Source organism: Oncorhynchus mykiss, chromosome 31 (genome assembly GCF_013265735.2).
Source record: "Oncorhynchus mykiss isolate Arlee chromosome 31, USDA_OmykA_1.1, whole genome shotgun sequence".
NCBI classification, from domain to species: domain Eukaryota; kingdom Metazoa; phylum Chordata; class Actinopteri; order Salmoniformes; family Salmonidae; genus Oncorhynchus; species Oncorhynchus mykiss.
The window spans coordinates 21,725,383-21,776,962 of NC_050571.1; the positions used below are offsets into that span (position 1 = coordinate 21,725,383).

The following is a 51,580-nucleotide window of genomic DNA, read 5'->3' on the forward strand; positions in this document are numbered from 1 at the left end:
GACACTGAGGCCCCGGTTTGTACCTTGCCGTTTACCTTCGCACCCCTGGGCCAGACTACACTCAACCATAGGACCTACTAAAGAGATGAGTCTTCAGTAAAGACTTAAAAGTCAAGACCGAATGTACGTCTCTCACATGGATTAGCAGACCGTTCCATAAAAATGGAGCTCTATAGGAGAAAGTTCTGCCTCCAGCTGTTTACTTAGAAATTCTAGGGACAATAAGGAGGCCTGCCTGAGTCTTGTGTCCGTAGCGTATGTGTAGGTATGAGCGACAGGACCAAATTGGAGAGGTAGGTAGTAGCAAGCCCATGTAATGCTTTGTAGGTTAGCAGTAAAACCTTGAAATCAGCCCTTGCCTTAACAGGAAACCAGTGTAGAGAGGCTAGCACTGGAGTAATGTGATCAAATTTTGGGGTTCTAGTCAAGGTTCTAGCAGCCTGGTTTAGCACTAACTGAAGTTTATTTAGTGCTTTATCTGGGTATCCAGAGAGTAGAGCATTGCAGTAGTCTAATCAAGAAGTGACAAAGCATGGATTAGTTTATCTACTGTACATCAGTTTTGGACAAAAAAAAGTTTGAGATTTTTGCAATGTTACGAAGATTGTAATCTAGTTTTAAATATTAAATTAGGGTTGTTGAGGTCAACCGCCTGTATTCAACGGAGACGCTATACTACTTGCCTCATGTCATGAATATGCAAAGCCATCTCGAGAGAAGTCCGATATAACGTAATTTTTTCTCAAAGTTGCCGGGATGTCACGTGTCCTAATGTCACGTGTACACTTAAAACAATTTAAGCATTACGAAACTTCTATTCGATCAAATAAACCTCACATAGCAAATAAACCATTCGTTGTTTTGTTTACCAAACTTGACACTCTCGCTTGGTGGTCGAAACAGCGAAAAAACGCCACCTGCTGGAGGGAGACAGATTTTCTGCCGATTTGGGCCTCTCTCTTCCTCTTCGTCTCTGACAGTACCAAACATACAAAATACAGTCTGTGGGGCGGGAACAGAAAGAGGGGCTTGGGAAATGTACTACCAATCACAGCCGCTAGGAGCTAGGCTAATACTTTCTCCCTGGCTACGCATGGCAGTCCGGCTGTTTTTTTTATTATGGGTCAAATGTTGAGAAAGAAAAATGTCAGAGCTTAGTAACAAAAATTGTAGTTCACTTTTTATGATGAGTATGACTTATTGTAAGCAAATTTGATATAGATATGATGTGTTTACTAGCCTATATCCTTCACATAGCCTTCTGGTTATCCAAATGGTTTCCCCTTTATGTGGATAACGCATGGTGCTGACAAAACGAGCTTGATATCACTTTAGTTTAATCATATCATGTGTAAACTTGTCCAGTTCCTCTTTAACTCTTCTGTTCTAAGGGGGGTGTTCTTCAAGAAACAACATCTCACTGTAGTTATTGGATAAATGTCTAATGCACCCGTCTATGTAGATATTGTTGTTTATTTTTAACTGGACTACTAGAACAACTATTGAGTCAAACATCTTACAAATTTAAGCATTTGTAAGTATTATGCAGGATTTTGAAATTAGTTATTCAATGCTTCACTTTCAAATGTGGAATTTCTTTCAATTATCTACTGGTTAGCATCGATTAATTGGACCAATTGGATGAATTGTAAAAGTGTAACAGTCCAAAAATCTGGCCTCAAAATAAAATAACGGCTACACAATGTCTTTGCTCTTTTCCCTTTAAATAACTTGCAGAATCTCCTTCCCTCCGTTTGCTCCAGAGCAGCTCTCGTTTGGCCAGAAGAAAACTGTAGCGGATCTCAATGGATTTACTATATGAGATCACACACCTATCGGGATAGCATCCACATTTACTACGGGTTCATAATGTTTCTGAAAGAACGTAAGTAGGGTGCTTTGCAACTCGTTAAATAATGATAAAAGGGAACGGTTCATTATAGACTGACGATGGGCGTATGGGCTGTTCAAGTCAGCAATTGAACCTGGGGAGCGTATGATGCAGCAAATGAATTGCTACAATGTTGTTATTCACAGCGATTGGAACATTATTACTATGGGAATGATATTATAGGATTATAATTAATATATATTTATAGTTTAGCGCAGCAGTGTGTCATTGATTAATTATGTAGACTGCCTGATTTAGTCACGATGATGGAGCTACAGTATCAGGCGCTCAAGTGCATCCTCGGTCAAGTTCCGACACAGACAGATCCAGAGACTCAGCAATAATATCTGGTTTTGTCATATTTGTCCTTGTCAAAATTCCATCACGTGTGCATGTCGTACGGTAGACACTAGCGCATTTAAAATACCAAGGGCAGATGTGTCATCATGGGCCATGAGGCCGCCTGAAACTTGCAAAAGATGGAGTGCACTGCGGGGTGGTCACTCTCTCTGTTGTGGGTTTTCAATTTAGGCTACCGTTGTAGGTACGGGCCACCATGTCACGAATGTCACAATTCATTTTCGGACTTCACTAGCTTTTGTTAAAAGGATTGGCTTACAAAAGTAGAACTTGATAATTCCTACATGCTGTCCGACATAGGCACTATGATCAATGTATAAAGGTGTATTATAAACTGGGTGGTTCAAGCCCTGAATGCTGATTGGCTGATTGCCGTGGTATATCAGACCATATAACACAGGTATGACAAAACATTTATTTTTACTGCTCTAATTACGTTGGTAAAGAGTTTATAATAGCATAATAGCCATGGTATATTGGCCATATACCACACCCCCTTGGGCTTTATTGCTTAAATAACTAAGGAATAGCCTAGTGAGCCAAGACTTTACAAAATCCAACTAAACTTGAAATAGCCTACAGTGTTTCCATATTTAACAAAGTATAGGAAGATCGATAGGTTAAGTATATCCTAAATAGAGTTTATGATTTTTTTTCAGGTGGCTCAACTGTCCCCTGCTTTACCAACAGGCTACAGTGGCCATTGTTCCATTGCCTAGAAGCTGTCTTGCCTGTCCATTGCTTGTCTTTAGTTTATAGTAGCCTAAATGGTGTACGCCTGTAGCCTTCATGTAGGTCTAACTGTAATCTGATTAGTAACATGTCAGGTAGTCATCACTGAGATCAAGGTCACTCATGTAGCCCTAAACTTGTACTTGAACTGAGACAATTAATGTTGATGCAGTTATGCAAATACTGTACAGCTGTACATTCTTCACAGTTGAAGATATAGTAAAGGTTATCTGAAAGGAAATGGCTATTCAAGACGTCATGTATTTTTATGTCACTGAGGAGGGTCAGAATGTGGAAACAGTCAGCCATGGTGAGTAGAGGTCACATATACAGCTGTGGGATCTTAATTTGATCACCCTGTTGAATGAGAACTTTCCTGTAAATGCAGGACATTTTAATCTTGTAGTGTATTTGATGTTAAAAAGACTTCTGAAGTTTGTAATTTCCACTTTCTCTTACAAAAAATGTTTCAACCCCTACAAAAATGTCCATTAATTATAAAACACATAATAATTCACATTTTCTGTTGCTGCACGATTATTTTCCTGCTGTAGCTAACTGTCTCAAATTAAGATCATGCAACAGTATTTGATATGACAGACTACGAATTCAAATGGCCAGTTTGTAGTGAGTTTTTGAAATGATCATATGCATCTCTAGGAAATAAAATGTGAAAAAGACAGCTGACAACTGCAGGCATCACATATAAAAATCAATGGCACAATTGAATCAAGTGACCCTTTCTATTCTTAGCAATGGATCACATTATTTTCCACTCTCTGAAAAATTCTGTTTGTAATGATATGAGTACAGAGCTTCCCGAAAATGACAGGGCCTTTAAAAACACAATCATCAATGTGTGTGTTCCTGATGGTGGGCATTATATTGCTGAGTCACCTCAATATTCTCTGTGCTTATGCTGATGCAGAGATATTCTGCTTCATATTTCAATTGGCTTGTGTCGATTCCCGACATTTTTTTCTGCAAATACAATGTTAGCAAATTAGCTCATTGTAATTCAACAGATTTATTGATAATCTATATTATACATTGATGTACTGTAAGTATGACAGAGCTGTGTACAGGACTTGTCCTCTTGTGACAGTGACACTAGACCATTGACAACCTTATTGGTAAGTGGCATAATTTAGAGGGACAGATAGACTGTACATTTCTGTTTCCTGAGACATTAGTTGCCATACATTTCCAATTCCACCCACATATTGTAAACATGTTAGGCTGAGAGAGTAGCCAGAAGGGAATGTACTATATTTCTATGAGATACACAGGAAATATTATTTTACTGCTGCAAGGTGGATCTGCTAGGGAGTATATGTCTGAACTGCTGAGGTGAGGGGCTTTCTGGTTGTGTCTAGGCTAGAGGTCGATCGATTATAATTTTTCAACGCCGATACCGATTATTGGAGGCCCAAAAAGCAGACACCGATTAATCGGACAATTTTATTTTTTTATTTGTAATAATGACAATTACAACAATACTGAATTAACACTTATTTTAACTAATACATCAATAAAATCAATTTAGCCTCAAGTAAATAATGCATAATGGTTTAAATAATGCAAAAACAAAGTGTTGGAAAAGAAAGTAAAAGTGCAATATGTGCTATGTAAGAAAGCTAACGTTTCAGTTCCTTGCTCAGAACATGAGAACATTTGAAAGCTGGTGGTTCCTTTTAACATGAGTCTTCAATATTCCCAGGTAAGAAGTTTTAGGTTGTAGTTATTATAGGAATTATAGGACTATTTCCCTCTATACCATTTGTATTTCATTAACCTTTGACTATCGGATGTTCTTATAGGCACTTTAGTATTGCCAGTGTAACAGAATAGCTTCTGTCTCTCTCCTCGCTCCTCCCTGGGCTAGAACCAGGAACACAACGACAACAGCCACCATCGAAGCAGCGTTACCCATGCAGAGCAAGGGGAACAACTACTAGAAGACACAGAGCGAGTGACATTTGAAACTCTATTAGCGCGCGCTAACTAGCTAGCCATTTCACTTCAGTTACACCAGCCTCATCTCTGGAGTTGATAGGCTTGAAGTCATAAACAGCGCAATGCTTGACGCACAACGAAGAGCTGCTGGCAAAACGCACGAAAGTGCTGTTTGAATGAATGTTTACAAGCCTGCTTCTGTCTACCACCGCTCAGTGAGATCCTTAGATACTTGTATGCTCAGTCAGATTATATGCAACGCAGAACACGCTAGATAATATCTAGTAATATCATCAACCATGTGTAGTTAACTAGTGATTATGATTGATTGTTTTTTATAAGATAAGTTTAATGCTAGCTAACAACTTACCTTGGCTTACTGCATTCGAGTAACAGGCAGTCAGTCTCCTTGTGGAGTGCAACGAGAGAGAGGCAGGTCGTTATTGCGTTGGACTAGTTAACTGTAAAATTGCAGGATTGAATCCCCCGGGCTGACAAGGTGAAAATCTGTCGTTCTGCCCCTGAACAAGGCAGTTAACCCACCGTTCCTAGGCCGTCATTGAAAATAAGAATGTGTTCTTAATTGACATGCCCAGTTAAATAAAGGTATAAAAATATATATATAATACAAAAAATACTACAAATCAGCGCCCAAAAATACCGATTTCCGATTGTTATGAAAACTTGAAATCAGCCCTAATTAATCGGCCATTCCGATTAATCTGTCGACCTCTAGTCTAGGCCCTATACAGTTCATTCAGAAAGTATTTACACCCCTTGACTTTTTCCACATTTTGTTGTGTTACAGCCTGAATTTAAAATGTATTAAATTGAAATGTTGTATCACTGTCCAGTGGCCTACACACAATAATACCCCTGTAACGTTTTTCTTGAGGTGAAGGAGAGGCGGACCAAAATGCAGCGTGGTGGTTATTCATGTTTAATTTATAAACACACTATACATGAATAAACTAACAAAACAATAAACATGCAAAAAAAAAAAAAAACCTAAACAGCCTTAGCTGGTGCAAACACAGAGACAGGACCAATCACCCACGACACACTCAAAGAATATGGCTGCCTAAATATGGTTCCCAATCAGAGACAACGATAAACACCTGCCTCTGATTGAGAACCACTCCAGACAGCCATAGACTATGCTAGAAAACCCCACTAAGCCACAATCCCAATACGTACGAAAAAACCCCAAGACAAAACACACCACATAAAAAAAAAACATGTCACACCCTGGCCTGACCAAATAAAGAAAGAAAACACAAAATACTAAGACCAGGGCGTGACAACCCCATAATGTCAAGGTGGAATTATGTTTTATTTTATGTATTCAACCCTTTTGTTATGGCAAGCCTAAATATGTTCAGGAGTAAAGATTTGCTTAACAAGTCACATAATAAATTGCATGGACTCTGTGTGCATGCAATAATAGTGTTAAACATGATTTTTGAATGACTACCTCATCTCTGTACCCTCTTTACAATTATCAGTAAGGACTCTCAGTCGAACAATTATTTTCAAACACAGATTAAACCCCAAAGACCAGGGAGATTTTCCAACGCCACGCAAAGAAGGGCACCTAAGGGCCTCCCGGGTGGCGCAGTGGTCTAAGGCAATGCATTGCAGTGCTAGCTGTGCCACCAGAGATTCTGGGTTCGAGCCGGGAGGCCCATGGGGCGGGGCACAATTGGCCCAGCGTCGTCCGGGTTAGGGTGGGTTTGGCCGGCAGGGATATCCTTGTCTCATTGCGCACTAGCGACTCCTTCCATTGGTGTGGCTGGCTTCTGGGTTGGATGTGCATTGTGTCAAGAAGCAGTGCAGCTGGGCCTCCCGGGTGGCACAGTGGTTAAGGGCGCTGTACTGCAGCACCAGCTGTGCCACCAGAGACCCTGGGTTCGCGCCCAGGCTCCCGGCCACGACCGGGAGGTCCGTGGGGCGACGCACAATTGGCCTAGCGTCGTCCGGGTTAGGATATCCTTGTCTCATCGTGCACCAGCGACTCCTGTGGCGGGCCAGGCGCAGTGCGCGCTAACCAAGGTTGCCAGATGCATAGTGTTTCCTCCGACACATTGGTGCAGGAGGATACGCGCTGTATTAAGAAGCTTGTGTATCGGAGGACACATGACTTTCAGCCTTCGTCTCTCCCGAGCCCGTACTGGAGTTGTAGCGATGAGACAAGATAGTAGCTACTAAAACAATTGGATACGACGAAACTGGGGAGAAAAAGGGGTAAAATTAAAAATAAAAAAAAGTGCAGCTTGGTTGGGTTGTGTTTCGGAGGACTCTCTCTCGACCTTTGCCTCTCCGGAGTCCGTACAGGGGTTGCAGAGATGAGACAAGACTGTTGCGATGAGACAATTAATAATAATAATAGTAATAAAAAAAATGACATTGAATATCCCTTTGAGTATGGTGAAGTTATTCATCCTATCAATACACAAAGGTAACTCAGTTGCCGGAGAGGAAGGAAACCACTCAGGGATTTTACCATGAGGCCAATGGTGACTTTAAAACAGTTACAAAGTTTAATGGGAGAAAACTGAAGATGGATCAACAACATTGTAGTTACTCCGCAATACTAACCTAAATGACAGAGTGAAAATATTCCAAAATAGTGTAAAACTGCAAACAAAATGGCTAATATATTTACTTTATGTCCTGAATACAAATGTTTGGGGCAAATTCAACACATCACTGAGTACCACTCTTCATATTTTCAAGTATGGTGGTGGCATCATGGTATGAGTATGCTTCTCATCGGCAAGGACAAGGGAGTTTTTAGGATAAAAAGAAACGGAATACAACTAAGCACAGGCAAAATCCAACCGGAAAACCTGGTTCAGTCAGCTTTTCAACAGACACTGGGAGATACATTCACCTTTCAGCAGGACAATAACTTAAAACACAAGGCCAAATATACACTGGAGTTGCTTACCAAGACGACATTGAATGTTCCCAAGTGGTCTGGTTACAATTTTGACTTAAATCGGCTTAAAAATCCATGGCAAGACTTGAAAATGGCTATCTAGCAATGATCAACAAAAAACTTGATAGAGCTTGAAGAATTAAAAAAATAATAATGTGCAAATAGTGTACAATTCAGGTGTGAAAAGCTCTTAGAGACTTACCCAGAAAGACTCACAGCTGTAATCCCTTCCAAAGGTGATTCTGACATGTATTGACTCAGGGGTGTGAATACTTATGCAAATTTTATATTTCTGTATTTAATTTGGAATACATTTGAAAACATTTCTAATGTTAACATTGTTTTACAAAAATTGCGATATTTTGCCGACCAGGTTTTACAAACTATAAAGTACTATACAACAAAATATTAGTTGATGAGTGGTTGATGAAATCCTCACTTCTTGGCCTGTAGAATTTAGCACAGTGTGTGAGGGAGTGAGTGAGTGTGGGCCAAGATGCTCAGTAAAAAAACATCCAACGGTGTGTACCACCAGGCCCAGATTTCTCTGCCTGCTGAGATAGATAAAGTTGTCTCTAGCCAGTGGTACGCACAGGAAGTTGAGAACAGGGATTATCTAGTCACAACATGATGACAGGAGACTCAGGTGGCCTTACAAGACCAGGCACACAGGCCCATCAATGCCGCTGAGTGGATCAAGAGTTGACATCTTCTGATAAGTTTGGGGAACCTCCTTCATGGTTACGTTACTGACTACAGGACATATGTGTGTACCCATTGGCTATACAGGACTACACTACAGATAGAGGACGAGTGAGGACCCTTTTGAGGGATGACAGACCTGGAGGCATCGACAGTGGGGGAACCCCCTCCCCCGTATATGATCTTCCTCCTGGTCTTCTTCTTCTTCATCACTGGCCTCCTGGGCTTCCTGGTCTGCCACCTGCTGAAGAAGAAGGGCTACCGTTGCAGGACTGGGGAGGAGGAGGACGATGAGGAGTGTGAGCAGAAACTGGGACCAGACAAGAATGGTAGGTATCTACCAGGATCTGTCAGAGTGTGTTTAGACATACTGTATAATGGCTTTTGATCTATCCATTGATGTCAAATAAAATAAAATCTTATTGGTCACATACACATATTTAGCAGATGTTTTGGCAGGTGTAGCGAAATGCTTGTGTTCTTAAGTCCGACAGTGCTGTAGTATCTAACAATTCACAACAATACAAACATCTAAAAGTATAAGAATGGAATTAAGAAATATATATATATATTTGTTTTAACAACAAAAAAAATTGGAGTGGCAATGATTAAAATACAGTAGAATAGAATACAGTATCCAGAGGTGGGACCAAGTCATTGAGTTACAAGTCACAAGTAAGTCTCAAGTCTTAGCACTCAAGTCACAAGTAAGTCTCAAATCAAGACAGGCAAGACCAACACGTCTCAAGTCCTAAACTTTGAGTTTCGAGTCCTAAACAAGTCATAATGTACTCTTCACCAAATGTAATACCATTTCATATTTTTAACAAGAGTAATAGTTAGTGAATTACATTTATGTAAATCATGAATGCTTTTAAAAATATATTTATTACTTTCCAAATAAACTTTATATTTCCATGGAAATACATGGGTAGCCATAAGAAAGACCCCCTCCCCAATAGCGATCGACTATCGAGGATCGCTATCGGGCGATGTAGGCTTGTACACAATCTCCCAACCTTCACACACAATGATCACATTCCCACACTGACTGACTGTGTGGAGGCTCATTGAATTAACGTTACGTTAGCCAACATGCTACACTAGCAAAGTTATGAATGATATAGCTGTCGGCTATATTAGCTACGACTTAGCGTTCTTTGTGCAGCTTCAAATGTCGAACAAAGTTGGAAGTTGGTGCGCCTCCGTCTGTCATTTTCTTCCCGCATGTTTTGCAAGTTGCAATATGTTTTTGTTGATACAGTGTAGTCTTTATATCCGAAAATAATACTTTTGGGTGTCATCTTTCCAAGCGCTCCATCTGAATTCACCCGCCAACGTTCCTCTGCACTGCCATGCGCAACTTTTTCTCAGCTGGCACAATTTGATTGGCTGCTGTCCGATTCAAACTGTAATCCTTTAAATAAATACTTTTTTTAATAGCATCGTTTTTAATATTTGGGCTTGGGGAGGGTATCAAGTCAGTTCGAGTCAAAAGGCTCAAGTCCAAGTTAAGTCACTAGGCATTGGTGTTAAAGTCAAAGTCAAGTTGCAAGTCATGATATTTGTGACTTGAGTCTGACTCGAGTCCAAGTCATGTGACTCAAGTCCACACCTCTGGTATATATATATGAAATGAGTAAAGCAGTATGTTAACATTATTAAAGTGACTAGTATTCTAATATTAAAGTGACCAGTGATTCCATGTCTATGTACATGGGGCAGCAGCCTCTAAGATGCAGGGTTGAGTAGCCAGGTGGTAGCCATGAAGGCTATTTAACAGACTGATGGCCTTGAGATAGAAGCTGTCTTTCAGTCTCTAGGTCCCAGCTTTGATGCACCTGTACTGACCTCGCCTTCTAGATGGTAGTGGGGTGAACAGGCCTTGGCTCAGGTGGTTGTTGTCCTTGATGATCTTTTTGACCTTCCTGTGACATCAGCTGCTGTAGGTGTCCTAGAGGGCAGGCAGTGTGCACACAGTGATGCGTTGTGCAGACCTCACTACCCTCTGGAGAGCCTTACAGTTGGGCGGTGCAGTTTGCGTACCAGGTGGTGATACAGCCTGACAGGATGCTCTCAATTGTGCATCTGTAAAAGTTTGTGAGGGTCTTAGGGGCCAAGACAAATTTCTTCAGCCTCCTGAGTTTGAAGAGCCGCTGTTGCGCCACCTTCACCACACTGTCTGTGTGGGTGGACCATTTCAGTTTGTCAGGGATATGTATGCCGAGGAACTTGAAGCTTTCCACCTTCTCCACTGCGGTCCCGTCGATGTGGATAGGGGAGTGCTCCCTCTGCTGTTTCCTGAAGTCTACGATCAGCTCCTTCGTTTTGTTTACGTTGAGGGAGAGGTTATTTTCCTGGCACCACTCCACCATGGCCCTCACCTCCTCCCTGTAGGCTGTTTTGTCATTGTTGGTAATCAGGCCTGTCGTCTGCAAACTTGATGATTGAGTTGGAGGCGTGTGTGGCCATGCAGTCATAGCTGAACAGGGAGTACAGGAGGAGGCTTAGCATGCACCCTTGTGGGGCCCCTGTGTTGAGGATCTGCGAAGTGGAGGTGTTGTTTCCTTCCTTCACAACCTGGGGGCAGGTCGTCAGGAAGTCCAGGACCCAGTTGCACAGGGCGGGGTTCAGACCCAGGGCCCCAAGCTTAATGATGAGCTTGGAGGGTACTATGGTGTTTAAGGCTAAGCTATAGTCAATGAACAGAACGAGAGCCCACAGTCCTTGGGACCGGTGGTACTATGTTATCCTCAAAACGGGAAAATAAGGTGTTTAGCTTGTCCGAGGGCAAGACGTCAGTGTCCGCGACATGGCTGGTTTTCCCTTTGTAACCTGTGATTATCTATTGACCCTCACCACATACATCTCATGTCTGAGTCGTTGATTTGCGACTCCACTTTATCTCTGTACTGACGTTTTTCCTGTTTGATTGCCTTACGGAGGGAATAACTACATTGTTTGTATTTGACCATATTCCCTTGCCATGATTAAATGTGGTAGTTTGCATTTTCAGTTTTGCGTGAATGCTGCTGTCTATCCACGGTTTCTGGTTTGGGTAGGTTTTAATAGTCACAGTGGGAACAACATCAGGGTCAGGGATATGGCTTGGAGAAGTTAAGTGTCCATGATTGATTTTTTAAGGCAGATACAAGGGGTATGCGTGACGTTTTTCGGACATGTCTGTCTTTATCCAAAGGCCCTTGGTCATTTACCAAGCAGGAAACTGTACTCTTTATGTTAGAGGATGTTATTTCAGCTTGAATTTAATTCAGTCCAATGTAACCACTGAACACTCACGAAGAAGTAATATTTCCCATATTGAATTCATGTTTATTTAATGGGTACTTGAAAACCATGGGCCTCAGTGGAAGTAAACAACTTTAAAGGAAGTAGAATCTCTTGGAAGCATACAAACAAACAGAAATATGCTCCTTTCATTGAAGTAAGGAAAAACGGTCCAGGTCAATAACTTTGAGAATTTCCTTTAATAATCTTGAATGATGATGAAGCACGCTTGGGGGCAAGCTGCTTCGTCAGATAAGCTTTCATATATTACAGATGATGAAGAAGAGGAAAATCAAGACACCGTTGAACAAATCCTGAAGTGCATCATTGAAAATGAAGGCAAGAACTTAATAGATACTACATTTTGTCAATACCTTTGGCACTTAAATACTGCAATTTAAATTGTGCTTAGCAAAAGTGTGTAATGTTTGTGTTCTACCTTCTAGCTAACATGGAAGCCTTCAAGGATATGCTAGGAAAACAGGATATATGTCAACATCATGATCCTAGGTACGTATTGCTAAGATCAATTTTTATTCTACTTAGTTATAATGTATTTTTGTGTAAGTAGATTTACATTCACCTTGTCTTACTCCAGCGTGTTATCACCTTTGGTGAAAGTATTTTAGTGCAGAGCTAAGGTTACTTCGTAACAGCACCAACTCCTCTCAAGTAATATACTCCTACTTTATTTCTCTCTGGAACAAACCAGTATTTCTGTGGTACATAATGCATATGGTTTAAATGCAGGTCTCCTGTACTGTACTACAGGGTTTCCACCTGCTTTAGGCTGTTGTGTTTTCAGAGAGGCCACAACAATGGGTGTAGCCTACATTTCTATGTGCCTGAGTCTGGAGAAAGTCAGTGTATTGTGTGGCTTGTATTTATGCTGGGACTAGCGGGTAGCTATGGAGTGGGGTGCCCAGCCCCTCTGTTCCTGCGCGATGCAGTGTGTCCTTGGGCTATCTGTCCCATGGGGTCACCTGGCTTAATGTTGTCTTGGTCTCAGCAGCTCTGTTATGGGATCTAGGCCCGTAACCACAAAGTGTCTCAGAGTAGGAGTGCTGATCTAGGATCTGTCCATACAATCTGATTTATTTTTAACTTAAACTCTTACTCTGAGACTCTTTGTGGATACAGGACCTGATCTTTACTGCCTTGTTGTGAGGCAAAGAGACAAATAGTCTCCCTACATAGTATGCTATTACTGCACTCAACCAACGTGCTTCTCCTTACATCCATATCAAGCATTCTAGGTAGAGATGATCGAGGGTATTCTAGAGAAACAGACCCAGTGGTGTGCTGTGATAATATAACTGTGATGTGCTACTAGTATATTGGAGAGATTTATGCTTGTTAATTAGATCCATGTTCTTACTTGGCACCTCTAGGGTGAGGGTTTTAGTGTTCCTGTCTGTTTACCAAGATAGTGCTCTGAGACTGACAGCAGCCTACAGGGCCGTGTCGTTCGTTGGTATTCTTCCCACACTCTCCTCTCTCAGCCAGCTACAGCAGCAGTATAGCCACAGTACTCCCCAGAGATGCTGCAGTCCTGATGGGAGGGAGGTCACAGACAGAGGCAGCCAGAGAGGGGAACAGAGGGACTGATGGATCACACTAGAGACTCTTATTTCACAGACAGACTACAACAAATATGCTACTATAAACCGGATGCTTAGAAATGGAGTTTAGATGCTTAGAAATATGTTTTTGGATGTTTTTGCTTAGTCATGGTCTAGAGTGTTTCCCAGACACGCTCCTCGGGACCCCAAGGGGTGCATGTTTTTGTTTTTGCCCTAGCACTACACAGTTGATTCAAATAATCAACTAAACATTGAGCTTTGATTAATTGAATCAGCTGTGTAGCGCTAGGACAAAAACCTAGGACCCCTTGCGGTCTCCAGGACCGATTTTGGAAAAGGAATGGAAAATAAACATGCCTGACTGAATGGGTATTTCATTGTCTTTCCAAAAGATTACTGCGCAAAGAGAGCCTGGGGGGTATTCCACCTCATCACCACACAGTGCACTCTGGCGCCCAGCTCGACCATAAGTCCTGCACACTCTGTGTGCAAGGGCGGTCCAAGAAGGCCCGCCGCCTGAGCCGTGTGCCTCGGACCAATAAGCCCAGAACGCCAGGAGAGAGGAGAGAGTCCACTGTGTTCGCTGTGGGAAGGTGAGTCACACTGAACGGGTGTTTGACAACACAATACATTCATCTTTATTTATTTAATTTGTTCTTGCCTGGTAGCCCATTAAGAACACATTTGTAGTCTCTCTAGTCACACTACTTTGTGTTTTCTAATGGGATTTAGGATTCAGAGAATTCAGAGGCCTTTGTGTTTAAGTACTTTACATGTGTACGGTTATGCTATCTAGGATTCTCATCGTGGTGATGTAAAGTACTATCTGATGTCCTTATACCTACAGGTTCCGAGTCACCCACATGGACAAGAAGGATCAGGGGTCTGGCGACCAGTTGGACCAATCGGAGGCCCTGGATAGTGAGAAGGGGGATGAGGAGGACCCCCAGAGGAAGGAGGGGTACAACCTGCAGAGCATGTTCAAAGACGTCAAAACAGAGACCACAAACGGTGTGGTGGCCACCGCGGCCAAGCGGAAGAAGAGTCTAGTTCTGTTCTCGCTGCGCAGAGGCAGTGATCCAGTGGGGGTCAAAGTGTCACTGAGCCAGCCCGTGGTGGAAGAGGAACCCCTCTTCAATGATCCGTTGAAGACTGCTCCAGTGCAGACCTCCAGCCCTGTGATGGCCCTGTCGTCCCAGCCCAGCATGGGCTCTGCTGCACCTGACGACACTGAGATGGCCCCTGTTAAGATGTCCCCCACTAGGGTCACTTTTATAGTGTCCCCCACAGAGGCTCCCGAACCGGTCTCTCCCAACACGAGTCCAGCAGGAGTTTCCCCCCTAACGCCCCCGGTACAAGAATCCCCCATCACCACCCCAGTACAAGTCACCCCCATGACCCCTGAAATATTCCCCCTTACCCCAGGCTCCCCTACTAACCTTGCCCCTAGCCCCTTAAATGTCTCCCCTGCCACTTCCCCTGTACAAGCCCACCCTACCCATATACAAGCCTCCCCTACCCCTGTACAAGCCTCCCATACCCCTACCCCGGTACAAGCCTCCCCTACCCCTGTACAAGCCTCCCCTACTCCTGTACAAGCCTCCCCTACCCCTGTACAAGCCTCCCCTACCCCTGTACAAGCCTCCCATACCCCTGTACAAGCCTCCCATACCCCCACCCCTGTACAAGCCTCCCCTACCACTGCCCCCTTAAATCTCTCCCCTGCCCTGTCCTCCAGAATGGTGTCCCCCTCCCCTAACTCCTTAAATCTCTCCCCTTCCCTGTCCTCCAGAATGGTGTCCCCCTCCCCTAACTCCTTAAATCTCTCCCCTTCCCTGTCCTCCAGAAAAGTGTCCTCCAATACTACTCCTTTAAATCTCTCCCCCACCCCTACCCCCATGCAAGTCTCCCCTTCCCTGTCCTCCAGAAAAGTGTCCTCCAATACTACTCCTTTAAATCTCTCCCCCACCCCTACCCCCATGCAAGTCTCCCCTTCCCTGTCCTCCAGAAAAGTGTCCTCCAATACTACTCCTTTAAATCTCTCCCCCACCCCTACCCCCATGCAAGTCTCCCCTGCCCTGTCCTCCAGAAAAGTGTCCTCCAATACTACTCCTTTAAATCTCTCCCCCACCCCTACCCCCATGCAAGTCTCCCCTGCCCTGTCCTCCAGAAAAGTGTCCTCCAATACTACTCCTTTAAATCTCTCCCCCACCCCTACCCCCATGCAAGTCTCCGATGCCCTGTCCTCCAGAAATGTCTCCCCTGCCCTCTCCTCCAGAAAAGTCTCCCCTACCCCCTTAATGGTGTCCCCTATAGCTCCTCATAGCATTCTAAGTAATACTACTACTTTAGTCAAGGTGGAACAAACCTCACCCTCCTCCTCTCCGTTCACGACCTCAGCCACAGCCACCATGAAAGGGCCAGAACACAAGGCAGACAGCCTTGCTAGGTTTAAGGCCGACAAAGTCTCTCCCACTGTGGCCACTGTGAAGATCTCCCCCACCGTGGACCACATGAAAGTCTCCGCCACCATGACTCCAACAAAAGTCTGCCCCTCCAGTGGAAGCCCTCTAGAGAACAAGCTGGAGGTGGGTAGTGTTGCCATAGTCAACGCCAGTCCTGACAGTCAGAGGGAAGTCTCTGTGGTGTGTATGGCTGATGTGGTGAAGGGGGAGAAGGAGGACCCTGCTGTGGCCCAGAGCCCCCCAGAGGAGGAGAAGGAGGACGAGGTGGAGATGGAGGACATAAAGAACTGTCGGGTCAGCCAGGAGGAGGAGGGCGTGTCTCTGAAGGAGAAGAGGAGATCAGTACACAGTCAGCACAAGTGGTGAGAGAGAGAGAGAGAGAGAGAGAGAGAGAGAGAGAGAGAGAGAGATATAGCAATAATACGGAGGTAAACCAACCAGGCCATGTCAAAACTCAACTGAGATCACCAGGCCATGTCAAAACTCAACTGAGTACACCATGCCAGGCTGGCTGAGACTGTCTGGCACCAACTATGAAGTGACATGGCTTCAAAACGACAAGGCTGTGATTCATCCAGATGGATTGATCTTAAACACTTGCATAATGTGACTAACAGCACAGCTATAATACTACTCCTATTATAACCAGACAGTGCAATCCCAGGCCTCACAGACTACACCAACAACAATCAACTATATCCCCAACAACCATCAACTATACCCCCAACAACCATCAACAATACCCCCAACAACAATCAACTATACCCCCAACAACAATCAACTATACCCCCAACAACAATCAACTATACCCCCAAAAACAATCAACTATACCCCCAACAACAATCAACTATACCCCCAACAACAATCAACTATACCCCCAAAAACAATCAACTATACCCCCAACAACAATCAACTATACCCCCAACAACAATCAGCTATATCCCCAACAACAATCAACTACACCCCCAACAACAATCAGCTATACCCCCAACAACCATCAACTATACCCCCAACAACCATCAACTATACCCCCAACAACCATCAACTATACCACCGTGTAAGTCGACCAAGAGAAAACAATGGGTAATATCGGTGTAGCCTAGCTACTTGTCAGTCTGTTCTGTAACTCTACTACATACTATGGAATTAGAGGCAGAAACTGCCTCTGAGTAGGTTAACTCCAGGTTTTGATGTAGTCACCACTGGCTGTTTCTCTACCTATACAACCACATGCTTCCCATGTCATCTTGCAAATCAGTGGACCCATTTTGGTCCGCTAAAATGTTACTAGGGGCTCGATTCAATCTATTTCGGCAAAGTTCAGGTAATTTCCGATTGAGTCGACAAATGCAGCCTTTACATTTAATTTGCGTTATAGCACTGAACTTCAGCAATACGGATTCAATTGAACCTAGTCCCAAGTGTCATTTAGGACATATTATCATCAAGGGTATTGATACAGCCCAAAATAATTCAGCTATCTGAGCTTCTAGATTCTAGCATGTGGATTCACTGTCTGTGTAGACTAATAGACTGAGAGACCAAAAGTCTGTCTTAGATCACTTTGAAACATCTATTCTTCCATTGACTCAGCTGTGTCCAATCTTATTAAGTTCTTATGTGTACAGTGGGACAGAAGTCTCCCTGCCCTGAGAAATGTTGTGCTGGGTATGGTACAGTGGGACAGAAGTCTCCCTGCCCTGAGAAATGTTGTGCTGGGTATGGTACAGTGACGTGATACAGAGGATAGTTATGTCACTTTTGATATTCTCAGAGAAAACTAAAAAAACAAAAGCTAGTCCTTAACCAACCGTAACAAATACTCCAAAATGTTTCAGTCGGAATAGTGCTTTTAGCTAATGACTCTAGAATGTATGTTTAAGGTACTGGAATATGTTATGTTGTTTACTTGGAAGCATACAGTAGCAGCGTACACGCTTAAGTCTTATTCATATAGAAACCATTGGCCAGCACTGCAGTTGATAAATATACATCATTAGGATGGTATTTTATCTGTAGTGGTAATTTGTTTTGTGTCAGGGTGGCTTCAATATTCCCACTGGACTACATAATAATGTGTAGTCCTGGACAGAAACATATACTTCCAGGGTTGTATTTACTAGGAACCAAACAGAAGCAATTTGTTTGAAACAGGGAGGGACCTACCTGATTTGTCCAATAAGAAATGCTTGTTTTTGTTTTCTGTTGCAAAACATTTGCTATGGTAATGAATAGGACCCTGATCCATAGTAGTGAACAGTGTTTCTCTCACAGACATACAACATACGCCTCACCTCTTCTCACTCGTTGACTCCAATTCCTTATTGCTGCACTTCATCATTTTAACAAAGAACCAATGGGATTTCAGTGTGATATGATGTTCAATGTCAACAGGGCATTAAGGCTGTGTTAATTTTTTTGCACAACAGATATTTCCTTATTAACCAGAGAATACGGTTTTAGCCATACGATGACAATATTCCTGAGCTGAATTATGGAAATGATGTGAAACTCTTGATACCAGATTATTTAATCTAGTTTTGCTTGAAACTAATCTGTTTTCATTTCCTACAGATGCATAGCACTTTGAAAATGCTTTTTTATTTTTATTTAACCTTTTATTTAAGTAGGCAAGTCAGTTAAGAACAACTTATTATTTACAATGACGGCCTACTCCGGCCAAACCCTGACGACACTGGGCCAATTGTGCGCCGCCCTATGGGACTCCCAATCACAGCTGGATGTGATGTAGTCTGGATTCAAACCAGGTACTGCAGTGACATCTCTTGTACTGTGATGCAGTGTCTTAGACCACTGCGCCACTCGGGAGCCCCAACCTTGTAGAGATAGTATCAACATTGAAAATATTATAATACGCAATAAAGAACAACTAACAAAATGGCGTTTATATGCATTACACATGTTTACTTTAATATACATCATAGATGTGAAATGGTCAAGAAATCAAAAGCTTACTACTGTATATATCTGACTGTATGTCCCAGTCATAAATGTTTCACCAGCGAACAGTACTGTAACTCCATATGTGAATGGTACTATATCTGGTTATAGCTCTGCTAAGCACAGAATATGACTGATTTCAATGAAGATTTCATGTTTTCAAATTAACTGGCAAACAAAAGCACACCAAAGTATTATTTTTGTGGAATCGAAGGAATCGTTACATACAGGAATCGAAGGAATCGTCACATACAGGAATCGTTTCCTGTATGTGTTACCAGGATGTGGTCTCCTCTGCTGGTCATGGCTGCTACATGCATTATCAGTTCACAGTAATGATCTAACTCCTTAGTCTTACACTGTGTCCATTGAGTGTAAAATATATTTAAATGTGTTTGTAATGGCCTTAGAATCATATATTGCATGTGTCTTCATTGACCGAAGCTGGAAATAACTCATGAGGAAAACATATATATATATATATTATATGCATACTATTAATCAACAACCTGATGATGTGAGTCATCTCAAATGTGAAAATGCAGCTGTACAATGAACAATTCTTAAGGAATCAAACTAAGTATATATTAAAGCTATGCATTTGACCTTTGTTGTTCGTATGACTAATTGTTGAGGTGGACTTAACCCAATGTGGTACTGTTAGAGCATTTCGTTCTGATACTTCAACCATCCTGTAATTCTGAGGTAAGATATTAACAAGCACAAACACACCAGGAAGATTGTTTAATACATCTCAGTGTCCATGTTTGATTCTGGTTCTCATGGAAATAGAACATGACATGTAGAATGTGGTTTACTACTGTATAATTAATACAGTACATTATATATGGTTTACTACTGTATAATTAATACAGTACATTATATATGGTTTACTACTGTATAATTAATACAGTACATTATATATGGTTTACTACTGTATAATTAATACAGTACATTATATATGGTTTACTACTGTATAATTAATACAGCACATTATATATGGTTTACTACTGTATAATTAATACAGTACATTATATATGGTTTACTACTGTATAATTAATACAGTATATTATCATGCAAGCAAAAAAAAACATCAGGCACAAGCTTATTTGAACTGCAATACTGAACATTTATTTCTACAGGATCTCAAATAACCCTGTATCTTATCATACGCAAATTATAAACATCACTTCCTACAAGATAGTTTAATACTTCTGAAAACTGGTGAATGATGTCCCTGAAGCTCAGAGACAGATGAATCCATGTTTTTTGACATATTATCACGTAAACAATACAAGAATACTAACTTTCAAAAATAGTGTAGCCTGTCAGGAAGAGACAAAGCTCACCTGGTAGCTACATACTGTACAAGTCCCGGTGAGGGTGTGTTTCATCCTTTCGGTGAAGGCACAAGACTCTCCTGTGGTGTCCACTCTGTCTCTTCTGAACACTCCCCCACACATGCTTCCTCAGGGCATGGGGGAGTGTCTCTGAGTCGGGGGAAGAGGGGGAGCCCTTGTCTGGGACAACAAAACAATGAATAAAGACAGACAAACAGATGAAACGCTTCAAAAGAGACTGAATGTAGTTATACAAAACATTCTAACTACAGTAATAGTGCATTTTGAGCTTTAGAGAGGGCATTCAGCAGATCAACTGAAAAGATTTAAGAGCGAGTTCACGCTTACGGAGCATAATATAATGACTGAAAAACTGAGCCGCCTCGCTTTATGCACCAAAATTCAAATCAAGATGATAGGACACCACAAAAAAGGATATAAGAAAATGAGGAAGCGGCACAAACCCTGCCCAGCCGTACCCAGCCCAGCTCTACCCAGCCGTACCCAGCCCTATCCAGCCCTGTCCTACCCAGCCGCCCCACCCCTACCCATCTTTACCCATCCCTACCCCACCCAGCCCAGCACTGCCCTGCCACACCCCGCCCTGCCCTGCCCTACCCAGCCCTGCCCTACCCTACCCAGCCCTGCCCAGACCTGCTCTACCCATCCCTACCCAGACCTACCTATATCTACCCATCCCTACCCATCTCTACCAAGCCCTGCCCAGGCCTACACAGCCCTGCCCTGCCCTACCCAGCTCAGCCCCACCCAACCCTACCCATCCCTACCCTGTCCTACCCAGTCCTACCCAACACTACCCAGTCCTACCCAGCCCTACTCAAAACTACCCAGTCCTACCCAGCCCTAATCAACACTACCCAGTCCTACTTAACACTACCCATCCTACCCAGCCCTAATCAACACTACCCAGTCCTACCCAGCCATACTCAACACTACCCAGTCCTACCCAACACCACCCAGTCCTACCCAACACCACCCAGTCCTACTCAACACTACCCAGCCATACTCAACACTACCCAGCCATACTCAACACTACCCAGTCCTACCTAGCCCTACTCAACACTACCCAGTCCTACCCAGCCCTACTCAACACTACCCAGTCCTACCCAACACTACCCAGCCCTACTCAACACTACCCAGCCCTACCTAGTCCTACTCAACACTACCCAGCCCAACCCTACCCAGCCCTGCTCAACACTACCCAGCCCAACACTACCCAGTCCTACCCAACACCACCCAGTCCTACCCAGCCCTACTCAAAACTACCCAGTCCTAATCAACACTACCCAGCCATACTCAACACTACCCAGTCCTATTCAACACTACCCAGCCCAATCCTACCCAGCCCTACTCAACACTACCCAGTCCTACCCAGCCAACCTAGTCCTACCCAACACTACCCAGTCCTACCCAGCCCTACTCAAAACTACCCAGTCCTAATTAACACTACCCAGCCGAACCCAGCCCTACCCAACACTACCCAGTCCTACCCAGCCATACTCAACACGACCCAGTCCTATCCAGCCCTACCCAGTCCTACTCAACACTACCCAGCCCAACCCAACTCAACACTACCCAGTCCTACCCAGCCATACTCAACACTACCCAGTCCTACCCAGCCCTACCCAACACTACCCAGCATTACTCAACACTACCAAGCCCTACCCAGCCCAACCCAGCCCTACCCAACACTACCCAGTCCTACCCAGCCCTACTCAAAACTACCCAGTCCTAATTAACACTACCCAGCCGAACCCATCCCTAACCAACACTACCCAGTCCTACCCAGCCCTACTCAATACTACCCAGTCCTACCCAGCCCTACTCAACACTACCCAGTCCTACTCAACACTACCCAGTCCTGCCCTGCCCTAATCAACACTACCCAGTCCTACCCAGCCAAACCCAGCCCTAATCAACACTACCCAGTACTACCCAGCCCTAATCAACACTACCCAGACCTACCCAGCATTACTCAACACTACCAAGCCCTACCCAGCCCAACTCAACCCTACCCAGTCCCACCCAGCCATACTCAAAACTACCCAGTCCTACCCAGCCCTACTCAACACTACCCAGACCTACCCAGCCCAACCCTACTCAACATTACCCAGTCCTACCCGGCCCAACCCTACCCAGCCCTACTCAACACTACCCAGTCCTACCCAGCCCTACTCAACACTACCCAGTCCTACCCAGCCCTACTCAACACTACCCAGTCCTACTCAACACTACCCAGTCCTGCCCTGCCCTAATCAACACTACCCAGTCCTACCCAGCCAAACCCAGCCCTAATCAACACTACCCAGTACTACCCAGCCCTAATCAACACTACCCAGACCTACCCAGCCCTACTCAACACTACCCAGCCCTACCCAGCCGTACTCAACACTACCCAGTCCCACCCAGCCCTACTCAACACTACCCAGTCCTACTCAGCCCTACTCAACACTACCCAGTCCTACTCAGCCCTACTCAACACTACCCAGTCCTACCCAGCCTTACTCAACACTACCCAGTCCTACCCAGCCCAACCCTACCTAGCCCTATCAAATCCTACTCAGCACTACCAATTCCTACACAGCCCTACCCAAACCTACCAGGTCTTACCCAGTTCTACCCATCCCTCCCCTCCCCATCCCTTCCCTAACCACCCATAACCAAGCCTACCCAGCCCTATCCTGTCCTACCCAGGCCTACCATTTCCTACACATCCCTACCCAGCCCAAGCCAAACCTTCCCAGTCTTACCCAGTCTTACCCATCCCTCCCCATCCCTACCCTACCCACCCCTACCCAGCCCCTCCCTACCCATCCCTACCCACCCTACCCAGCCCTGACCTACCCAGCCCTGACCTACCCAGCCCATCCCTGACCTACCCAGCCCCCCCCTACCCACCCTACCCTACCCAGCCCTGCCCTACCCAGCCCCTTTCTACCCACCCTACCCAGTCCTACCCAGCCCCTCCCTACCCACCCTACCCAGTCCTACCCAGCCCTGCCCTACCCAGTCCATCCCTACCCTGCCCCGCCCAGCCCAGCCCCTCCCTACCCACCCTACCCAGCCCTGCCCTACCCAGCCCTAGTCTACATACCGGTCGTATTCTTCCGGCTGAGAGGTCAGGTGAGCTGTGTGTGCTGCCTGCACTCTCTGAGAGGATGTGAGAGAAAACAAGACCAGATACACAGTGTTCAGAGAAAAGAAAAGGAACAAAACAGTGCGTGTACTGTACATTGTTAATGAAGACTACTGTGTTTCTAACAGTGCGCTTACTGTACATTATTAATGAAGACTACTGTGTTTCTAACAGTGCGCTTACTGTACATTGTTAATGAAGACTACTGTGTTTCTAACAGTGCGCTTACTGTACATTATTAATGAAGACTACTGTGTTTCTAACAGTGCGTGTACTGTACATTGTTAATGAAGACTACTGTGTTTCTAACAGTGCGTGTACTGTACATTGTTAATGAAGACTACTGGGTTTCTAACAGTGCGTGTACTGTACATTATTAATGAAGACTACTGTGTTTCTAACAGTGCGCTTACTGTACATTATTAATGAAGACTACTGTGTTTCTAACAGTGCGTGTACTGTACATTATTAATGAAGACTACTGTGTTTCTAACAGTGCGCTTACTGTACATTATTAATGAAGACTACTGTGTTTCTAACAGTGCGTGTACTGTACATTATTAATGAAGACTACTGTGTTTCTAACAGTGCGCTTACTGTACATTATTAATGAAGACTACTGTGTTTCTAACAGTGCGTGTACTGTACATTATTAATGAAGACTACTGTGTTTCTAACAGTGCGTGTACTGTACATTATTAATGAAGACTACTGTGTTTCTAACAGTGCGTGTACTGTACATTATTAATGAAGACTACTGTGTTTCTAACAGTGCGTGTACTGTACATTATTAATGAAGACTACTGTGTTTCTAACAGTGCGCTTACTGTACATTATTAATGAAGACTACTGTGTTTCTAACAGTGCGTGTACTGTACATTATTAATGAAGACTACTGTGTTTCTAACAGTGCGTGTACTGTACATTATTAATGAAGACTACTGTGTTTCTAACAGTGCGTGTACTGTACATTATTAATGAAGACTACTGTGTTTCTAACAGTGCGTGTACTGTACATTATTAATGAAGACTACTGTGTTTCTAACAGTGCGTGTACTGTACATTATTAATGAAGACTACTGTGTTTCTAACAGTGCGCTTACTGTACATTATTAATGAAGACTACTGTGTTTCTAACAGTGCGCTTACTGTACATTATTAATGAAGACTACTGGGTTTCTAACAGTGCGCTTACTGTACATTATTAATGAAGACTACTGTGTTTCTAACAGTGCGCTTACTGTACATTATTAATGAAGACTACTGGGTTTCTAACAGTGCGTGTACTGTACATTATTAATGAAGACTACTGTGTTTCTAACAGTGCGCTTACTGTACATTATTAATGAAGACTACTGTGTTTCTAACAGTGCGCTTACTGTACATTATTAATGAAGACTACTGTGTTTCTAACAGTGCGCTTACTGTACATTATTAATGAAGACTACTGTGTTTCTAACAGTGCGTGTACTGTACATTATTAATGAAGACTACTGTGTTTCTAACAGTGCGCTTACTGTACATTATTAATGAAGACTACTGTGTTTCTAACAGTGCGTGTACTGTACATTATTAATGAAGACTACTGTGTTTCTAACAGTGCGTGTACTGTACATTGTTAATGAAGACTACTGGGTTTCTAACAGTGCGCTTACTGTACATTATTAATGAAGACTACTGTGTTTCTAACAGTGCGTGTACTGTACATTATTAATGAAGACTACTGTGTTTCTAACAGTGCGTGTACTGTACATTATTAATGAAGACTACTGTGTTTCTAACAGTGCGTGTACTGTACATTGTTAATGAAGACTACTGTGTTTCTAACAGTGCGCTTACTGTACATTATTAATGAAGACTACTGTGTTTCTAACAGTGCGTGTACTGTACATTATTAATGAAGACTACTGTGTTTCTAACAGTGCGTGTACTGTACATTATTAATGAAGACTACTGTGTTTCTAACAGTGCGTGTACTGTACATTGTTAATGAAGACTACTGGGTTTCTAACAGTGCGTGTACTGTACATTATTAATGAAGACTACTGTGTTTCTAACAGTGCGTGTACTGTACATTGGTTTTCTATGATGACTGAGAGTTAATCCCCACCTGCCCTGCTGTCTGACAGGCTCTGTGTTTTCAGTGAGAAAGAAGCCTGCAACCTGTCCTCCGGGTCCTTAGGGGGCGTACTGTTTACAGACCAGGACCCAGGGCCTGATGAGAAGCAGAGGAGACTGCAGGGGGTTCCAGAAATAGGGATGGGTGGAGAGAATGGAGGAAGAGTGGGGGTGGGAAGGCTCTGCAGAATTAAATGTAGAAACAATGGGAATTCAGATCATGAAAATAATAGTAATAGCAGAGTTTTTTTAACAGACTCCAAATTCTATCTGCAGAGTTGAATCTTCTATCACTTGACTAGTCTTATGGAATGTGTTGTACAGTATTATACCACAAGGTGGCACACTTCACAAATAGACCTCATCCATACTGTATGTTCAAAGCTTTCTTTCTCATCACTCCATGTATGTTTTGAGTCCAGGTACATTTGACAACAAAGTGTCATTCAGAGGGTAAACCAGATCTCTCACCTCCTCTTCCTCCTCTTTCTCCCCGTCCCCAAGCAGCTCCACCACCAGAGAAGGAAAGACCCCCAAGCGTCCGTCCAGTTCTCCCTCCCAGAAGCCGTCGTCCACCTCCCCCTGGCGGCAGCGCAGCAGCCTAATGACCGCCCCTTCTGGGAAGGACAGCTCCTCTGGACCCTGGCCCTGGTACTCAAACAGAGCCCGTGCCAGACCTACACCACAGAACAGACTCAGACAAGTCAGTAATACATGGGTAAACGTTGTCTACATTAATAGTGATTAACAAGATGGTGACAGCATTACTAATGCTTAACAAGATGTTGACACAGTTATATCAATGACGGCTTGAACCTGGAATTTGGCCACTTGTCCAAATGGTATGAATCATGTCACAAACATTCAGAGGTGGGAGAGAAGCTTTCTGGTTAGTGATGATTCTTAAGACAGAAGAGCCCCTACTAACCCCCAGAGTGAGGGGAGCGGCCCTGCTGCCTCTTGGAATGTTCTGATGAGGAGCTGGAACTGTTGAAGGACCAGTCCAGCTGGGGACAAGGGAAGCCCTGCGCCAGGCAGACAGAAGAGCCCTCTCCTGGTGACCACAGGAACTGCAGGTACCTCTCAGGGACGTAGCCAACCTGGCCTGCTGCATTACGGGCCTTGAGAGGAGCACACAGTCAGTGAGTGTCAATAACATGGCTTTAGGGATAGTATATTCAGGGACAGTTGGACTTCATTGATGTGTTAAGAAGATAGTATTATAGCCATTCAATTATGGCGTCTCGTTGGGTCAATTATGGAGTCTCGTTGGGTCAATTATGGAGTCTTGTTGGGTCAATTATGGAGTCTCGTTGGGTCAATTATGGAGTCTCGTTGGGTCAATTATGGAGTCTTGTTGGGTCAATTATGGAGTCTCGTCGGGTCAATTATGGAGTCTCGTCGGGTCAATTATGGAGTCTCGTCGGGTCAATTATGGAGTCTCGTCGGGTCAATTATGGAGTCTCGTTGGGTGAATTATGGAGTCTCGTTGGGTGAATTATGGAGTCTCGTTGGGTGAATTATGGAGTCTCGTTGGGTGAATTATGGAGTCTCGTTGGGTGAATTATGGAGTTATTATTAAAACGCTACTAACGGGAGATTACGTGCAACGGCGTGTTAAAACAAACTGCTTGCAACCAAAAAGCCACAAGAATAAACCAGATCAGTTGATCTCCTGTTGTACTGTGTCAAATTAGTTAGATACCACACAGCTGGGTCTAGCTTCACTACTCCAGGCCCCAATTAAATATCGACTATCAGGAACATTGAAAATAGCAAGGCTGGTAATTAATCAATATTTATTGTAAGAATATGCACTAGACAATACACATTATTGTTGTCTATCAACAATGACAAGCCACCGGGGTCTGACAATCTGGATGGAAAATTACTGAGGATATTAGCAGACAATATTGCCACTCCTTTTTTGCCACATCTTCAATTTAAGCCTACTAGAGCCCTCAGGCCTGGAGGGAAGCTAAAGTCATTCGGCTACCCAAGAATAGTTAAGCCCCCTTTACTGGCTCAAATAGCCAAACAATCAGCCTGTTACCAACCCTTAGTAAACTTCAGATTTTTTTTTGTTGACCAGACACAATGCTATTTCACAGTAAATAAATTGACAACAGACTTTCAGCACACTTATAGGGAAGGACACTCATCAAGCACAGCACTTACACAAATGACTGATGAGAAATTGGCTGAGAGAAATTGATGATAAAATGATTGTGGGGGCTGTCTTGTTCGGCTTCAGTGCAGCTTTTGACATTATTGATCATTGTCTACTGCTGGAAAAACATGTGTTATGGCTTTACACCCCCTGCTATAATGTGAATAAGTTACTTGTCTAACAGGTGTTCTTTAATAGAAGCCTCTCAAACATAATCCAGGTAGAATCAGGAATTCCCTAGAGTAGCTGTTTAGGCCCCTTGCTCTTTTCAATTTTTACTAACGACATTTGAGTAAAGCCAGAGTGTCTACGTATGCAGATGACTTAACACTATACACGTCAGCTACTACAGCAACTGAAATTAATGCAACACTTAACAACGAGCTGCAGTAAGCTTCAGAGTGGGTGGCAAGGAATACATTAGCCCTAAATATTTCTAAAACTAAAAGCATTGTATTTGTATTTGCCTTATCAACAAGGCAGGTCCTACAGGCCCTAGTTTTGTTGCACCTTGATGTCCCGGACCGTTGACCGTCTCAGGAGGTCCCGGGCCGTTGACCGTCTCAGGAGGTCCCGGGCCGTTGACCGTCTCAGGAGGTCCCGGACCGTTGACCGTCTCAGGAGGTCCCGGGCCGTTGACCGTCTCAGGAGGTCCCGGGCCGTTGACCGTCTCAGGAGGTCCCGGACCGTTGACCGTCTCAGGAGGTCCCGGACCGCTGACCGTCTCAGGAGGTCCCGGACCGCTGACCGTCTCAGGAGGTCCCGGACCGCTGACCGTCTCAGGAGGTCCCGGACCGCTGACCGTCTCAGGAGGTCCCGGACCGCTGACCGTCTCAGGAGGTCCCGGACCGCTGACCGTCTCAGGAGGTCCCGGACCGCTGACCGTCTCAGGAGGTCCCGGACCGCTGACCGTCTCAGGAGGTCCCGGACCGCTGACCGTCTCAGGAGGTCCCGGACCGCTGACCGTCTCAGGAGGTTCCGGACTGGGAAATGTCGCCGGAAGCTCTGGACTGGGAACGGTCGCCGGAAGCTCTGGACTGGGAACTGTCGCCGGAAGCTCTGGACAGGGGATCATCGCAGGAAGCTTGGTGCTTGGGGCCGGCACTGGTGGTACCGGGCTGGTGACACGCACCTCAGGGTGAGCGCGAGGAGCAGGCACAGGACGTACCTGACTGGGGACACGCATTTCAGGGAAAGTGCGAGGAGCAGGCACAGGACATACCGGGCTGTGGAGGCGCACTGGAGACACGGTGCGTAGAACCGGAACATATTGTACCGGAACGACGACACTCTTCACACGGTGAGTACAAGGAGTTGGCAGAGGACATACTGGGCTGTGAAGGCGCACTGGAGACACAGTGCGTAGAACCGGCACACATTGTACCGGAACGATGACACACTTCTCAGGATGAGTACGGGGAGTTGGCAAAGGACATACTGGGCTGTGGAGGCGCACTGGAGATCTTGTGTGTATAGCCGGCATCAATGGTACCGGTTCGATAACACACTTCGCACAGCAAGTGCGAGGAGCAGGCACAGGTCGTACCGGGCTGTGGAGGCGCACTGGAGACACGGTGAGTATAGCCGGCATCAATTGTTCCGGAACTTTAACACACTTCTCAGGATGAGTACGGGGAGCTGACTACGTAGTGCTCAAACACACTATACATAAACAATATCCCATAAACCACAGGTGGAAAAAATGCTACTTTAGAGACAACGAAAAAATGCCCCAATTAGAGACAGCGATAACCAGAGGCCTCTAATTGGGAATCATACAAATCACCAACATAGAAAATCAAACCTAGAACCCCACATAGAAGATATAAACTAGAACAAAAAAACCCTAGTCACGCCCTGACCTACTCTACCATAGAAAATACAGGTTTTCAATATTCAGGACGTGACATTGATACAACAGTAGCTAATATGGGAAGAAGTCCGTAATAAAGTGAGGCTTTGCCTTCTTAACAACACTATCAACAAGGCAGGTCCTACAGGCCCTAGTTTTGTTGCACCTTGACTACTGTTCAGTCATGTGGTCAGGTGCCACAAAAAAATTGCAATTGATTCAGAACAGGTCAGCACGGCTGGCCTTTGGATGTACTCAGAGAGCTAATAGCAATAATATGCATGTCAATCTCTCCTGGCTCAAAGTGGAGGAGATATTGACTTTATCACTACTTGTATTTATGAGAGGTATTGTATACATGTTGAATGCACCAATCTTTCTGTTTGAACTACTGGCACACAGCTCGGACACCCATGTATATCCCACAAGACATGTCACAAGAGGTCTCTTCACAGTCCCCAAGTCCAGAACAGACTATAGGAGGCACACAGTACTACATAGAGCCATGACTACATGGAACTCTATTCCACATCAAGTAACTGATGCAAGCAGTAAAATTATATTTAAAAAACATATAATAAAACACCTTATGGAACAGCGGGGACTGTGAAGCAACACAAACATAGACACAGACTCATGCATACACACACACACACACACACGATAACATACATACAGTACATAAAGCTAGCTGCCATTGGACTCTGGAGCAGTGGAAATGCATTCTCTGGAGTGATAAATCATGCTTCACCATCTGGCAGTCCGACGGACAAATCTGGGTTTGGCGGATGCCAGGAGAACACTACTTGCCCGAATGCATGGTGCTAACGGTAAAGTTTGGTGGATGAGGAATAATGGTCTGGGGCTGTTTTTCATGGTTCGGGCTAGACCTCTCAGTTCCAGTGAAGGGAAATCTTAACGCTACAGCATACAATGATATTCTAGACGATTCTGTGCTTCTAACTTTGTGGCAACAGCTTGGGGGAAGGCCCTTTCCTGTTTCAGCATAACAATAACCGTGTGCACAAAGCGGCCTTCCCCCAAAGGCCAGTCAAGTTCTTCCACACCGATCTCGTCAAACCATTTCTGTACGAACCTCGCTTTGTGCACAGGGGTACTGTAGAGTACAGTACAGTAAAGTACAATACATTATAGACATCTTTGTTTGGGCTACATTATAATATAATTTGATTAGACTATAATTTTATGAAAACATATATTATATTAACTCAATCATGATTGGCTTGATTTAGTTGCCAATTTTAGAATGTGGATAGTTCAGGATACTTTATCTTCCGATAAAATGTGAATGTTAAATTGTCACAGTAAACGAGGAATGATTGTTAAATAGTCAAATCTGTGCTTAGTCTGCTCAAATAGAAGGTTTAATTTATTCTGAAGATAATACCCACCAGAGGGCTAAATAGTCTTGAAAAATGTTGGCAGTAACCATGACTTAAAGTTAACACTTTTAGGTAGCGGTAACATGGTGGCCAATAGTTGTTGCAGTTGAGATCAACTGTGTGGGATCTCATTAATGGTTTACAGAGAGCTCACCTAATGTTGACAGTGCTTAATGTTGGTTGTAATTGACCCGTTATTTTTCACAACTGTTACGGATCAGTAAATATGAAGTTGAAGCGAAATAAAGCCTCTCTTTCTCAAACAGGAAGACCGGCAGTTTGTTTACACTGTGCTTAGTAGAAACAGGAAGTGAGGAGACCGCAGGCATTTGGTAGAGTGGGCAAATGCGTGGGAACAACTGCCTGCTACAGTAAATAGCACTGTTCCATGAGACAAAAGTTGCATCCCAAATGGCACCCTATTCCCTACATAGTTCACTGCTTTTGACCAGAGCCCTATGGAGCCTAAATATGGAATAGGGTGCCATTTGGGATGCAGGCAGAGAGAAATCTGTCCTCATTTACCTTCAGCCAGTCCTCCATGTCTCCATCCTCTATCACCTGAAGCTCTTCTCCCTCTGTGATTGACAGCTCATCTCCTTGGCAGGCCTGCAGGAAGATGGGCCAGAAAATTACACACAACAATTCCTGTAATGTTGACATTTCTAAAATGTTAAGTCCTGATATTGTCACCTGATAGCTGTAGAGAACCATGCAAGCCAAGGGGTATCCACACGGCACCGAGCAGGAAGTTGAATCGATGAAAGTGTCACCATCTTCATCGTAGTCGTCGAAGTCTGTGAACTCAAACTCGTCCTCGGAGATATCTCCGTTGGACATGCGTGCCTCGCTCAGCCTCCTGTCCCTCTCCAGCTCCTCGTCTGCCTGGGTCATAGCACTGCTCACCCATGGCTCCACGTCCACCCCCGCCGACGCCAGCAGCGCCAGCCTGGACTCCGCCTTCACCCGGCTCACCTGGACACACACAAACACACACACACCACTTACTACCTGTCACCCCTCCCACACGTCTCTCACAGGTACCTTGTACCAGATTACTTTTCCTCAATGTCATCCCTTTTACAGCCACAACTCAATGTAACACCTCACACACTGTAACACCTCAGACACTGTAACACCTCAGACACTGTAACACCTCAGACACTGTAACACCTCAGACACTGTAACACCTCACACACTGTACCACCTCACACACTGTACCACGTCACACACTGTACCACCTCAGACACTGTAACACCTCAGACACTGTAACACCTCAGACACTGTAACACCTCACACACTGTAACACCTCACACACTGTACCACCTCAGACACTGTACCACCTCAGACACTGTACCACCTCAGACACTGTAACACCTCACACACCTCACACACTATAACACCTCACACACACACTGTAACCCCTCACACACTATTACACATCAGACACTATAACACCTCAGACACTGTAACACCTCACACACTGTACCACCTCAGACACTGTAACACCTCACACACCTCACACACTATAACACCTCACACACACACTGTAACCCCTCACACACTATTACACATCAGACACTATAACACCTCAGACACTGTAACACCTCACACACAGTAACACCTCACACACAGTAACACCTCACACACAGTAACACCTCACGCACTGTAACACCTCAGGCACTGTAACACCTCAGGCACTGTAACACCTCAGGCACTGTAACACCTCAGGCACTGTAACACCTCACACACTGTAACACTCAGACACTGGAATACTCACACACTGTAACAACTCATACACTAACACCTCATACACTGTAACACCTCACACACTGTAACAACTCACACACTGTAACAACTCACACACTGTACCACCTCACACACTGTACCACCTCACACACTATACCACCTCACACACTGTAACACCTCAGATACTGTAACACCTCAGACACTGTAACACCTCAGACACTGTAACACCTCACACACAGTAACACCTCACACACAGTAACACCTCACGCACAGTAACACCTCACGCACAGTAACACCTCACGCACTGTAACACCTCAGGCACTGTAACACCTCAGGCACTGTAACACCTCACACAGTAACACCTCACGCACTGTAACACCTCAGGCACTGTAACACCTCAGGCACTGTAACACCTCAGACACTGTAACACCTCACGCACTATAACACCTCACGCACTGTAACACCTCACACACTGTAACACCTCACACACTGTAACACTCAGACACTGGAACACTCACACACTGTAACAACTCATACACTGTAACACCTCAGACACTGTAACACCTCACACACTGTGACAACTCACACACTGTAACAACTCACACACTGTAACAACTCATACACTGTAACAGCTTACACAATGTAACACCTCAAACAATGTAACGCCTCACACACTGTAACAGCTTACACACTGTAACACCTCAGACACTGTAACACCTCAGACACTGTAACACCTCATACACTGTAACACCTCAGACACTGTAACACCTCAGACACTGTAACACCTCACACACAGTAACACCTCACACACAGTAACACCTCACGCACAGTAACACCTCACGCACAGTAACACCTCACGCACTGTAACACCTCAGGCACTGTAACACCTCAGGCACTGTAACACCTCACACACAGTAACACCTCACGCACTGTAACACCTCAGGCACTGTAACACCTCAGGCACTGTAACACCTCAGACACTGTAACACCTCACGCACTATAACACCTCACGCATTGTAACACCTCACACACTGTAACACCTCACACACTGTAACACTCAGACACTGGAACACTCACACACTGTAACAACTCATACACTGTAACACCTCAGACACTGTAACACCTCACACACTGTGACAACTCACACACTGTAACAACTCACACACTGTAACAACTCATACACTGTAACAGCTTACACAATGTAACACCTCAAACACTGTAACGCCTCACACACTGTAACAGCTTACACACTGTAACACCTCAGACACTGTAACACCTCAGACACTGTAACACCTCATACACTGTAACACCTCAGACACTGTAACACCTCAGACACTGTAACACCTCAGACACTGTAACACCTCAGACACTGTAACACCTCAGACACTGTAACATCTCAGACACTGTAACACCTCAGACAGTGTAACACCTCAGACACTGTAACACCTCAGACACTGTAACATCTCAGACACTGTAACACCTCAGGCACTGTAACATCTCAGACATAATAACTTAAACACACTACATATGAATAAGCCATAATACTAATAATATTCATTAAACAGCACAGCAAAATAAGCGTTGTAGTCATCAAGGACATCTGGGGTTGGCTGTAGCATCATACTAGGTTCATATTAGCAGTACATTAACAGCATATTGGCTGCATTATGTTTCCTAAACCCAACTTCTTTCTTGTAAGTAAAGAAACATGTTTTTTCAGGCCAATACAAAAGCTTGATTACATCACATAACGCTTACTCTGAGCCCAAGACAACTGAATAAAGCAGGAGGAGGTGGTGGGTTGAATGAACAGTTCCAACTGACGCATGATGCCAGCAGCATTTGCATTTGTCCTTGTGGGAAGTAGGAAGTAGGCAGTGACACACATTACATTCAGATCCAGATAGAGGGCATCCACCTGGCTCATCAATGGGCCAGGCAGAGTGGAGAGAGAGAGAGCCCTGCCGTTAGCTCTACAAAGGCTCTAGTAGTAGAAAGCATCCTGCATCTGCAGAGGCATGGCTATAGGCCTAGAACACACGCAGCCTTGGTCTCATCACCCACCAGTCACTTAGCATTAAATAACTACATCCACCTCTACACTGCACCATAGGAGAAACCTTTGAAGATCCCTTTTTAGTTCCAGGTAGAACCCTTTTGGGTTTCATGTAGAACCCTTTCCACAGAGGGGAACCAAAAAGGATTATCTTATGGGGACAGCCAAAGAACCCTTTTGGAACCCTTTTTTCTAAGAGTGTAAAGGCGGCTAACACCAGCGTATCAAAGAGGAACTCTGATAAAGCCTGGTTAATGACTGCTTGCCTTATCATTATCCATTTCCTGGTAGGGTGGAATAGTAGGAGGGTAATGTGAGGTCATTAACATTACGTTGGGCTTGTAGTAGCTAACAGTAACATTACGTTGGGCTAGTAGTAGCTAACAGTAACATTACTTTGAGCTAGTAGTAGCTAACTGTAACAGTAGTGTTGGGCTAGTAGTAGTCCTACCTGTGCTTTCCTCACACTCTCCTTCACCCCCACCATCTTCTGTTCCACGCTGACTCCTGTGTCTCCTGACAGCAGTTTGAAACGCCTGTCCAGCATCTGCAGTGCCTATGAGGAAGGTAGACAGAGGTTACACAAGGTCAAGCTCCCGAACCAGAGGTAAACAGAGCTTTCGCCCACTACTCACCCTATCTCCGTGTGAGATGATCTTGTAGTCTTTGGCAGCCTTAGCAGACCACTTGCGGGCCTCCTTGTCCAAACAGCTCTCCCCCTCAGCACTGGAGCTATGTTGCTTCAGAATGCACACCTTTAGAAAGAACAGGAGGTGAAGCTGGGATTATCTCACACACAAAAGTCTATATGGAAATTTCAACATTTTCACCTCAATCAGGGTTTTATTCAAACAGCTTTGTGGATATTAATTGTGATATAATGGTGTTTACATGGTAATCAAGAACAGTGGTACTACAGTGAGCCACACCTTGTCTTTAGGGGCAACCTGGAAGTGAAAGCCGGCTGTTCTGGTGAAGACCGGGTACTCCTGGAGGAATATCTGGATGTTCTGTTCTCTAGACACCTATCAGAGAACCAAACAAACTGTCACGTCCTGACCTTAGTTCCTTTTTTATGTCTCTATTTTAGTTTGGTCAGGGCGTGAGTTGGGGTGGGCATTCTATGTTTTGTATTTCTGGTTTTGGCCTGGTATGGTTCCCAATCAGAGGCAGCTGTCAATCGTTGTCTCTGATTGAGAACCATACTTAGGAAGCCTGTTTTCCCACTATGGGTTGTGGGTAGTTATTTTCTGTTTAGTGTGTTTTGCACCTGACAGAGCTGTTTCGGTTGTTTCTTTTATTCCTTGTTGTATTTAGTGTTCAGTTTATTAAAATAATGATGAACACTTACCACGCTGCATCTTGGTCCTCACCTTCTTCCACCAACGGTCATTACACAAACACTCATTATCTCCACATTGGCACATTATTTCTTACATAGTTCACTAGTTTGGGCCAAAGCCCTATGGTCCCTGGTAAAAAGTAATGCAATACAGTGCCTTGCGAAAGTATTCGGCCCACTTGAACTTTGCGACCTTTTGCCACATTTCAGGCTTCAAACATAAAGATATAAAACTGTATTTTTTTGTGAAGAATCAACAACAAGTGGGACACAATCATGAAGTGGAACGACATTTATTGGATATTTCAAACTTTTTTAACAAATCAAAAACTGAAAAATTGGGGCGTGCAAAATTATTCAGCCCCTTTACTTTCAGTGCAGCAAACTCTCTCCAGAAGTTCAGTGAGGATCTCTGAATGATCCAATGTTGACCTAAATGACTAATGATGATAAATACAATCCACCTGTGTGTAATCAAGTCTCCGTATAAATGCACCTGCACTGTGATAGTCTCAGAGGTCCGTTAAAAGCGCAGAGAGCATCATGAAGAACAAGGAACACATCAGGCAGGTCCGAGATACTGTTGTGAAGAAGTTTAAAGCCGGATTTGGATACAAAAAGATTTCCCAAACTTTAAACATCCCAAGGAGCACTGTGCAAGCGATAATATTGAAATGGAAGGAGTATCAGACCACTGCAAATCTACCAAGACCTGGCCGTCCCTCTAAACTTTCAGCTCATACAAGGAGAAGACTGATCAGAGATGCAGCCAAGAGGCCCATGATCACTCTGGATGAACTGCAGAGATCTACAGCTGAGGTGGGAGACTCTGTCCATAGGACAACAATCAGTCGTATATTGCACAAATCTGGCCTTTATGGAAGAGTGGCAAGAAAGCCATTTCTTAAAGATATCCATAAAAAGTGTCGTTTAAAGTTTGCCACAAGCCACCTGGGAGACACACCAAACATGTGGAAGAAGGTGCTCTGGTCAGATGAAACCAAAATTGAACTTTTTGGCAACAATGCAAAACGTTATGTTTGGCGTAAAAGCAACACAGCTGAACACACCATCCCCACTGTCAAACATGGTGGTGGCAGCATCATGGTTTGGGCCTGCTTTTCTTCAGCAGGGACAGTGAAGATGGGAAGATGGATGGAGCCAAATACAGGACCATTCTGGAAGAAAACCTGATGAAGTCTGCAAAAGACCTGAGACTGGGACGGAGATTTCTCTTCCAACAAGACAATGATCCAAAACATAAAGCAAAATCTACAATGGAATGGTTAAAAAATAAACATATCCAGGTGTTAGAATGACCAAGTCAAAGTCCAGACCTGAATCCAATCGAGAATCTGTGGAAAGAACTGAAAACTGCTGTTCAAAAATGCTCTCCATCCAACCTCACTGAGCTCGAGCTGTTTTGCAAGGAGGAATGGGAAAAAATGTCAGTCTCTCGATGTGCAAAACTGATAGAGACATACCCCAAGCGACTTACAGCTGTAATCGCAGCAAAAGGTGGCGCTACAAAGTATTAACTTAAGGGGGCTGAATAATTTTGCACGCCCAATTTTTCAGTTTTTGATTTGTTAAAAAAGTTTGTAATATCCAATAAATGTCGTTCCACTTCATGATTGTGTCCCACTTGTTGTTGATTCTTCACAAAAAAATACAGTTTTATATCTTTATGTTTGAAGCCTGAAATGTGGCAAAAGGTCGCAAAGTTCAAGGGGGCCGAATACTTTCGCAAGGCACTGTATATAGGGAATATGGTGTTATTTGGGACACAGACACTAGTTCACATGTCTCCCATAGAACAGAACATCAGTCAGTGGTCTGTCTGGCCTCCATCAGCAATGCCCAGGTGAGGAATGTCACAGCTCTGGGTATTACAGTGGGGCTACTGTCTGTGGAAGGTTTTTACTGTGAAAAGGACTTCAGTGGATCCCACGCACGGCCTCACCTTGGTGTAGTTCTCGCAGATCTTGCTAAAGTTACTATGCGTTGACCGGCAGGTGTCGATCTCTGTGCAGCACAAGAGAGTGAAGTGTTCTCGGATTTGCTCATACAGGTCACTGTCCAGTCTCTGTTGAGTAAACGACAGAGGTGAGAGCTGGGGTTATAGCCAAAGCCCTGATGCAATACAAAATCAGAGGTGATTTGAGAAGGAAATGCCCTTTCCTTATTTTCCAATGTTTCAGTCATTCCAATGTTTCAGTCTGAGGGATTTGAATCAACTGATTCATAATGAATTACATTGGTTACTACAATAACAAGAGTTGAGTCACTGAGTGATATTTCCCTTGATTGAGACATAGACACTTTCAAGAAGATTGTTGTGTTATGAATGTTCTGAGGGGGAAATACCCCTGAAATGAATGGTTTCTACTGAGCTGAACTTATGACTCACCTGATTACTTTGCAAAGGTAAAAAGCCAAAAAGGAACATTTGAGGATTTCCTATTTGGATTCATTTCGGTGTAGTTTGTGCTCTCCACTCTACAGCTAAGACAACCACAATGGGACAGGAAATTATGTCAACTAGCAGTGACTCATCACAAACACAAAGGAAGTTTTTTTCACTGACAGGAGGTACGTCTGAGGGGACGATGCAGTGTGTTCAGTCTTATGACAGACTCATGATGAGAATCCAGAGAGACAGTATGCCGTTAGGAGATGCCAGGTGGTCTTACCCTCATGATGGCAGGCAGCTCTGCAGTGTAGTAGTACTGGTGATGAGAGTTGACGGCAGACAGTGTTAGAAGGTACTCATTACGCACCTCTGTCAGTCTCTGGTCACACTCCCTCAGCCTGGTATTCAGCTGGACAACGGTTACAGGGAGGAGTGAGTTGAGGATAAAATATGTTTCATTACTACAATCAATTCTACTATCAAAATGCGTTTGATTTGATAGGTAATCAATAGGCAAAGTGCAAGGTGACTAAGAAGAGTATAATATTCAACAGCGCAAATGCATTATTCCTACATGTTTTATTGAAGACATTTCTTCATAGTAAAGCATATACCGGATAAAACACGATTTGCCCTTTCAGAAATATGTATACTCTCTGTGTACTAACTAGCCAGGTGACACTTTTGTGGCGGTGGTGGGGTACTTCAGCCTATACAGACCTTCATGCGTGTCAGCCTACAGTAGCCTACCTTTGAACTCATTTTCTGCAAGCCTGTCCTAAAATGGAAAATTCCATGGTCACTCTTCTTGAATCTGAAAAAGGTCACATGGGCACATGATAGAGATAATCAAACCAAGACTCTTAATGACATTATTATAAATAATAATCGATAGACATAAAATATGCATCAACCACGTATCTGAACTAAAATGCAATGGCTACAGGTTTACATGCCACCTGCTCCCTCTCAGATGATGAATAATTTAACTATGTTACAAGTAGCCTTAAAGGCCCACTTTCAGTCAAAAACTTGATTTTCCTGTGTGTTCTATATATTTACACACTATGAGGTTGGAACAATGCTATGAAATTGTGAAAATTATGATAATGCCCTTTTAGATTAAGAGCTGTTTGAAAAGACCACCTGAAATTTCAACCTGTTTTGGTGGGATGGAGTTTTGGTCTCCCATGGTGACATCACCAGGTGGTACAGTGCCAAAAGTGCAAAAGTATTCATCCCCCTTGGTGTTTTTCCTATTTTGTTGCATTACAACCTGTAATTTAAATGGACTTAAATTGAACTCGTACAGAATTTCCATGTGGATGGGGATATTGGGAAAAAAATGGTAGACTTTCAGGTACTCAACAAGAAGGTCTGATTTCAGTATTACTAAAACAGGAAGTAAGTAAGTAAGTATAAAGATCCAGTCCATTTAAAAAACTGGAGGCCTCTTACACTTCAATGTGGTGATGTGAAAATCCTGGCAAAATGCATAGCACATATAATTAAAAAAAGTTTGACCAGATATTGTTCATCCTGATACTATTTTTTTACATGAACAATATATTGGAGATAATATACGACAATTACTTGAAACAACTGAATATTATGAAACTTCAAAGATACCAGGTCTGGTCTACATAGCAGATTTTAAAAAGGCGTTTGATAAAGTATGGCTACTTTAATTTCGGTGAATCTCTTATACAATAGGTTAAAGTTATGTACAGCAACCCCAGATGCAAAATAGTAAATAATTGTTACTTCTCAGAAAGTATTGAGCTTTTAAGAGGAGTAAAACAAGGCTGTCCGTTGTCTCCATATCTATTTATAATGGCCATTGAATGCTAGCTATTAAAATTAGATCCAACAAAAACATCAAGGGGGTTAGAAATCCAGGGGATAAAAACAAAAAAAGTGTCCATTTATGCCGATGACTCAAGTTTTTTCTAAAGTTTGCAATCGGGATCCCTGCACATTGAAGATCTCAATCACTTTTTTAGCCTCTCTGGACTAAAACCTAATTATGACAAGTGTACCATATTACGTATTGGATCGTTAAAAGACACAGTGTTTACGCTACCTCTACACCTGTTGTAACAAATAAAATAACATGTGATTTGTAGTTTACCAATAAAATGGGCGGATGGTGAAGTAGACATACTTGGTATTCACATCTCAAAAAATATGAACTTACCACAATCAATTTCAACAGAAAGTTCGCAAAAATAGATAAGATTCTGCAGCCATGGAAAAATAGAAAAATATACCGGTTTCATTTGAGGACCAACATGTTGACAGCTGCGCCATGCAGGTTGCAAAATAAATGGGAAGAGATTTTCGATTTACCGATTCCATGGCACATGGTTTATGAACTGGTACAAAAAAACAACATTTGATTCAACACTTAAGAGTTTCAATTTAAATTATTATACAAAATTCTTGCCATCAACAGAAAGTATGAACTTTTTCCACATTTTGTTATGTTACAGCCTTATTCTAAAATGGATGAAATGTAAATGCTTGGTCATTATGGGGTATTGTGTGTATATTGATGAGGGGGGAAAAAACTATTTAATCAATTTTAGAATAAGGCTGTAACCTAAGAAAATGTGGAAAAAGTCAAAGGTTCTGAATACTTTTTGGGGGCACTGTATATGGGGCATACAACAGTCTCAGCTTTGTAGATATTGCTGCGATGAGACAGAATCACTAGATAATTTATTCTGGTATTGCCCCCATGTAGCGTGTTGCTAGTCACAGGTTCAGGAATGGTTAAAAAATCACAACCTTCACTTAAAATTAACCTTACAAATAGTGGTGTTGGGCGATTTGGTCAGTCAACAAATAATATGATAATACTCGTGGGAATGGCTTTCATCTTTAGCTCACAATCTGTGGATACAATACGATTAGAAAGGTTGAAAATGTATATAAAACATCACAGAAGCTATTTTTGTTAATTATTCACCATTTTAATAAAAAATGATCACATCTTCATTGTTACCCAGTTCATTGTTACCCATTGCTACCCAAATAATTTGATATTGAGATAAAACGTCTGCATTGGACCTTTAAGGCTGTCACATGGGAACAAAGCAGGGCTAGAGTAAGGGTATTACTGGAAAATCAATGAAAATGGATATGGTTTCATTTGGACTTTTGTCTAACACAGGGATGGGCAACTTTGATTGGGGTGGGAGCCACAAAAAAATGGAAGGGGCCACAGTGGCTGGTGGGTCTGCAAACCCACATCCATAGCCCCACCTTGTGAGCAAAACATTTTAGCAGCCAACCTCGTGGCAGCAAAGATGATTGTTTTTTGTTTTATAGGTAATTTCCTGCTATTCCACACATTTTGCCATGATGAGGAGAGAAGATTTAGCAATGTTATAACTCATTTCATGCATGGGGCAGAGAAAAATGTTGCAGTTTATAATATGAAAACTGGTGATCAATGGTTGGTAATTCGACCATGCTTACTAAAAGTTTAGATAGCTGGCCGCTAGATTAATTTACCAATCTAAAAGAAAGTTGCTGACATGGGCTAATTTAGTGACTGCTGATGCACAACCACATTTCGAAATTGCACCTTGAATATTATATTATTCTAACTCTCAACAGTAAGTTGAGACCCCGACTGTCCCCCCCCCCCCCCCCCCTGACTTACTTCATCTTTTTAATTGTCTACAAAAAGGGGGACCACGTGCCGCATGCCTCCAGTTGCCCATTCCTGGTATAACATACAGTAGTATATGGATGGATATTGCACACTGATCGTAAAAACAGACAAACTCCATTCCAAATCAACCTATTTCCTACATAGTGCGCTACTTTTGACCAGGCTCACACTCACAGACTTACTTGGCCTGTGCGTCAGCAGCTTTCTCCCTGGCCACGTTAGCCATGTGACTCAGCTGGTAGTATCTCTTCTTGACCTTGTGGAGCTCTCGTAGTGCATCCACTACCTCACCCTGTACTCTCTGCAGCTGCTCTAGACCCTGTAGGGCAACGCAACGCATCATATTATTACAATGTAATACAACAATATGCATGGGCGGAACAGCGTATAGGGGTGACTGAAGGAGGAACTCACTGCATTTAAACTACGTCAAACTGTCTCTAGATTGACAGATTCAACAAATCCAATAGATTCAATGCTGGTTACGTAGTGCAAAAGGCAGGTTTTAAATGATAAATACTCTCTGTAGTTTAACAGTGCGTGTAGCATGTGGAGGTCAAGGCTGTACAAGTGTAAGGGTTTTTCCAGGGTTTTCCACTGCTTGAATAGTAACCTTTAGATCACAATATTTTCAACGCTAACAAGTGACTCACGTTCCTGCTTTGTTTGATTCTCTGTCATTAACAACAACTACCACAAAGTAGCATAAAAGTCGAGAGGAAGTCGTCAGTAAGTACTGGTGCCTTTCCTAATAAGGTATAGAGAAAATGAAAGGCTTTGGCTGTTTGTGTTAGATTGTCGTAGAATGTATTTCCCTCCTCAAGAAAAAGTGAAAGTATGACGTGAGAAAACCTCTGGTAATGAGTTGTGTGGTTTTGTGAATGGAGGCATTGTGGGCTTCATGAAAACTCCACTCAAAAACGACCTAATATGTATTTTTTCATGATGATGTGGCAAGTGATGCTTCCTGAAAGACCAATCATCTAGAAAACTTGACTGCTGACATGCAAATCATTTTTAGTACTGTATCAAGAGAGGACTAATGGAGAACAAAAATATTGTTTTTGGAGTGGATTTCTTTCTTTAAAACAACATGCTCCGGTTACATAATTTAATAATTTTCATAAGGAGGAAGCTATCATAAGCTACACTCTCTTTTAACCTATATATGTGTCGGGGGGCTAGGTCAGTCTGTTATATCTGGAGTATTTCTCCTGTCTTATCCGCTGTCCTGTGTGAACTTAAGTATGCTCTCTCTAATTCTCTCTTTCCTTCTTTCTCACTCTCGGAGGACCTGAGCCCTAGGACCATGCCTCAGGACTACCTGGCATGATGACTCCTTGTTGTCCCCAGTCCACCTGGCAGTGCTGCTGCTCCAGTTTCAACTGTTCTTCCTGCGGCTATGACCTGTTCACTGGGATTACTATTATTTGACCATGCTGGTCATTTATGAACATTTGAATATCTTGGCCATGTTCTGTTATAATCTCCACCCGGGCACAGCCAGAAGACGACTGGCCACCCCTCAGCCTGGTTCCTCTCTAGGTTTCTTCCTAGGTTTTGGCCTTTCTAGGGAGTTTTTCCTAGCCACCGTGCTTCTACACCTGCATTGCTTGCTGTTTGGGGTTTTAGGCTGGGTTTCTGTACAGCACTTTGATATATCAGCTGATGTAAGAAGGGCTATATAAATACATTTGATTTAGATGTATTTTTGGGGCACCCCCCCCCCCCCCCCCCCCCCCAAAAAAAAAGTAGGCTTGATGTGAGTGTGTTCAAGCTGTAGATAAATCAAACAAGCTTTCACAGACTCCAAAACCATTTCTACACAATGTTCTCAGTTTAGTGAAGCATGATGAAGAAAATGTACAGTTGTGAATAGATGATTTGTCTAAAAACATGCTTTTTCTTCTATCTGGTTACTCAGACTAGGCTGCACTGCAATGTGGATCATACATTATTTCAGTGCATCCTCCAATAAGCCACTGCACAGCTAGGCTCACCCTCTTGGCCTTCAGCTCCTTGGCTGCCCTCAGGCTCTTCAGAGCGTCGGCAGTGAGTGAGCGATATCCGTCGGCCGCCGTGAGACGACACACTCCACTCTGTGCCGTGGCCTCAATCAGAGACCTCCACACAGCAAACACACTCCTGGCAGTATACACACACACAGAAAGAGAGCGGTGTTATTACACCAGCACTATGGCATTCCCTGATGTTAGACTGTGTTATTAGGGACGGGGGCATCTTCAATCATGAATAATTACAGTATTTGACAGATATTTCCTTCATATATGTCTATGAAACTCTGAACGTAACTTGTTTTACAAAAATGGGGGTTGGAATGGCTGAGAGTAAAAAGGTCATTAACATGTAGCGGGATCAAACTATCAAGCTTATGATAGGTTACCCAGAGTTCAAAGAGTCTCCCTTGCCTCTTTGCCAGTCTTTCCTCTGGAACTGTATGGCCAGTCTCTGGAGGGCCTGAGAGAGAAGGATATGTTTTATTAAAGATGATAGGAAACACAATCAGGGATATTTCATTACATTCACCTTATAAACCTTGTTGTAACCCATAAATATGAATTTGGTTGGAGTGCAAGTGCAGGACCCAGCCTAAAGTGAACACGTCTTGTTTTTGTGTACAGGATAACATGTAGATTTGGAGCGAAAAGCAGAGTTTTTTATCAATACTAGAAGCTCTGCACTCGAGGCTCCTGGTGGAACATCAACACCCCAGTGAAAACATCGCTATCCAGTGTTCACTTCCTGTTTCAGATTAACTCACTGCCGACTTCAGAGAAGTGATCCAGGAGCTTGGCTCAGAAACACACAGGCTCCTTCACACCAAGACATCAAATAGCAGAGCCGCTACGCGCCACCAGTAGTACTAAAGCCACAGACCACCTTTATTCTGAACTTTTCAGATGTGGAGGGATCGGTTCACAGGCCCTTATTTCACCATCGCCACCCTGCTACATTCCCCATGGTGCAAGGGTCTGAGGTGAAAACACTGGTCTGAGTGTGTAGGTTAACATTATTACAACTGTTAGACCTACTCCATAGGTCCAATGTTAATGCATTGTTAACAACAAACAGAACCAAGGGACAGCACCACAGGACACTCATTTCACTACGGAAACTAACTAGAAACCACAATGGTCAGAGGCAAGTTCAAAGTCCACGGCAACAAGTGGATAGGAGACTCAATAGGAATGCTCTTATGTCAGACACTACAGGAAGTTACTACAGTAGATATAACCCAGCTAGGCATGTTAGAAAAGGAAAAGGGTCCCTTTAGTGTATCTAAAGCAGACATTTCCACAGCCATTTAATGAAGTTATCAGCTTATCAAACACCCTATTATGTAAATCTTCTCAGAATGACGTACACCATGGATAACCCCATCGGGAAACATCCAATGGGACATCAGCACTACAGTACAATATGGGACATAATTATCACTGTTGTTTCTGGTTCCTGTGACAGATGCATACCTTGTGTTGTATTCCCCTGCCTTGCTTATGGACAACACCAAGGTCCCTGAAATACTCACTAATATCTGAATCAATATCTGAATGCATTCCATTTCAAAACATTCAATATGAGTGCTTTGAGTAATGCTTTTAATGTGGGGAGGAGGGTGGTAAGAGTGTTGCTTAAAATAGTTGTTGCGAGGATGCCATTAAAAACAGGTTAGTGTCCAAATACTCCAACCCCATTTCAGCTCAATGATACGCCACTCTACAAGATGTCCCAAGGTCGTATCACATGGTTTACTGCCCCCCATCAATGGAGAGGTGAACATATGACACGGACATACACCCAACTGGGCACAGATGTCAATTCAACGTCAATTCCACGTTTCGCTGAAACAATGTTGATTCAACCAGTGTGTGCCCAGTGGGACCTGACCACAGCTTGTCAATCAGCATTAACAATATGGAAGGCCTCTCACCTGACTGTACTCTTGTTCTATGGCAGCACGCTGTTTACTGAAGGACCTGGACAGAGAAAAATAAACATCACATCTAGGATATGTCAGTGAACTGCATTTAGGCAGTAATTATATAATCTATCCATCTCTATATATATATATATATATATATATATATATATATATATATATATATATATATATATATATGTATATATCTCCGAGAGATAATTGTCAGAGAGCATTAGTCAGCATATACCTCTGTAAACACCCAGGAGGCCTGACCACATGCTAGACATCTGAAGATGTGTTCATAAATCCTTCTGTTTCACTCAGCATCGTTAGTGTCTATTGGTTCTTGTTGTGATTACACTGGAGTCATACACACAATATTATCAAATATGTACAGTATGTATTATACAAATACAGGCTTCTGTAGGATGGGGGCAAGGGGGGACAAGCAGGAGCAGGGTAGGGTAGATGGAGTAGGGGGTGGGAAAGTGGGCCTTGGTGGGGTAGGGTGATGCAGGGTAAGTCAGGGTATAGCAGAAACAGGTAGGGAGGATGGGGCAGGGTGGGACAGGATGGTCACACCTGATGTCCTCCAGCAGTTCTACCTCCTGCTGCTGTTTGCTCTGCAGCCGGCCCACTTGCTCCGCAAAGGCCATCTTCACCTGCTGGGTCTCCTTCACCTGTCAATCAAAACAGTGACACATACCTGTATCAGGACCGGCCAGCACCGGGACTAAATAAAATCTAAGTTTATTCGTCACGTGCACAGTGGATGTAAACAGTACAGTCTATCCAGTCAATAAAAATAAGTGATTATAATTTACAGTGAGGACCAAAAGTATTGGGACAGATAAAATGTTTTTGTTGTTTTGTCTCTGTACTCCAGGACTTTGGATTTGAAATTATACAATGACTATGAGGTAAAGGTGCAGACTATCAGCTTTAATTTCAGGGTATTCTTATCCATATCGGGTGAACCGTTTAGAAATGACAGCACTTCTTCTACGTAGTATTAGACGGGGCAAGGACTCTCCAATGTGTCGAAATTGTTCCGCAGGGATGCTGGCCCATGTTGATTCCAATGCTTCCCACAGTTGTGTCAAGTTGGCTGAATGTCCCTTGGGTGGTGGACCATTTTTGATACACATGGGAAACTGTTGAGCATTAAAAACCTAGCGGCATTGCATTTCTTGACAGAAACCGGTGCGCCTGGCACCTACTACCATACCCCATTCAAAGGCACTTACATTGTTTTGTCTTGCCCAATCACCCTCTGAATGGCACACATACACAATCCATGTCTCAATTGTCTCAAGGCTTTAAAATATTTCATTAACCTGTCTCCCCTGCATCTACACTGATTGAAGTGGATTTAACAAGTGACAGTCATGGAAAGTGTTCTTAATGTTTTGTATACTCAGTGTACATTTGAAGTCGGAAGTTTACATACACTTAGTCATTAAAACTTGTTTTTCAACCACTACAAATTTCTTGATAACAAACTATAGTTTTGGCAAGTCGGGTTAGGACATCTATTTTGTGCATGACACAAGTCATTTTTCCAACAATTGTTTACAAGCACATTATTTCACTTATAATTCACTGTATCATAATTTCAGTGGGTCAGGAGTTTACATACACTAAATTGACTGTGCCTTTAAACAGCTTGGAAAATTCCAGAAATTGATGTCATGGCTTTAGAAGCTTCTGACATAATTTGAGTCAATTGGAGGTGTACCTGTGGATGTATTTCAAGGCCTACCTTCAAACTCAGTGCCTCTTTGCTTGACATTATGGGAAAATGCCAAGTTCTCAGAAAAAAAATTGTAGACCTCCACAAGTCTGGTTCATCTTTGGGAAAAATGTCCAAACGCCTGAAGGTACCACGTTCAGCTGTACAAACAATAGTACACAAGTATAAACACCATGGGACCACGTAGCCGTCATACCGCTCAGGAAAGAGACGCGTTCTGTCTCCTAGAGATGAACGTACTTTGGTGCGAAAAGTTCAAATCAATCCCAGAACAATAGCAAAGGACCTTGTGAAGATACTGGAGGAAACAGATACGAAAGTATCTATTTCCACAGTAAAACGAGTCCTATATCGACATAACCTGAAAGGCCGCTCAGCAAGGAAGAAGCCACTGCTCAAAAACCACCATAAAAAAGAAAGACTATGGTTTGCAACTGCACATGGGGACAAAGATTGTACTTTTTGGAGAAATGTCCTCTGGTCTGATGAAACAAAAATAGAACTGTTTGGCCATAATGACCATCGTTATGTTCAGAGGAAAAAGGGGGAGGCTTGCAAGCCGAAGAACATCATACCAACCATAAAGCACGAGGGTGGCAGCATCATGTTGTGGGGGTGCTTTGCTGAAGGAGGGACTGGTGCACTTCACAAAATAGATGGCATCATGAGGCAGGAAAATTTTGTGGATATATTAAAGCAACATCTCAAGACATCAGTCAAGTTAAAGCTTGATCGCAAATGGGTCTTCCAAATGGACAATGACCCCAAGCATACTTCCAAAGTTGTGGCAAAATGGCTTAAGGACAGCAAAGTCAAGGTATTGGAGTGGCCATCACAAAGCCCTGACCTCAATCCTATAGAAAATCTGTGGGCAGAATTGAAAAAGTGTGTGGGAGCAAGGAGGCCTACAAACCTGACTCAGGTACACCAGCTCTGTCAGGAGGAATGGGCCAAAATTCTAAAAACGTATTGTGGGAAGCTTGTGGAAGGCTACCCAAAACATTTGACCCAAGTTAAACAATTTAAAGGCAATGCTACTAAATACTAATTGAGTGTATGTAAACTTCTGACCCACTGGGAATGTGATGAAAGAAATAAAAGCTGAAATAAATAATTCGCTCTACTATTATTCTGACATTTCACATTCTTAAAATAAAGTGGCGATCCTAACTGACCTAAGACAGGGAATTTTTACTAGGATTAAATGTCAGGAATTGTGAAAAACTGAGTTTAAATGTATTTGGCTAAGGTGTATGTAAACTTCCGACTTCAACTGAATATGTGTTTTAAAGTAGTCAAAAGTTGTATATCTGGTTCCATATTCATAGCATGAAATGACTACAACAAGCTTGTGACTCTACCAATGATGGATGCATTTGCAGCTTGTTTTGGTTGTGTTTCAGATTATTTTGTGCCCAATAGAAATGAATGGTACATAATGCATAGTGTTCTTTTGTAGTCACTTTTATTGTAAATAAGAATATGTTTCTAAACACTTCTACATTAATGTGGATGCTACCATGATTAATGGATAATCATGAGTGAAATGTGAATGATGAGTGAGAAAGTTACAGATGCACAAAGACCATACTCCCAAGACATGCTAACCTCTCACCATTACCAATAACAGGGGAGGTTATAAAACATGTTTTGGGGGGTATGATATTTATGGGGGTGAGTGCTGAATTTTTGTCCCAGTCCGCCTCTGGGTACATCAGCTGAAGACTTCAGTCTGAAGGTCAGAGTCAGCAACATCAGCGAACTAGTAGCCATTTAGCTCCGACACGGAGCCTGTACATGCACTATGTTCATTAATTGATTAACTCTCTATCGCTCTCTCTCTCTCTCTCTCTCTCTCTTTGTTATTGTGAATTGTGGACATCAGAATATAAGCAATAGCAGAATTAATGGTGCAAAATATGCGTTGAGCATCATAAGGATGCTGGCATCATTACTTGGAACCTACGAAAATGCCACAAGTGAAAACGACCAAATTCAAATTAAGACTACTTCACAGGAGTAGGACTTTTCTAGACATGTTCTACTAAACAGTTCACCTCTTGTGAAATAATTCGCAATAACAACTTGCATTTTCAGAAACTTTACAATTATGTCAAATGTACTGTGCCAAATGAAAATAGAATAGAGACGTCAGAGGTACTTTCAACGTATTTCAACCTCTCTATGGTATTGCCACTTGCCACATTTCATTTCGTTTTACATGTTTTTAACTTCACAATTATGTCAATTGTTATTGCAAATTCTTGTAAAATTCTTACCTTTCTGGGAGGAGGTTGCATTTTCGGATTATTTAGCGTCTCCTTTTTATTGAAGCGCAATAGCCTACTTCCCGAAAGCTTTTGACACACTAAAGCATCTCTAGGTAGGTGGAGCATTACTTTGGACTAGCTGTTTTACATGCTCCAAACCCCCTGATGGAATAGTGCCACCTAGCGGGCACGTATAATGCTGTCCTCCAAGAGTTTCACTTTTGATCGCCAGTAGCTACATATGCTGTTAAGTTTTTTTGTTGGAGATCCTAGAAGAGCCCAGGAAGGTGGCATGAGAAGCTACCTAGGTATGAAGCCACATCAAACAACTCAAGTAGTCCAATGTCCAAAAACATCCAATGATTTCTTTATTGTTTATTACATTATTTGTATAATGTTGGTTTAGGATGAGATAGAAATTGTCTTTGTTTCTAACCACTAGAATTGAAAGATCAACACCAGAAAGTAAAGGTCAACCAACGATATGGCTCTAATATTCTTCAGACAGATTTATCTGTGATGCACTTTGCCATACATAGACCTACATTCAGACCTAGGCTATAGTATCTAATTTACTGGTCATTTCACAATCCGGTCAATACAGGAACAGCAAACACAGTAGCAGATATGTCTTCCAGGTGTTCATCCAATTATTAGCAACACAATTTCAAATTGATAAATAGTTAATAAAGAAATGATAAAGAAAATAATATAGAATCAAATGTTGTTATAGTTGATCAGTTGGGTGTAGAGCGGAGGTGTTGATAAATTCGAACACTTGTTTCAGCTGCTGCAGGAACATCTTCGGAGACACCACTGGTTCACAGTGCAGGGCCAGTTGAAAGCCCTTCAATGACAGAGAATAACACATACATCTGGTAAGATCTTTGTAATTGTGAACAATGTAACAGTAATTTCATGGCTTTTCAGTTTTTCTCTGCCATGTCCAGAATGTCATTATAGTCTAAGAACAAATCTTTTTTTAAGCCCTTTTTTCATGATATCCAGTTGGTAGTTAGAGTCTTGTCCCATTGCTGCAACTCCCCTACGGATACGGGAGAGAGCCATGCGTCCTCCCAATCACGACCCTCTGCACTGCTTCTTGACACAGTGCTTGCTTAACCCGGAAGCCAGCCACACCAATGTGTCAGAGGAAACACTGTACAACTGGTGACCGTGTCAGCATGCATGCACCCGGCCCGCCACAGGAGTTGCTAGAGCGCATTGGGACAGGGACATCCCAGCCGGCCAAACCCTCCCCTAACCGCAAGGCCAATTGTGTGTCGTCTCATGGGTCTCCCAGTCGCGGCCAGCTGCGACACAGCCCGGGGTCGAACCCGGATCTGTAGTGACGTCTCAAGCACTGCAGTGCTTTAGACCGGTGCGCCTCTCTAAGAACAATTCAGTGCATTTTGAACAATTCTGTGCATGTTGAGGGGAATTAACTTACCTT

At 43.3% G+C, this 51,580-nt stretch overlaps 2 protein-coding genes across 3 annotated transcripts; one reads left to right on the top strand and one right to left on the bottom strand.

Annotated features, from left to right (window-relative positions):
* The first annotated feature begins 1,748 nt into the window (after window positions 1-1,748).
* On the top strand, window positions 1,749-16,699 carry rell2 (RELT like 2). Its single transcript, XM_036970404.1, has 6 exons — window positions 1,749-1,885; window positions 8,670-8,911; window positions 12,144-12,209; window positions 12,317-12,380; window positions 13,846-14,046; window positions 14,301-16,699. Exons 2-6 carry the CDS (start codon window positions 8,713-8,715, stop codon window positions 16,282-16,284), a joined length of 2,514 nt encoding a protein of 837 aa, XP_036826299.1. The 5' UTR covers window positions 1,749-1,885; window positions 8,670-8,712; the 3' UTR covers window positions 16,285-16,699.
* A 1,955-nt stretch (window positions 16,700-18,654) lies between these two features.
* Window positions 18,655-50,276, bottom strand: LOC110504770 (F-BAR and double SH3 domains protein 1). Of its 2 annotated transcripts, XM_036969987.1 has the most exons (19): window positions 50,137-50,276; window positions 46,687-46,784; window positions 46,114-46,159; window positions 44,566-44,639; window positions 44,162-44,306; window positions 42,344-42,480; window positions 39,230-39,293; window positions 38,760-38,888; window positions 38,030-38,152; window positions 35,654-35,749; window positions 35,360-35,479; window positions 35,176-35,280; window positions 31,613-31,894; window positions 31,445-31,528; window positions 26,423-26,615; window positions 25,966-26,171; window positions 25,487-25,676; window positions 23,335-23,390; window positions 18,655-20,399 (listed from the first exon to the last, which is right to left on the bottom strand). In XM_036969987.1, exons 1-19 carry the CDS (start codon window positions 50,251-50,253, stop codon window positions 20,349-20,351), a joined length of 2,316 nt encoding a protein of 771 aa, XP_036825882.1. In that variant the 5' UTR covers window positions 50,254-50,276; the 3' UTR covers window positions 18,655-20,348. The 2 variants fall into 2 exon arrangements, with proteins under 2 accessions (XP_036825882.1, XP_036825881.1); XM_036969986.1 differs by lacking the exon at window positions 23,335-23,390 and having other exon boundaries at window positions 19,992-20,399.
* Between the last annotated feature and the right edge of the window lie 1,304 nt (window positions 50,277-51,580).

Excerpts from the sequence above, each read along its gene's own strand:
- LOC110504770 (XM_036969986.1), bottom strand. The coding sequence starts at position 50,253 with ATGCTCCACCTACCTAGAGATGCTTTAGTGTGTCAAAAGCTTTCGGGA. Across the intron at positions 31,529-31,612 it reads TGGTTCTCTACAGCTATCAG|GCCTGCCAAGGAGATGAGCT; the intron begins GTGACAATATCA and ends ATCTTCCTGCAG. Across the intron at positions 26,616-31,444 it reads ACATGGAGGACTGGCTGAAG|GCCCGTAATGCAGCAGGCCA; the intron begins GTAAATGAGGAC and ends GCTCCTCTCAAG.
- rell2 (XM_036970404.1), top strand. The coding sequence starts at position 8,713 with ATGACAGACCTGGAGGCATCGACAGTGGGGGAACCCCCTCCCCCGTAT. Across the intron at positions 12,381-13,845 it reads TGTCAACATCATGATCCTAG|ATTACTGCGCAAAGAGAGCC; the intron begins GTACGTATTGCT and ends TCTTTCCAAAAG. Across the intron at positions 14,047-14,300 it reads ACTGTGTTCGCTGTGGGAAG|GTTCCGAGTCACCCACATGG; the intron begins GTGAGTCACACT and ends TTATACCTACAG.